At 57.0% G+C, this 72,089-nt stretch overlaps 3 protein-coding genes across 8 annotated transcripts in view; 1 reads left to right on the forward strand and 2 right to left on the reverse strand.

Annotated features, from left to right (window-relative positions):
* LOC133358668 (rho GTPase-activating protein 44-like) overlaps window positions 1–529 on the reverse strand; it is a 68,581-nt gene extending 68,052 nt beyond the window's left edge. For 4 of the 6 annotated variants that reach the window (XR_009757109.1, XM_061577079.1, XM_061577081.1 and 1 more), the window contains exon 1: window positions 1–529. This exon is cut by the window's left edge and continues 234 nt beyond it. The gene's annotated coding sequence lies outside the window, so the exon portion shown is untranslated. The other 2 variants (XM_061577082.1, XM_061577083.1) reach the window with 2 other exon arrangements.
* Window positions 530–10,975: 10,446 nt separating this feature from the next.
* Window positions 10,976–24,562, forward strand: PIGA (phosphatidylinositol glycan anchor biosynthesis class A). The gene is made up of 8 exons (XM_061577248.1): window positions 10,976–11,149; window positions 17,746–18,334; window positions 19,211–19,703; window positions 20,763–20,895; window positions 21,490–21,622; window positions 22,667–22,873; window positions 23,840–24,031; window positions 24,557–24,562. The coding sequence occupies exons 1-8, from the start codon at window positions 11,133–11,135 to the stop codon at window positions 24,560–24,562; spliced, it is 1,770 nt and encodes a 589-aa protein (XP_061433232.1). The 5' UTR covers window positions 10,976–11,132.
* Window positions 24,563–30,621: 6,059 nt separating this feature from the next.
* On the reverse strand, window positions 30,622–55,153 carry LOC133358658 (uncharacterized). The gene is made up of 6 exons (XM_061577065.1): window positions 54,914–55,153; window positions 52,689–52,988; window positions 51,798–51,962; window positions 50,717–50,841; window positions 48,396–49,197; window positions 30,622–33,150 (listed from the first exon to the last, which is right to left on the reverse strand). Exons 1-6 carry the CDS (start codon window positions 55,148–55,150, stop codon window positions 30,772–30,774), a joined length of 4,008 nt encoding a protein of 1,335 aa, XP_061433049.1. The 5' UTR covers window positions 55,151–55,153; the 3' UTR covers window positions 30,622–30,771.
* Between the last annotated feature and the right edge of the window lie 16,936 nt (window positions 55,154–72,089).

Raw genomic sequence — 72,089 nt, forward strand, 5'->3', positions numbered from 1 at the left:
ATGAGGTGGAGGATGAGGTGGTGGTGGTGGAGGTGGTGGTGGTGGAGGTGGTGGTGGTGGAGGTGGTGGTGGTGGAGGTGGTGGTGGAGGAGGTGGTGGTGGAGGTGGTGGTGGTGGATGATGAGGTGGAGGATGAGGTGGTGGAGGTGGCGGCTATCGTCGCAAGAGACCTCGCGGTAAACTCCACCGAAGTCGCTCTACAGCAGCCGCAGAGGCCACCACCTCATCGTCGTCATCTCCCCCTCGGTGTCTCTCTCTCTCTCGCTGCCCCCCCGTGTCTCTCTCGCTGTCCCCCCGTGTCCCACTGTGAGCCGTGTCCCTCTGAGCTGTCCGAACTCCTCGTCTCCCCGTGGCCGGCTCTCTTCCCCCTCTCCCCTCTCTCTCTCTCTCACTGTCCCCGTGTCTCTCTCATTGCCTCTGTACACCGAGTCTCACTGTCAGCCGTGCCTCTGTCTGCGTCTCCCTGTATCTCTCAATGTCCCGTGTCTCCACTACTCTCGCCGTGTCTCCCCCCCACCCACCTCTCTATATCTCCCCGTGTCTCCCCGTGTCTCCCCCCCACCCACCCACCTCTCTATATCTTCCCGTGTCTCCCTCCGTCTCCCCGTGTCTACCTCCGTGTCCCCGTGTCTCCCTCTGTATCTGTCTCCCCGTGTCTCCCTCCGTGCCCCCGTGTCTCCCGCCGGGTCCCCGTGTCTGCCTCCGTGTCTCTGTCTCCCTCTGTGTCTCTCTCCCCGTGTCTCCCCGCGTGTCTCCCTCCGTGTCTCTGTCTCCCCGCGTCTCCCCGCGTGTCTCCCCGCGTGTCTCCCTCCGTGTCTCTGTCTCCCTCCGTGTCTGTCTCCCCGTGTCTCCCTCCGTGTCTCTGCCTCCCTCCGCGTCTCCCCCACCACCCCGGACGTAGCCTGTGCGGCCATGACGTCATCCCCGCTCGCCCTTCATCAAACTCCGCCGCCATCTTGCTAAGGGGGAGAAACCCACAATGGCGGCGGGCGGGGGGAGGGGCCACGGCCCCCGCGCGCGCCCCGCCCCCCATAGGCCTCCCGGAGTGACGCGCGATGACGTCGCCAGCAACGTCACGGAACTCAATGGCGGCAGCCCTCCCCCCTGAGTAAGATGGCCGCCGCCGCTTGCGTCACCTGCGATCGTCTAAAACAATTTTTTAAAATAAAGAAATCGATTTCAAAGCAAAGACAAAGGTCCCCTCACACCCCCGCCACCTCAACTCCCCCCGCCGTGTAGCCTTCGACAGAGCGTGGGGCAAGTGCTGTGCTTAGTGAGGTTGCGGAGCCTGCGAAGGCCGTAGGGAGGGAGGGGCGGGGTGCGTGGGTGGGGTGGGAGGTGAGGGATGAGTGGTTGGGGAAGGGTGGGTGGGATGAATGGTTGGGGAGGGGTGGGTGGGATGAATGGTTGGGGCGGGGTGACTCAGCACCACGCCCGGTCGCCTTTTCTTCACCCCCCAATCGACGTTTCCGCATCGCTCCGGCCACTCGTTTTGTAGGCCGAGTCGACCTAGGGGAGACCCAGGACCGGTTCGGACAATCGCCACTGACGAACTCGGGCGATGGACCCGTTCCGTTGGTGCGACGCAGTAAATGACGTCACGCGATTTTGGACGATTTTTGACCCCCCCCTCGAATATGACGTCACAAAGCTCGGGCCCTCCCCCCCCAAAACCATATTTCCATTTTGAAAATGCAACATGCTTAAAATCGCTTTAAACTATTGTCATTGTAGTGCGTATTTAATGTGGCGCTGCACTCTGATGTTGTAGGAAAAAACATTTATTAAAAAGTCTATTTATCTGCTTGGTTCTTTCGGTAAAGTCGCGTAGAAGGGAAATAAAAATAATAAATATAAAACATAATAAAATACAATTCTCACGACGTTTCGGCCACAACGCAAGCAGCCGTCCTCAGGTGAAGAACAGGTCTGTCGGAAAGACAGTGTCTGAATGTTAGAGGAGGAAGGGCGCTTTGACAAAGGAATTTGCATATCAACAGAGGAATTTAGCATATTTATGAAAAATGCAGATATGGGATTAGTCACTACTTGTGGAATGTGTAAGTGGTGGTGGGGGGGGTCTCAAAGTCATATTATGCTCGTGTATTATGCAGGATTAGCAGTCATAAAGGGAGGAAGTAGGATTAGCAGTAATAAAGGGAGGTACATTTTAATAGTAAGGAGCTGCAGTAGCCAAACCACCACGTAAAAAAAACTAAAATTAAGTAGAACGTGTTGATATAACGTCCCATTTCTCCAACCCGGTCGTGGGTTGTATATTTGGCGTTTGCAGTGTCCTGTCTCCCCGTGGTCGCGTGGATTTTTCTCCGGGTTTTCCCCTCCACATTTTGCATCAATGTCACGCGTTTACAGTATTTGGCCACTGCTATTCATTTCCACGCAATGAGCCATTTCGTTGAGCTATAATTTGTATGGCCATGTCGCTTCTGAACAAGAAGCCAATAGTTTCGTGGGCTTTACCTGGTTAAATAAAATAGTTTATGTTTCATCTGCGGTTTGTTTTATTGACTTTTTTTACCGTTCATATACTTCTAGTTTTGAAGCTTTCGTGACTGCAAGGATTCATATTCTTAGGTTTTTTCGGTAAAGTCACGTAGGTAAAAAAATTAAATTATTAAAAGTAAAATAAAAATAAAATAAAAATCACGACGTTTCGGAGGCAACACAAGCCTCCGTCTTCAGGTGGAACCGTCACAGCACGATAGCTGTATCAAGTGAGAGAAATTCCAAGAAAACAGTCCTTGTATATATACTGGTTGAGGGTATGAGGAGCCAAGGTAGGCACCTGGATATTATAATTGTGAGGTTCGGTGCGGCTGAAGCACGCTGTTAGGAATGAGCCTTTGTTGTGTAGACTCGTGTTGTGTTTTTGTATCGTTTGTTGTGGTGGTCACGTTCTTACCCCCCGTGACCCTACTTGGACATCTTTGTTAAAGCGCCTTGTAGGTCATCGGATTCCTCCTAAGGTCTAAACATTCTCATTCTGACCGGGATGCGTTCGACCCAATCCCCCCCCCCCCCACTTCACGTCTCGTTACAGCTTGGGTGTGACGTCACGACCCAGGTTTAGAGTATTTGCTCGCTCTTCTTGGTTCTTTCGGTAAAGTCACGTAGAATGGAAATAATAAAATAAAACATAATAAAATAATTCTCACGACGTTTCGGCCACAACGCAAACAGGCCTGGTCTTCACCTGAGGACGGCTGCTTGCGTTGTGGCCGAAACGTCGTGAGAATTATTTTATTATGTGTTATTTTATTATTTCCATTCTACGTGACTTTACCGAAAGAACCAAGAAGATGAATCCCTGCAGTCATGAAAGCTTTAAATCGAAATTTATTTGCTCGCTGTTATAAATTGCCACACGATGATAAGTCACTTTGTTTGAGCCATCATTTGTGGCCAGGTCGCTTATAAAAAGTAAAAACTACGTAGCTTAGTTGGCCTTACCTGGTAAAATAACAAAAACATTCTTAATTTGGAGCTTTCGTGACTGCAGGAATTACTCTTTGGTTATTTCGGTAAAGTCACGTATAAAGAGAAAATAATAAATTAAATACTAGCATACGACGTTTCGATTGCAACACAAGCAATCATCATCAGGTATAAATGAAATAGAAACACAAATCTAGTATACTTAGAAATGTAATGTAATACAACAGAGAGTCGGATAACATAACAGTCAACACCCTACCTGGTTGATTACGTTCTTCCTGAGAATGCTAAATTTGAGAGAGAGATGAAACACAGAACCAGAGACATATAGACAGACATATAAGTAGAGACAGATATCACAAAGATACGTCTCTCTCTATATATGTAATTCTGTGATATCTGTCTCTATAGCGTTCTCTAAAGCACGTGTTCATCTTTTTGTCTCGGTGCAATTCCCAGCAATCTGCACCGTTTCAGAATTGCCCCATCAATGTCCATGACAGATGAATATGTAACTATACACGATATAATGACATAATCTAGCCCAATCCACTGCTGGATGAAAGCCACCCCTTGCCTTTCAGTCGTGTGGTTTTTGTTTTAAATGATCATTATCATTCTTCTTCTGTGCTTTCGTCACTCGATCGCCACCAAGGGTGGCACAGTCGAGTTTTTTACAATCGGGTTTGTCTTTTATATTAAACCCGATCATCTGAGATTGGGAGAAATTCGGTTTAATTGGTTCTAATTGCAGAACCGCACTTCGCCAACTTCTCACCGATGGGCTTCATCCATTCCAAGCTAAGGAACTCACTGGCGCCCACGACTGTGGAGGAGAAGCTCGTGTTCATCAAGACCAACCTGCCCGCCGCATTCTACGACTACCCCGTGCCCGACGGCCCCCCGAGTACGACAGCAGCACCGACGAGGAAGCAGCCTAAGCCTTGGATCAGAGTTTCGTATTCATTAAACCAGGTTTTAATTCCCCGAAATCGGGTTTAATTGTATTAATGAAAAAAACCCGATGCCTGCCGCTGGAAAAATCGGGTTTTTTCCACCCATGGACACAGCAGACAAAACGAGATGCAGGGAGACTCTGGGAAGATTCGGTGAGATACGGGGATATGGGAGATACGGGGATATGGGAGACACGGGGATATGGGAGACACGGGAGCTGCGAACACAGGGAGGGACACGCGAGATGCGGGAGACAGGAGCACAGAAGATAATGAAGATGAGGGGACACAGGGCTCCGTGATGGTGAGATGTTAACTACCTCGCCTGGTATGCAGGAGATCGTGGGTTTGATCCCAACCCTGACGCCTGCTGTTGCTGTATATTTGGAGTTTGCGTCTCTCTGCGTTGTGAGATGTTAACTACCTCGCCTGGTATGCAGGAGGTCGTGGGTTTGATCCCAACCCTGACGCCTGCCGCTGGAACAATCGGGTTTTTCCCACCGATGTTCATCGTGTTTGTCGCGATAAGCACCGTGGCACCGCTACAAACCCCCAGCTATAAATAAGACGCCCGTCTGTTGTAAATGCCGGCAATAGAGTTTGACATCGACTTACGACACAGCTGCATTTACATTCACACCGAGTTCTTCACCCAATGGGCATTCAGCAACTGACATTGACGATTTATCACATCTGATGTGCGTTTTTTAAATATATACAATATAACTCCATGGCGAGTCTGTGGTTCTCTGTGCGAGTCTTTTGGGATTGGATGAGTTTGTGAGCCACGACGTCTATCGCTGCGTCAGTGTGAGTCTGCGTGTCCACGTGGGCCTCACGCACTCACAGAGATGTACACATTCGCAGAAGCCCATAGGCTAACACATGCATATATCCTGACATAAACATCCGCGTATATCCTGAGATACACAATTATATATCCTGAGACACACGAAGAGACTTCCACACTCAGAAACCTGTAAACCCACACGAACCCAGAGGCTCGCACAGAGACCCAATAGACCTACATAGAGACCCATAAACTACCTGGATACCTTCTTTATTGTTTTATTTTTATCATTTTATTATTTCCCTTCTACGTGACTTTACCGAAAGAACCCAGAATACCTAGAGACTCTTAAACTCCCATAGAAACTCATCCGTGGTCTCAGCATGGTTGGCATTGGCCCTGATGTAAGGAATTAAATACCAGCCCCACCCCCGTGTTGATCACCCAACACCCCTCGTGTGCAGTTGCACCGCCTGCGTTCTCGGTGACCGCATCGCGGGACCTGGCGCCCAACAGAAGCTGTAAACGGCGGCCGCGTCTCCGGTCATAAAGGCGCCGTCGCGCGGGGCAATCGGCGGAGTGACCTTCACTCCCCCAGGCACCGACGATTTCCACAGCGTCCAACGCCTCCCTCGTTACGACGACGTTGTCAAAGGTCACTTTGCTCAGCAGCAGCGGCAGTAGCAGCAGCAGCAGTATCATGATCATCCGCAGGAGTTTCGCGATCATCAGCAGCAGCAGCATGATCATCCGCAGGAGTTTCACGATCATCATCAGCAGCAGCATGATCATCCGCAGGAGTTTCACGATCATCATCAGCAGCAGCATGATCATCCGCAGGAGTTTCACGATCATCATCAGCAGCAACAGCATGATCATCCGCAGGAGTTTCGCGATCATCAGCAGCAGCAGCATGATCATCCGCAGGAGTTTCACGATCATCATCAGCAGCAGCATGATCATCCGCAGGAGTTTCACGATCATCATCAGCAGCAGCAGCGTGATCATCCGCAGGAGTTTCACGATCATCATCAGCAGCAACAGCATGATCATCCGCAGGAGTTTCACGATCATCAGCAGCAGCAGCATGATCATCCGCAGGAGTTTCATGATCATCAGCAGCAGCAGCAGCATGATCATCCGCAGGAGTTTCACGATCATCATCAGCAGCAGCAGCATGATCATCCGCAGGAGTTTCACGATCATCATCAGCAGCAACAGCATGATCATCCGCAGGAGTTTCACGATCATCAGCAGCAGCAGCAAAAGGATCATCCGCAGGAGTTTCACGATCATCATCAGCAACAGCATGATCATCCGCAGGAGTTTCGCGATCATCAGCAGCAGCAGCAAAAGGATCATCCGCAGGAGTTTCACGATCATCAGCAGCAGCAGCATGATCGTCCGCAGGAGTTTCACGATCATCATCAGCAGCATGATCATCCGCAGGAGTTTCACGATCATCATCATCATCACCAGCAGCAGCAGCATTACTAAACTCGCTGGCGTCTGCAATACGCAATGAGTTTTGGCATTCGTTGCTACACTCTTATGAATCTCTGAGCTTATGGATCTCTGTATGAAACTGCGGGTCTCTATGTGAGGTCTCTCGGGATATGGGTCTCTTTGCAGGTATATTGGGGTCTCTGCGTGAGTCTCTGCGGTTTGTGTGGGTTAACGGGTCTTTTGAGTTTGGGTCTCTGTGTATCTCAGGATATATATTATGTGAGCCTATGGGCCGCTGTGGTTGAGTGTATCAGTTGGTACACTCAGCCACGTGGAACACGGAGTAAACCCGCTGTGGTTTGCGCTCCTCACGACACGAAATCTCTCTCTGCTGAAGCTCTCTCTGGTCGCGGATAGCAGACCTCGACATCGGCATTGAGCTCCTGAAGATGTTGCTGGCATACGCAAGAAGATATACGTAGGGACACACGGAGACTCATAGAGATACATTAAGACCCATGAAGATGGATATATAGTGCATTAAAGATACGCCACAAAAGCGTGATTAATGACCATGTAATGTAACCTATGGACCACAGAGTAAACACACGGATGCGTTTAAGAGAGCCACAGAGACACACAGAGATAGCACATTCAAGACAAGCTACAGCGGGGCGATTGTGGCCATTGATGCCAGGTAGTAAGGGGCCGTCCATAAATGACGTCACGCACCTGGGGGGGGGGGGTCAGACATTTGTGACGATGTGTGACGAGAGAGGGGGGGTTTGAGAAATGTGACGTCACATCAAAATGCGCAACTTTAAATAAATATAGACAACACGTTCTACTTAATTAAATAGACTTTCTAATAAATGTTTTCTCCTACAACATCAGAGTGCAGCGCCACATTAAATACGCACTACAATGACAATAGTTTAAAGCGATTTGAAGCATGTTTTATTTTTTTTGGGGGGGGGGGCAGAACTTTGTGACGTCATATTTGAGGGGGGATGACTTTTTGTCTATAAATGACGTCACGCGATTTTTTGTCCATAAATGACGTCACGCGATTTTAGGGGCCGTCCATAAATGACGTCACGCGATTTTAGGGGCCGTCCATAAATGACGTCACGCGATTTTGGACGATTTTTGACCCCCCCCCCCATCGTCACACGGCGCATTTCTATGTGACGTCACATTTCTCAACCCCCCCCCCCTATGTGCGTGACGTCATTTATGGACGGCCCCTAACTCTGCTACTGCCACGTGGAGTTGAGGCTAATCAGCTGTTGCCTTCGTTGCCCTGGCAACCGCTAACGGTTGCCAGGGGGGGGGGGGGGGGGCTGACGGGGGGCGTGGTGGTGCGAGGGGCTGGTGACCCCCCCCCCCCCCATTGTTATACCCACCAATTCACTCCTCACCCCATCTCCCTCACCACTCACCACACCCCATCTCCCTCACCTCTCACCATCTCCCTCACCACTCACCATCTCCCTCACCTCTCACCATCTCCCTCACCACTCACCATCTCCCTCACCACTCACCACACCCCATCTCCCTCACCTCTCACCATCTCCCTCACCACTCACCATCTCCCTCACCACTCACCATCTCCCTCACCACTCACCACTCACCATCTCCCTCACCACTCACCATCTCCCTCACCACTCACCATCACCCTCACCACTCACCATCTCCCTCACCACTCACCTCTCACCATCTCCCTCACCACTCACCACACCCCATCTCCCTAACCTCTCACCATCTCCCTCACCACTCACCATCTCCCTCACCACTCACCATCTCCCTCACCACTCACCATCTCCCTAACCTCTCACCATCTCCCTCACCACTCACCTCTCACCATCTCCCTCACCACTCACCATCTCCCTCACCACTCACCATCTCCCTAACCTCTCACCATCTCCCTAACCTCTCACCATCTCCCTCACCTCTCACCATCTCCCTCACCTCTCACCATCTCCCTCACCTCTCACCATCTCCCTCACCTCACCCCATCTCCCTCACCTCTCACCATCTCCCTCACCACTCACCATCTCCCTCACCACTCACCATCTCCCTCACCTCACCCCATCTCCCTCACCTCTCACCATCTCCCTCACCACTCACCATCTCCCTCACCTCTCACCATCTCCCTCACCTCACCCCATCTCCCTCACCTCTCACCATCTCCCTCACCACTCACCATCTCCCTCACCTCTCACCATCTCCCTCACCTCACCCCATCTCCCTCACCTCTCACCATCTCCCTCACCACTCACCATCTCCCTCACCTCTCACCATCTCCCTCACCTCACCCCATCTCCCTCACCTCTCACCATCTCCCTCACCACTCACCATCTCCCTCACCACTCACCATCTCCCTCACCACTCACCATCTCCCTCACCTCTCACCATCTCCCTCACCACTCACCATCTCCCTCACCACTCACCATCTCCCTCACCACTCACCATCTCCCTCACCACTCACCATCTCCCTCACCACTCACCATCTCCCTCACCTCTCACCATCTCCCTCACCACTCACCATCTCCCTCACCACTCACCATCTCCCTCACCACTCACCATCTCCCTCACCACTCACCATATCCCTCACCACTCACCATCTCCCTCACCACTCACCTCACCCCATCTCCCTCACCACTCACCACTCTCCCTCACCACTCACCATCTCCCTCACCACTCACCATCTCCCTCACCACTCACCTCTCACCATCTCCCTCACCACTCACCATCTCCCTCACCACTCACCATCTCCCTCACCACTCACCTCACCCCATCTCCCTCACCACTCACCATCTCCCTCACCTCTCACCATCTCCCTCACCACTCACCATCTCCCTCACCACTCACCATCTCCCTCACCACTCACCATCTCCCTCACCTCTCACCATCTCCCTCACCACTCACCTCACCCCATCTCCCTCACCACTCACCACTCTCCCTCACCTCTCACCATCTCCCTCACCACTCACCATCTCCCTCACCACTCACCATCTCCCTCACCTCTCACCATCTCCCTCACCACTCACCTCACCCCATCTCCCTCACCACTCACCATCTCCCTCACCTCTCACCATCTCCCTCACCACTCACCACTCTCCCTCACCACTCACCATCTCCCTCACCTCTCACCATCTCCCTCACCTCTCACCATCTCCCTCACCACTCACCATCTCCCTCACCTCACCCCATCTCCCTCACCACTCACCATCTCCCTCACCACTCACCACTCTCCCTCACCTCTCACCATCTCCCTCACCACTCACCATCTCCCTCACCTCTCACCATCTCCCTCACCACTCACCTCACCCCATCTCCCTCACCACTCACCACTCTCCCTCACCTCTCACCATCTCCCTCACCACTCACCATCTCCCTCACCACTCACCATCTCCCTCACCACTCACCATCACCCTCACCACTCACCATCACCCTCACCACTCACCATCTCCCTCACCACTCACCATCTCCCTCACCACTCACCTCACCCCATCTCCCTCACCACTCACCATCTCCCTCACCACTCACCATCTCCCTCACCACTCACCTCACCCCATCTCCCTCACCACTCACCATCTCCCTCACCACTCACCATCTCCCTCACCACTCACCATCTCCCTCACCACTCACCATCTCCCTCACCACTCACCATCTCCCTCACCACTCACCATCTCCCTCACCACTCACCATCTCCCTCACCACTCACCTCACCCCATCTCCCTCACCACTCACCATCTCCCTCACCACTCACCATCTCCCTCACCACTCACCTCTCACCATCTCCCTCACCACTCACCATCTCCCTCACCACTCACCTCACCCCATCTCCCTCACCACTCACCATCTCCCTCACCTCTCACCATCTCCCTCACCACTCACCACTCTCCCTCACCACTCACCATCTCCCTCACCTCTCACCATCTCCCTCACCTCTCACCATCTCCCTCACCACTCACCATCTCCCTCACCTCACCCCATCTCCCTCACCACTCACCATCTCCCTCACCACTCACCACTCTCCCTCACCTCTCACCATCTCCCTCACCACTCACCATCTCCCTCACCTCTCACCATCTCCCTCACCACTCACCTCACCCCATCTCCCTCACCACTCACCACTCTCCCTCACCTCTCACCATCTCCCTCACCACTCACCATCTCCCTCACCACTCACCATCTCCCTCACCACTCACCATCACCCTCACCACTCACCATCACCCTCACCACTCACCATCTCCCTCACCACTCACCATCTCCCTCACCACTCACCTCACCCCATCTCCCTCACCACTCACCATCTCCCTCACCACTCACCATCTCCCTCACCACTCACCATCACCCTCACCTCTCTCCCTCCCTCACTAAGCGCTCCTCTCGTTAGTCACGTGGGCACGCAGTCGGCTCGACGCTGTGGAAGGCGAGTGACGTAATCGCGCAGGAGAGCGCGCGAGGGCGACGAAATGACGTCATCGCCAAGGTAACGCTGACACACGCGGTGACGTCATCGCGAAGATGACGCTTACGCACGCGGTGACGTCATTGCCGGCATTTGCGCGTTCTTGAGCCAGGAAGCCAAGCCCGCAAGTTTTTTTTCAAGTTTTTTTCAAGTTTCATGCATTAGGTGTAGCCCTGTGAGCCATCCGGCTCTTGAATCGGGTGCAACCGCAACAAACAAAAAACAAAAACATGAACAAGAAAACATCTTAAAGTGAATATGTGACTAAGTGCAAACAGAAAATCCAAGAAAAGACAGCAAAACATTGCAGAAAAAGCACCGTACACCAACGCTGTGTCAAAAATCCTAAAACTTGGGTCGTCGTATAATTATCATGTAACTGTAAGTCATGCGTAGCGTATAACTCTACAAGGTGGTCCAGATGTCTCGTGGCCCTCATTGAATTCTCAAAAACTTAAATAAACATTTAAGGTTTATTTAAAACAGAAATGAATGTTGCGGAGCGAATAAACATGTTACGGATCAATTAATTGGGGGGTCACAAGACATCTGGAACACCCTGTACACTAAATGATAAGGGGCCGTCCATAAATGACGTCACGCTATTTTGTACGATTTTTGACCCCCCCCCCCCCCATCGTCACAGGGCGTCACAAAAAGTCAGACCCCCCCCCATCATATATGACGTCACAAAGCTCTGCCCCCCCCCCCAAATTAAACATGCTTCAAATCGCTTTAAACTATTGTCATTGTAGTGCGTATTTAATGTGACGCTGCACTCTGATGTTGTAGGATAATTTTTTTTATTAAAAAGTCTATTTAATTAAGTAGAATGTGTTGTCTATATTGATTTAAAGTTGCGAATTTTGACGTGACGTCACAATTCTCAAACCCCACCCTCTCCCCCTCGTCACACATCGTCACAAATGTCTGACCCCTCCCCCCAGGTGCGTGACGTCATTTATGGACGGCCCCAAAGCTTCTTTGCTGGTCAGGTCGCTTCTAAAAAAATAACAAGTGAAAGCTCAGTGGACTTTACCTGCTAAGACGAATAGTTTAGTTGCATTTGTGTATCTGCTGACCTTACCTAGACATTGCACTCACATCGTGTTTTAAAAAATCCTTTATATTAAGTTCACTTGCTTGCTTGCGCGCTTACGACCGTGCAAATCTTTCGCTCGTTTTTTAACCCACTTCCCGTGATCCAATCGAGCTGACATTTTGCACACAGACTCGTTGTGCGTGACAATTTATTTTCGTGAAAAAATGTTGCAAAATTTTACACTTTCTAGGACAAAAATATTATATTTAATTACCAATTGCTTATTGGTGGCAGGCAATCATCTGACCCATAGGTGGCAGCCATCTCAAGCCAGAGGACGAGATGACTCTAGCCGCCACGCATATAAAGGATTTGTAGTAAAAAACTTTGTTTTTACGGGTTAATTTTTTATTGTTTGTTGTTGTAACGTTCTGACCCGCCCCTATTCAACTCGTGTGAAACATAGCTTCATAGCTCATTCGATGCCTCCAGTATTCATATATTCAGATTTTTTTTTAACTGTAGTTTATTTGTATATACATTTTATGTTAAGCTTTCGTGACTGCAGGGATTCATATTATTGGTTCTTTCGGTAAAGTCACGTAGAAGGGAAATAATAAAAGAATAAAAATAAAACATAATAAAATTCCCACGACGTTTCGACTGCAACACCAGCAGATGATGACTTTACCGAAACAACCAATAATATTTTTATATAAAGAAAATTTTTTATGTTTTATTTTTATTATTTTATTACTTCCCTTCTACGTGACTTTACCGAAAGAACCAAGAAGATGAATCCCTGCAGTCACGAAAGCTTTAAATCGAAATTTTTATATATTCTTGCAGTCACGAAAGCTTCAAATCTAGAATATTTGTTTAAGTTTACCTTTCCTATACTTTGCACTCATGTTTTTGTATTGTTTGTTGTAGCGTTATAACCCCCCCCCCCCCTGCTTTACTGGACATCAGTGCAAAAAGAGCTTTACAGCTCACCGGATTCCTTCGCTACCCATACGAAGATGGCGGCCGCCTCGCGACTCCACCCGCCATCTTGGTACGGGCTAAGCGAGAGACGGGGGGAGGGGAGGGGGTGGAGTGTTTTCGTGACGTCACGCGTACGGCGAGTCGCGAGGGACCAAAACGCGTTTCGGCGTCGCACGCCTGGACGCGGAAGACGCTCCGATCACGTTTGAGCCCCGACCGAGAGAGCGTTGCCTCCTTTAATTTTCACTTTAAACTTTCGTGACTGCACGAATTCATATTCTTGTTTCTTTCGGTAAAGTCACGTAGATAGAAAACAAAAAAATAACGAAGCATTAGAAAATAAAAATTATTAAATGAAATTTTTATAATATTTTTTTGGTTTTATAATTTTTCTTTTATTTTTCTATTTTACGTGACTTTACCGAAAGAACCGGGAATTCGTCGCCTGCCTCCCCATCAACGTCTCGCGGCGTCTCCGACGAAGCCTCCACCCCCCGCTCCGTGCGAGTGGCGGAGCCGACGGCTCACTGACGACTCGGGTGAGTGGTGAGGGGTGAGTGGTGAGTAGTCCTGGTGAGTGGTGCTGGTGAGGGGTGAGTGGTGAGTGGCGAGGGGTGAGTGGTGAGTGGTGAGGGGTGAGTGGTGAGTGGTGAGTGGTGAGTGGCGAGGGGTGAGTGGTGAGGGGTGAGTGGTGAGGGGTGAGTGGTGAGGGGTGAGTGGTGAGGGGTGAGTGGTGAGTAGTCCTGGTGAGTGGTGCTGGTGAGGGGTGAGTGGCGAGGGGTGAGGGGTGAGTGGTGAGGGGTGAGTGGTGAGGGGTGAGTGGTGAGGGGTGAGTGGTGAGTGGCGAGGGGTGAGTGGTGAGGGGTGAGTGGTGAGGGGTGAGTGGTGAGGGGTGAGTGGTGAGTAGTCCTGGTGAGTGGTGCTGGTGAGGGGTGAGTGGCGAGGGGTGAGTGGTGAGTGGTGAGGGGGTGAGTGGTGAGGGGTGAGTGGTGAGGGGTGAGTGGTGAGTGGCGAGGGGTGAGTGGTGAGGGGTGAGTGGTGAGGGGTGAGTGGTGAGTGGCGAGGGGTGAGTGGTGAGGGGTGAGTGGTGAGTGGCGAGGGGTGAGTGGTGAGGGGTGAGTGGTGAGGGGTGAGTGGTGAGTGGCGAGTGGGTGAGTGGTGAGGGGTGAGTGGTGAGGGGTGAGTGGTGAGTGGTGAGTGGTGAGGGTGAGGGGTGAGTGGTGAGTGGTGAGGGTGAGTGGTGAGGGTGAGTGGTGAGTGGTGAGGGGTGAGTGGTGAGTGGTGAGGGTGAGTGGTGAGTGGTGAGTGGTGACTGGTGAGCAGTGAGTGGTGATGGTGAGTGGTGAGCGATGAGTGGTGAGTGGTGAGGTGGTGAGTGGCGAGGTGGTGAGTGGTGAGGGGTGAGTGGTGAGTGGTGAGGGGTGAGTGGTGAGGGTGTGAGTGGTGAGTGGCGAGGGGTGAGTGGCGAGTGGTGAGGGGTGAGTGGTGAGGGGTGAGGGGTGAGTGGTGAGTGGTGAGGGGTGAGTGGCGAGGGGCGAGTGGCGAGTGGCGAGGGGCGAGGGGCGAGGGGCGAGTGGTGACTGGCGAGGGGTGAGTGGCGAGTGGCGAGGGGCGAGTGGCGAGGGGTGAGGGGCGAGTGGTGAGTGGCGAGTGGCGAGGGGTGAGGGGCGAGTGGCGAGTGGCGAGGGGCGAGTGGCGAGTGGTGAGGGTGAGTGGTGAGTGGTGAGGGGTGAGTGGTGAGGGGTGAGTGGTGAGTGGTGAGGGGCGAGTGGCGAGTGGTGAGGGGCGAGTGGTGAGGGGTGAGGGGTGAGTGGTGAGTGGTGAGGGGCGAGTGGCGAGGGGCGAGTGGCGAGTGGCGAGTGGTGAGGGGTGAGTGGAGAGTGGTGAGGGGTGAGTGGTGAGTGGTGAGGGGTGAGTGGTGAGTGGCGAGGGGCGAGTGGCGAGTGGCGAGTGGCGAGGGGTGAGTGGTGAGTGGTGAGGGGTGAGTGGTGAGGGGTGAGTGGTGAGTGGTGAGGGGTGAGGGGTGAGGGGTGAGTGGTGAGTGGCGAGGGGCGAGTGGTGAGTGGTGAGGGGTGAGTGGTGAGGGGTGAGTGGTGAGGGTGCTGGTGAGTGGTGAGTGGCGAGGGGTGAGTGGCGAGGGGTGAGTGGTGAGTGGCGAGGGGTGAGTGGTGAGGGGTGAGTGGTGAGTGGTGAGGGGTGAGTAGTGCTGGTGAGGGGTGAGTGGTGAGGGGTGAGTGGTGCTGGTGAGGGGTGAGGGGTGAGGGGTGAGTAGTGCTGGTGAGTGGTGACTGGCGAGGGGTGAGTGGTGCTGGTGAGTGGTGAGGGGTGAGTGGTGAGTAGTGCTGGTGAGTGGCGAGGGGTGAGGGGTGAGTGGTGAGGGGTGAGTGGTGAGGGGTGAGGGGTGAGTAGTGCTGGTGAGTGGTGACTGGCGAGGGGTGAGTGGTGAGGGGTGAGCGGTGAGTAGTGCTGGTGAGGGGTGAGTGGTGATTGGTGAGGTGTGAGTGGTGAGGGGTGAGTGGTGAGGGGTGAGTGGTGCTGGTGAGGGGTGAGGGGTGAGTGGTGAGTGGTGAGGGGTGAGTGGTGAGTAGTGCTGGTGAGTGGTGAGTGGCGAGGGGTGAGTGGTGAGGGGTGAGTGGTGAGTGGCGAGGGGTGAGTGGTGAGTGGCGAGGGGGGAGTGGTGAGTGGTGAGGGGTGAGTGGTGAGGGGTGAGTGGTGAGGGGTGCTGGTGAGTGGTGAGTGGCGAAGGGTGAGTGGTGAGGGGTGAGTGGTGAGGGGTGAGTGGTGAGTGGCGAGGGGTGAGTGGTGAGTGGCGAGGGGTGAGTGGTGAGTGGTGAGGGGTGAGTGGTGAGGGGTGAGTGGTGAGGGGTGCTGGTGAGTGGTGAGTGGCGAAGGGTGAGTGGTGAGGGGTGAGTGGTGAGGGGTGAGTGGTGAGTGGCGAGGGGTGAGTGGTGAGTGGCGAGGGGTGAGTGGTGAGTAGTGCTGGTGAGGGGTGAGTGGTGAGGGGTGAGTGGTGAGTGGCGAGGGGTGAGTGGTGAGTGGCGAGGGGTGAGTGGTGAGTGGTGAGGGGTGAGTGGTGAGGGGTGAGTGGTGAGGGGTGCTGGTGAGTGGTGAGTGGCGAGGGGTGAGTGGTGAGTAGTGCTGGTGAGGGGTGAGTGGTGCTGGTGAGTGGTGAGGGGTGAGGGGTGAGTGGTGCTGGTGAGGAGTGAGTGGTGCTGGTGAGTGGTGAGGGGTGAGTGGTGAGTAGTGCTGGTGAGGGGTGAGGGGTGAGTGGTGCTGGTGAGGGGTGAGTGGTGCTGGTGAGGGGTGAGTGGTGAGGGGTGGTGAGTGGTGAGGGGTGAGTGGTGAGTAGCGCTGGTGAGGGGTGAGTGGTGAGTGGTGGTGAGGGGTGAGGGGTGGTGAGTGGTGAGGGGTGAGTGGTGCTGGTGAGGGGTGCTGGTGAGTAGCGCTGGTGAGGGGTGGTGAGGGGTGCTGGTGAGTGGTGAGGGGTGAGTGGTGAGGGGTGGTGAGGGGTAAGTGGTGCTGGTGAGGGGTGAGTTGGTGAGTTGGTGAGTGGTGAGGGATGAGGGGTGAGTGGTGCTGGTGAGGGATGAGGGGTGAGTGGCGCTGGTGAGGGGTGAGTGGTGAGGGGTGGTGAGGGGTGAGTGGTGCTGGTGAGGGGTGAGTGGTGAGTGGTGAGGGGTGGTGAGGGGTGAGTGGTGAGTGGTGAGGGGTGAGTGGTGCTGGTGAGGGGTGGTGAGGGGTGAGGGGTGGTGAGGGGTGAGTGGTGAGTGGTGAGGGGTGGTGAGGGGTGAGTGGTGAGGGGTGGTGAGGGGTGAGTGGTGCTGGTGAGGGGTGAGTGGTGAGTGGTGAGGGGTGGTGAGGGGTGAGTGGTGAGTGGTGAGGGGTGGTGAGGGGTGAGTGGTGAGTGGTGAGGGGTGGTGAGGGGTGAGTGGTGAGTGGTGAGGGGTGGTGAGGGGTGAGTGGTGCTGGTGAGGGGTGAGTGGTGCTGGTGAGGGTTGAGTGGTGAGGGGTGGTGAGGGGTGAGTGGTGAGGGGTGGTGAGGGGTGAGTGGTGCTGGTGAGGGGTGAGTGGTGAGTGGTGAGGGGTGGTGAGGGGTGAGTGGTGAGGGGTGGTGAGGGGTGAGTGGTGCTGGTGAGTGGTGAGTGCTGTTCGCGAGCAAGCGACACGTGGGTGGGCCGCACCACGCCCGGCCGCCTTTGTCTCCCCAGTGGCGATGTTTACTGCTCACTGCACCAGGTACTAATTTGAGGCCGAGTCGACCTAGGGGAGGCCCAGGATCGGTTCAGACAATCGTCACGGGTGGTGGTGGCCGTCGGCGGGAAGCGAACTCGGGTCGCCGGGTTCGTAGCGCGCGCTGCGTGGCGCGAACCACGACACTGCAGCTCCCCCAGTACATTGGCAGGGTGACAGTGTGACGGTGTACAGTGTGACGGTGTACAGTGTACAGTGTGACTGACAGTGTGACAGTGTACAGTGTGATGGTGTACAGTGTGACTGACAGTGTACAGTGTACAGTGCGACGGACAGTGTACAGTGTACGGTGTGACGGACAGTGTACAGTGTGACAGTGTGACTGTGTGACTGACAGTGTGACAGTGGATCCGGCGGAGATGGAGCGAGGGACGGATCCGGTGGAGATGGAGCGAGGGACGGATCCGGTGGAGATGGAGCGAGGGACGGATCCGGTGGAGATGGAGCGAGGGACGGATCCGGTGGAGATGGAGCAAGGGACGGATCCGGTGGAGATGGAGCGAGGGACGGATCCGGCGGAGATGGAGCGAGGGACTCATCCGTCGGAGATGGAGGGAGGGACGGAGCCGGTGGAGATGGAGGGAGGGACGGAGCCGGTGGAGATGGAGCGAGGGATGGATCCGGCGGAGATGGAGCGAGGGAAGGAGCCAGAGGAGATGGAGCGAGGGACTCATCCGTCGGAGACGGAGCAGCAGCAGCAGCAGCGGCGGCGGCAGCAGGAGGAGCAGGAGTCCCCGCCGGGTGACGGGGGCGTGCGCCACCGCGTGTGCATGGTCTCCGACTTCTTCTACCCCAACATGGGCGGCGTGGAAACCCACGTCTACCAGCTGGCGCAGTGCCTCCTGCAGCGGGGCCACGGCGTCACCGTGGTCACGCACGCCTACGGGGACCGCACCGGCGTGCGCCTGCTCACCGGCGGACTCAAGGTGGTGGACCGCCACGTCGCCGGTTCCCGGCCGGCCCGCCTGGCCCCTCCGTTGGCTCTCCCCTCGCGCCGGCCCCTCCGCCGATTTCCCGTCCCTCCCCCGTAGCCCCTTTCGTGGTCTCAAAGTTGCCCTCCCCCATCGCCGTCGCTCGTGCCTCGGCACCTTGTGCGTGCGCACGAACGTGCGTCGCTAATCGGAGGCGCATGGGGGGTTTGGAAGGTCAACAAACTAAACACAACGACAAGCAGTTCTAGAGAAATTAGTTTTGTCAATCGTAGATGATGATGATGATATTTTAAAGTGCGCAGCTCCAGTGGCTTGCTAATCTCGAGAGGGAAGAACGTTCCAGACGGCCGCGTGCTCACGGCCATCTGAGTCGCTCTCTTTGTCAGCTGTGTGGTGCGCCGCGAGTCTGAGGAGGCCGCGTGGGGGTCACCGTGGGGGTCACCGCCTCGTGGGGGTCACCATGAGGGTCACCGCCTCGTGGGGGTCACCGTGGGGGTCACCGCCTCGTGGGGGTCACCGCCGCGTGGGGGTCACCGCCGCGTGGGGGTCACCGCCGCGTGGGGGTCACCGCCTCGTGGGGGTCACCGTGGGGGTCACCGCCGCGTGGGGGTCACCGCCGCGTGGGGGTCACCGCCTCGCGGTGGGCGCGGTGACAGCTCCTTCTCCACGCTCCCACGTGTCACCTCCCCCGTGTACCTCCCCCACGTATCTCCACGCATCTCCCCCCAAGTATCTTCCCCGCGTGTCTCCCCCACGTACCTCCCCCACGTACCTCCCCCACGTACCTCCCCCGCGTGTCACCTCCCCGTTAATCGCTCCCCCCGCGTCCCTCCCCCGCGTGTCATCTGCCTCCCCCACCTACACCCACAGGTGTACTACCTGCCCTTGCGTCCGTTCTACAACGAGGCCACCCCTCCCGCCATCTACCTGAGCCTGCCGCTGCTGCGCTGCGTGTTCGTGCGCGAGCGCGTCACGCTGGTGCACGCTCACTCGGCCTTCTCGTGCCTGGCGCACGACGCACTCTTCCACGCCAAGGCCATGGGCATCCGCACCGTCTTCACGGACCACTCGCTGTTCGGCTTCGCCGACGCCAGCTCGGTGCTCACCAACAAGCTGCTGTGCGTGTCGCTGTGCGACGTGACGCGCGCCGTCTGCGTGTCGCACACGGGCCGCGAGAACACGGCGCTGCGGGCGGGACTGGCGCCCCGCCGCGTCTCCGTGGTGCCCAACGCCGTCGACACTACGAGGTTCCGGCCGCCCGAGTGGCCCAGGGGGGCGGCCGACGGGGAGCCGGACACCGTGGGCAGCCGCAGGCCCGGACGCATCACCGTGGTGGTGGTCAGCCGGTTGGTTTACCGCAAAGGTGAGTGGGGGGTGCGGGGAGAGTTGCGGGGAGGGATTTGGCCGGAAGGAAAAGGAACGTTCGGAGGGTTGGGAGGTGAATGAAGAACAAGTAAACCCGTAAAAACAAAGTGTTTCACTCTAAATCCTTTATATGCGTGGCGGCTAGAGTCCTCTCGTCCTCTGGCTTGAGATGGCTGCCACCTATGGGTCAGATGATTGTCTGCCAGTATTAAACAATTGGTAATTAAATATTTAATTTGTTTTCCCTAAACAGTGTAAAATTTTGGAAAAAAAATTTCACGAACATTAATTGTCACGCACAACGAGTCTGTGTGCAAAATGTCAGCTCGATTGGATCACGGGAAGTGGGTTAAAAAACGACCGAAAGATTTGCACGGTCGTAAGCAAGCAAGCAAGCGAACTTAATATAAAGGATTTAAAAAATCGATGACGTTGATTCGATTGGTTTGTTTATCCGAGAGGTCCACGCCCGAGTCCTGGGAATTCTTTGCGAAGGGTCCTGCTGCTGCCGCTGCTGCCGCTGATGAGTTGTGTTTTTGTATTTTTTTGTATTGTACACGTGGCAAATATATGGACCAGTTCTGGGCCTCCCGTAGGTCCACTCAACCTTAAAAAGTAGTACCTGGTGCAGAACCGGGGGAGACAAAGGCGGCCGGGCGTGGCACTGCTGACCACGCTACCCCGCTCACTAACAGCACTTGCCCCCGCAGTCTGTTAAAGGCTACACGGGGGACCTTTGTCTTTGTGCAGGGAGCGGTAGTGCAGCGGTTAGCGCGCTGCGCTACGAACCCGGCGACCCAGGTTGGATTCCCGCTCACGGCCAACACCGGTGACAGTAATCTGAACCGGTCCTGGACCTCCCCTAGGTCGACTCGGCCTCAAACGAGCACCCGGTGTGGTGTGTAGTAAACGTCGAAACGTCGCCACTCGGGGAAACAAAGGCGGCTGGGCGTTCGTGGCGCCGGCCCGTGAGCGGCGCTCGTCCCGGCGGCGGTCCGTGTAAGGCCACGCGGGGACACCGCGTGTGCCGCCTGTTGTGCCGCCTGTTGTGCCGCAGGCATCGACCTGCTGGCCGGCATCATCCCGGAGTTGACGGCGCGCCACCCGGACCTGCACTTCCTGGTGGGCGGAGAGGGCCCCAAGCGGCTCGTGCTGGAGGAGCTGCGGGAGCACTACCGCCTCCACGACAGGCAACCGGCTCACGCAAACACAAAGACAAAGCCCCGCCTTTGTCTTTGTGCTTGCCCCAACAGCCTTAACGAACTGTTGGGGCAAGCACTGTTGTTAGCGGGTAGCAGCAGCACCGGTTCAAATAATCGTCACCGGTGGTGTCCGTGAGTGGGAATCGAACTCGGGCCGCCCGGTTCGTAGCGCGGTGTAGCGCTAACCACTGCACTACCGCTCCCCCCACACACACACGGACACACAGACAGCGCGCTAACCACTACACTACCGCTCCCCCCACACACACACACAGACACACAGACAGCGCACTAACCACTACACTACCGCTCCCCAGAGTTAAAATCTTGTAATTCCTGCTGCTCCCCACCCATACACGTGCAGCCACTGAGCTACATCGCTCTGTGGGCCTTACCCTGGCAGGCAAAAAGTAATTGAATGGTTTTTAAAAATAGTCTCGTTTGGTTTTCTAAGAGATACAAGAGTTGCACTTCAGAATCTGCATCTTCGTTTCTACTGGAGGAATCCGACGAGCTCTAAAGCTCTTTGTCACGCGTCCCCCTCCCCCCCCCCTGCCCCCCCGCCCCCCCGTGGTGCTGCAGGGTGCAGCTGCTGGGTGCGCTGAAGCACGGGCAGGTGCGTGACGTCATGGTGCAGGGAGACATCTTCCTGAACCCCTCGCTCACGGAGGCCTTCTGCATGGCCATCGTGGAGGCCGCCAGCTGCGGCCTGCAGGTGGGGCAGGCTGCTTGCCGCTGGCGCTCGCTCACCACTCGCTGCTGGCGCTCGCTGCTCACCGCTCGCTGCTGGCGCTCGCTGCTGGCGCTCGCTGCTGGAGCTCGCTGCTGGTGCTCGCTGCTGGAGCTCGCTGCTGGAGCTTGCTCCTTGCGCTCGCTGCTGGAGCTCGCTGCTAGCGCTCGCTGCTGGTGCTCGCTGCTGGAGCTTGCTGCTGGTGCTCGCTGCTGGAGCTTGCTCCTTGCGCTCGCTTCTAGCGCTCGCTGCTGGAGCTCGCTGCTGGCGCTCGCTGCTGGTGCTCGCTGCTGGTGCTCGCTGCTGGTGCTCGCTCCTTGCGCTCGCTGCTGGAGCTCGCTGCTGGTGCTCGCTGCTGGTGCTCGCTGCTGGCGCTCGCTGCTGGCGCTCGCTGCTGGAGCTCGCTGCTGGCGCTCGCTGCTGGCGCTCGCTGCTGGCGCTCGCTGCTGGAGCTCGCTGCTGGCGCTCGCTGCTGGCGCTCGCTGCTGGTGCTCGCTGCTGGCGCTTGCTCCTTGCGCTCGCTGCTGGCGCTCGCTGCTGGCGCTCGCTCCTTGCGCTCGCTGCTGAAGCTCGCTGCTAGCGCTCGCTGCTGGTGCTCGCTGCTGGCGCTCGCTGGTGGCGCTCGCTGCTAGCGCTCGCTGCTGAAGCTCGCTGCTAGCGCTCGCTGCTGGTGCTCGCTGCTGGCGCTCGCCAAACAAACACTCGCACTTGCGCTCGATCGCTCAGAAATATTCGTACTCGCCGCTCACCCGCACACTCACCCGCACACTCACCTCACACCCTTGCTCGCACTCACACCCTCGCTCGCACACACACCCGCACACTCACACCCTTGCTCGCACTCACACCCGCACACTCTCACTGCTCACGCTCACTAAACTCAACTCTCACCCTCGAACTAACTGAACCTCGGACAAACCCGAGTTTCGGGTCGTCGGGACCTCGTCCCAGGGTCCCCGGTGCCGCCCCTGTCCGTAGGACCCCACGTGAACCGGTGCCGCCCCCCCCCCCCCCCCCCCCTGTGCCCAGGTGGTGAGTACGCGTGTCGGGGGGGTGCCGGAGGTGATGCCGGAGGACCTGATGGTGCTCTGCGAGCCGAGCGTGCGGGCGCTGGCGCTGGGCGTGGAGCAGGCGGTGGAGCGGGTGCGTCGCGGCGCCGTGCCGCACCCGGCCACCACGCACGAGCGCGTGGCGCGCCTCTACAACTGGCGCGACGTGGCACGCCGCACCGAGAAGGTGGGGCGGAGACGATGACGGTGGTGGAGGTGGTGGTGGAGGTGGTGGAAGTGGTGGAGATGGTGGTGGAGGTGGTGGTGGTGGTGGTGGTGGAGGCGGTGGAGGCGGTGGAGGCGGTGGTGGTGGTGGAGGAGGTGGTGGTGGAGGTGGTGGTGGTGGTGATGGTGGAGGTGGTGGTGGAGGTGGTGGGGTGGTGAAGGTGGTGGAGGTGGTGAAGGTGGTGAAGGTGGTGGAGGTGGTGGTGGTGGAGGTGGTGGTGGAGGTGGTGGAGGTGGTGGTGACGGTGGTGGAGGTGGTGGTGTTGATGCGGTGGAGCGGTGGTGGAAGTGGTGGTGTTGATGCGGTGGAGCGGTGGTGGAGGTGGCGGCGACGGTGGTGGAGATGGTGGTGTTGATGCGGTGGAGCGGTGGTGGAGGTGGTGGTGTTGATGCGGTGGAGCGGTGGTGGAGGTGGCGGCGACGGTGGTGGAGGTGGTGGTGGTGTTGATGCGGTGGAGCGGTGGTGGAGGTGGTGGTGGTGGTGTTGATGTGGTGGAGCGGTGGTGGAGCAGGTTGGCGCTACGCTGCGCTACGAACCCGGCGACCCGAGTTCGATTCCCGCTCACGGTCAACACCGGTGACGATTGTCTGAACCGGTAATGGGGCCTCCCCTAGGTCGACTCAGCTTCAAATGAACACCTGGCGAGGGGACAAAAAGGCGGCCGGGCGTGGTGCCGGCCACCCGCCCCCTCGTGCGCCACAGTGCCGGCCTTCGTAGGCGCTGCCGCTCGCTAACAGGACTCGCCCCAACAGCCTGTTACAGGCCACACGGGGGGGGGGGATATTTGTCTTTCGGTGGCATTGATGCAAACAGCGCACCGTGCTGCGCCTCCCCGCGCATCTCCTCCCGCGTCTCCCCCCGCATCTCCCTGCATCTCCCCCTCGCCCTTCCCCCCGCCCCCCCCCGCCCCCCGCCGCCCCCCGCCAGGTGTACGACGACGCGGCGCGTGACGCGGCGCTGCCCCTGGGCGAGCGTGTGGAGCGGCTGCTGGAGCAGTGCGGACCCTTCGCGGGCCTCGTGTTCGGCTTCATGGCGCTGCTGGACGTGGTGCTCCTCTTCCTGCTCGACCTCCTCTACCCGCGGCACCTCATCGACGCCGCGCCCGACACCGCGCCCCTCCGGACGGGGGGAGGGGGGGGAGGAGGAGGGGGGGTGGCGGGGGGATCGGGGGGGGAGGAGGGGAGGGGCCGCGGCGAGGGATCGCCGCCGCGGAGCCGGCGGAAGGCGGCGAGGGGTCGTGACCCCCTCGGGGAGGGCGGCAGCGTGAGGTCATGACCCTGGGCTTGACCGGCGCGGGTTAGCCGCTTGTGGTGGTGGCGGTGGGGTTAAGTGCGGGTACCCCCCCCCACCTCCACCCCCTTATTCCGAGAAGACCGAGCCGGCGTGGAAGAGTCGGAATGTTTATTCCGACTGGAAGAATCTGACGAGCTACGAAGCTCTTTGGCACGGATGTCGCGGGTCGGCCAGTACGCCGCGCGGCCTCTCTCTCCGGAGGGCTCTCGCTGCCTCCCGCCCTTCCGCCCGCCAGCAGTGCGGCGGGCGGGCACTTGCAGGGCCGCGCCTGCAACCTCTAGGAGCAAGGCGCCGGGCGCCACGGGGGTACCACCGGGGGTGACCCCCCGGGGTTTGTGTTTTGCACTCCAGGGCTAGTAGTAGTTGTTGTTGTTGTGCAAATTATTATTTGACCCAATTCTCCGTAGCCCCCCTCCCCCCACCGTGTTTTTAAGCACAAGTTCGGGATGCGTCGTCGTATATTCAGGTCGCCGTGCGTGGGAGCGTGAGTGTGCGTGTGAGTGTGAGTGTGCGTGTGCCTGTGTGTGAGCGTGTGTGTGAGCGTGCGTGGGAGCGTGAGTGTGCGTGTGAGTGTGAGTGTGCGTGTGCCTGTGTGTGAGCGTGTGTGTGAGCGTGCGTGGGAGCGTGAGTGTGCGTGTGAGTGTGAGTGTGCGTGTGCCTGTGTGTGAGCGTGTGTGTGAGCGTGCGTGGGAGCGTGAGTGTGCGTGTGCCTGTGTGTGAGCGTGTGTGTGAGCGTGCGTGGGAGCTTGAGTGTGCGTGTGCCTGTGTGTGAGCGTGAGTGTGAGCGTGTGTGTGAGCGTGTGTCTGAGCGCGTGAGCGTGTGTGTGAGCGTGTGTGTGAGTGTGTGTGTGAGTGTGTGAATGTGAGTGTGTGTGAGCGTGTGTGTGAGCGTGTGTGTGAGCGTGTGTGTGAGCGTGTGTGTGAGCGTGCGTGGGAGCTTGAGTGTGCGTGTGCGTGTGTGTGAGCGTGTGTGTGAGCGTGTGTGTGAGCGTGTGTGTGAGCGTGCGTGGGAGCTTGAGTGTGCGTGTGCCTGTGTGTGAGCGTGTGTGTGAGCGTGTGTGTGAGCGTGCGTGGGAGCTTGAGTGTGTGTGAGCGTGTGTGTGAGCGTGTGTGTGAGCGTGTGTGTGAGCGTGTGTGTGAGTGTGTGTGTGAGCGTGCGTGGGAGCTTGAGTGTGCGTGTGTCTGTGTGTGAGCGTGTGTGTGAGCGTGTGTGTGAGCGTGTGTGTGCGTGTGCCTGTGTGTGAGCGTGTGTGTGAGCGTGTGTGTGAGCGTGTGTGTGAGCGTGTGTGTGAGCGTGCGTGGGAGCGTGAGTGTGTGTGTGAGCGTGCGTGGGAGCTTGAGTGTGCGTGTGCCTGTGTGTGAGCGTGCGTGGGAGCGTGTGTGTGAGCGTGCGTGGGAGCGTGAGCGTGTGTGTGAGCGTGCGTGGGAGCGTGAGCGTGTGTGTGAGCGTGCGTGGGAGCTTGAGTGTGCGTGTGCCTGTGTGTGAGCGTGCGTGGGAGCGTGAGTGTGTGTGTGAGCGTGCGTGGGAGCGTGAGTGTGTGTGTGAGCGTGTGTGAGCGTGTGTGTGTGTGTGAGCATGAGCGTGTGTCTGAGCGCGTGAGCGTGTGTGTGAGCGTGTGTGTGAGTGTGTGTGTGAGTGTGTGAATGTGAGTGTGTGTGGGCGTGTGTGTGAGCGTGAGTGTGTGTGTGAGCATGAGCGTGTGTCTGAGCGCGTGAGCGTGTGTGTGAGCGTGTGTGTGAGCGTGTGTGTGAGCGTGAGTGTGTGTGTGAGCATGAGCTTGTGTCTGAGCGCGTGAGCGTGTGTGTGAGTGTGAGTGTGTGAATGTGAGTGTGTGTGAGCGTGTGTGTGAGCGTGCGTGTGAGCGTGAGTGTGCGTGTGCCTGTGTGTGAGCGTGTGTGTGAGTGTGTGTGAGCATGAGCGTGTGTGTGAGCATGTGAGCGTGCGTGTGAGCGTGCGTGTGAGCGTGAACGTGTGTGTGAGCGTGTGCGTGACTGTGAGCGTGTGTGTGACTGTGTGTGAGAGTAGTGTGGCGGTTAACTACACTGCACACGCTGAGTGTGAGAGTGTGTGTGTGTGTGCGCGAGTGTGTGTTAGTGAGTGTTAGTGAGTGTGTGTGTGGTTGACTGTGTGTGTGATTGACTGTGTGTGATTGATTGAGCGTGTGGAGTGGTGGCGAAGCGGTTAGCGCGCTGCGCTACGAACCCTGCCCACCTGGGTTCGATTCCCGCTCAGGGCCAGTAACAGTAGCGAATATCTCAACCGGTCCTGGACCTCTCCTCGGTCGACTCAGCCTCAAATATGTACCTGGTGCGGTGTGTAGTAAACATCACCACTGGGGAGACAAAGGCGGCCGGGCATGGTGCTGACTACCCACCCCCTCGTGGGTCGTGCCAGTCTTCATCGATTCTCACTAACAGCACTTGCCCCAACGGTCTTTTGAAGGCTACAGGGGGGATCTTTGTCTTTGTGTGGGTCATCTCAGTCGGTCATGGCACCTGCTGGGTCTGTACCGCGACCTCCTGCCAGCAGCGAGCCTTGGACACTTCACGTGACGGTCTCAAAGTGCACCCAGCCTGGCACATGCGCCGTGGTGACTTAGTGGCGGCTGCCGCTGCTGCTGTCGTTGTTGTGTGTGTTGGTGGAGAGCGGTGGCGCTGTGGTTAGCGCTACGCCGCGCTACGAACCTCTGCCCTGAGCCCGCCCTCCCCCCGTGCTCTCGCGGGGTCACGCTCAGAATCCGCATCTTTTATTCATCCTGGAGAAATCCGATAAGCTACGAAGCGCTTTTTCACAGACGTCAGAAGTTGCAGTTTGGGGCGAGTTTGCGCGCGGTGCCGCGTGTGACGCGCGTGCAGTAAGGGGCGTTCGTTATCGTTTCAGGGTTGTTGTTGATTTGCAGAGTTTATTTTGTATTTGTACCGCAAGCAATCAAGACGAGCGGATATCCCACTCTGCAGTGGCGAGATGTTGACTACCTCACCTGGTATGCAGGAGGTCGTGAGTTCGATCCCGACCCTGACGCCTGCTGCTGCTGCTGCGTCTCTCTCTCCCCGTGGTCGCGTGTATGGCGGTGATGACCCCTCCCTCTCTCCCACCTCGTCCGTCCCCGGGACTCGCTCGCACGCTCCGTGAGCGGCCCCCATCAAAACCCCTCCCTGCCGCCGCGTCTCGTTTTGTGTGCGAGCGTGCCAGTGGGCGTGTCCGTGTGTGTTGTGGGCACTGGGGGAGACAAAGGCGGCCGGGTGTGGTGCTGGCCACCCACCCCCTCAATCCGGCTTTCATGGTAGATGCTACTTGCCCCCTCCACGTTAAAGGCTATACGGGGGATCCTTATCTTTGTGAGTTGGCACAATGTGGAGCACAGGTGGTGCATCTTGCCCGCCATCTCGGGCAGCCAACCCATGGCACCTGAGTCTGTCCCGTGACCTCACGCACCTAGCCTGGCACGTCAATAAACCCATAACACCTGGGTCTGTCCCGTGACCTCCTGCTAGCCACTAGCCTTCGACACTTCACGTGTTGGCCTCAGTGCACCTAGCCTGGCACAGGCGCTGTGGTGACGAACGGGGGTTGTTGATGGTGATGTTGGTTGTGATGGTGGTGGTGATGGCGGTGCCAGGCTAAGTGCATCTTACATTGGAATGTCTGTAGAGGTGGGGTCACAACATCACGATCAACATCGTCGAGTGAGAGGTGCTGATGATACAGTATTTTATACACTTACATTATGATGCTTACTGAATGGTTAAACCACTTCCAGAGTTTTGCTCCAATTGAACCGATGGGATTTATGTGAAGAAAGAATAAAACGATGTATGTACTCTGTGAGTCACTCGGTGGCTGCGATATTTCGAGGTGCCTCTCAGCTCTGCCGGGCGCCGTCCGGGAGTTGTTGGCACGATGTCCGACGTTCCGTTCCGTTCCACCCGTGATTGGGACCTTCTGCGGAGAGCTGTCATTTTTAAATCCTTTATATTAAGTTCGCTTGCTTGCGTGCTTGCGTGCTTGCTTGCTTGCTTACGACCGTGCAAATCTTTCGGTCGTTTTTTAACCCACTTACCGTGATCCAATCGAGCTGACATTTTGCACACAGACTCGTTGTGCGAGACAATTCATGTTCGTGAAAATTTTTTCCCAAAATTTTACACTGTTTAGGGAAAACAAATTAAATATTTAATTACCAATTGTTTAATACTGGCCAGACAATCATCTGACCCATAGGTGGCAGCCATCTCAAGCCAGAGGACGAGAGGACTCTAGCCGCCACGCATATAAAGGATTTAGAGTGAAAAACTTTGTTTTTACGGGTTATACTTGTTCTTGGTCGAGTCAAACCAAATCAGTCGAGTTCCAAATCCTCTCTCGCGTTGAGACGAACACAATCCGACTCCCCGCACGCTCGTCAACAACGCCGGGCGCGCGTGACATTAGTGGACACATATAACAGGAGACGTTTCGGACGATCACCCTTCTTCACGTGGTATGAAGAAGCGGGATTGGCCACTTTAATGGAACGAATATAAACGCGTTGAGTGCGGTAACCACTGCACCACCGCTCCAACCGAACCAAGCCTGTCAATAACCCTCGAGCCACAGGACGTAACACTGCAACCTCCAGCCCCAAACCTGACCCCGGCCACAACCCTGACCCCAACTCTGACCTCAATCTTGGTTCGAGACCTAACCATGACCCTTGATCACAACCCTGACCTCAACTCTGACCCCAACCCTGGTTCTAGACCCAACTCTGACCTCGGCCCCCACCCCAACTCTGACCTCAACCTTGGTTCGAGACCTAACCATGACCCTTGACCACAACCCTGACCCCAACCCTGGTTCGAGACCCAACTCTGACCCTTGACCACAACCCTAACCCCGACCCAAAACCCTGACCTCTCCCCATGGCTCCAGGCCCAACCCTCACCCTGGCCCCAACCCAGCCCGGACTCGTCTCGGGCTTCACGCGCCAATCACCGCGAGGAGACACCTTCACGGAATGTACAAAGATAAAATATCCCACGTGTAGCCACTCGGATGTGTAGGGGAAAGTGCCGTTTAGAGAGCACCCTTTAAGACGAGCACGGCTCATTCTCGGGTGGTGTGTTCGACACCACGTCTCGGCCGCCTTTGTCTCCCCAGTGCCGATGCTTCACACCGTAACAGAAAATCATTTTCGGCTGAGTTGATCTACGGGAGGCCCAGACCAGCTTCATATTGCACTGAATTGCGAGTGCGGGAACCGCCGCTTCGCGCACTGGCGCACACACAAAGCCAAACGTGTCCCCACCCCCCCCCCCCCCCGTGTGGCCTTGTAACGGAATGATGGGGCGAGTGGTGTTAGCGAGCGCCGATCAAGGCCGGCACGGCGCACGAGGGGGTGGGTGGGTGGTCAGCACCACGTCGGGTCCACGTTCGCCTGTGCAGGGCTCACGAATCAGCGTGGTGGAGACCCAGGACCGGATCCGATTTTCGTCACCGATGTTGGCTGTGCAGCGGGAATCGAACTCAGGTCGCCGGGTTCCTCGCCCTAACCATTGTGCCACCGCTCCCCACGTACACACAGATTCCCACATTTACAGACACACACACGTACCTTACACACTCACATTCACGCACGAACACACATTTACGCTCGCGCTTACACCCATTCACCCACTCGCTCCCAAACTCACACACTACCCCATCCACCCACACACCCACTTACCCAATCAATCACAAACTCGCCCATCCACCCACACCCCCACTTACCCAGTCAATCACAAACTCGCCCACTGACAAACTCGCCCATCCACCCACACACACCCACCCACTCCCCCACCCACTCACACACTCGCCATCCACCCACCCACTCACCCTGACACCCACCCACACACCCACCCACCCACACACACACCTACCCACACACCCACCCACTCACACAATCGCCCACACACACACCCACTCACCCACACACCCACCCACTCACCCACCCACCCACCCACTCACACACTTGCCCACCCACTCACTCACACACTGGCCCATCCACCCACCCACCTACTCACCCACCCACCTACTCACCCACACACGTACACACCCACTCATCCACACACCCACCCATCCACCCACACACCCACCCACTCACCCACACGCTCACCCACACGCTCACCCACACGCTCACCCACACGCCCACCCACACACCCACTCACCCACACACCCACCCACACACCCACTCACCCACACGCCCACCCACACACCCACACGCCCACCCACTCACCCACACATCCACCCACTCACCCACACGCCCACCCACACACCCACTCACCCACACACCCACCCACAAACCCACTCACCCACACACCCACCCACACACCCACACGCCCACCCACTCACCCACACGCCCACCCACTCACCCACACGCTCACCCAACATGCTCACCTACTCGCCCGCTCACTCACCCACATACCCACCCACCCACACACCCACCCACTCATAAACACCCCCGCACACAGCCACGCGCACCCCTTCCCGACGCCTCCACCCGCTGGGCGTGGGGTGTGGGGGGTGTGGGGTGTGGGGGTGTTCGGCTCTACCGGGGACCCCCGTCCCGGGCACCCCCTTCGCGGACGCTCCCGTCGCGGCCTCCCGAGTCGGTGTCGTCGCTGGGCGCCGACGACAGCGGCCGCGCGCGACGTGCAGGCCGCGCGAGGCCCTCGAACATCGTGGCGATGCTCCTCACGGTGCCCCGCGAGCCCCGCCTCTCGTGGCCGCAGCCCCCCGCGCTCTCCTCCCCGCTGCCGCCCGTCGAGTCGGCGGGCGGCTCCGTCATCTGGCACCGACGCCTCCTCCTGCCGACTTCCCAGACGCGCTCGCCGGCTTCCCCTGCTGCTGCTGCTTCGTCTTCTACTGCTACTCCTCCTCCTCGTCGCCGCCGCCGTCGCCCCGAGTCGCCATCGTCCCCCTCCTCGCTCTCCCCGCGCGCGGCCCTCGCCGCGAGCCGCTCTCTCGGGCCCCGGGGCGCCGCGGCCCGAGTCGAGGCGGCGTCCAGGACGCTGCGGGGCCCGGCGCCGTCCGTCCTGGTGCTGTCCGCGATGCTCAAAGTCCCTGTCCTGTCCGTCCTGGAGCTGCCCATGGTGCTCAGAGCCCATGTCCTGTCCGTCCTGGGGCTATCCACGATGCTCAGAGTTCCTGTCCTGTCCGTCCTGGAGCTGCCCATGGTGCTCAATGTCCATGTCCTGTCCGTCCTGTCCGTCCTGTCCGTCCTGGGGCTGTCCGCGGTGCTGAAACTGCGGCCGCTGTCCACGGTGCTGAAGTTGACGGCGCCGAGGGCGAGACTCGGGACCCTCGCGGCCTCCGCCCCGCCGCCTTCCCGCTCGGGCCCCACGGCGCCGCGACGCTCCAGCGAGGCCCTCTCGTAGCGCTGCTTGGTGCGCCTGATGGCCTGGTGCACCATGCCGGCCGTGAGCACCGCGGAGCTCGCCGCACGCGCCCCCTCCGCCTCCTCTTCGCGGCGGCTCCACCGCGAAGAGGCCTCCACCTCCGCCTCTGGTCTCCCGCGGCCGCCCCGGCCCCACGCGGCCGAGGGAGGCGCCGCTCTCCCGGCCGCCGCGTCCGGGTGGCGCCGTGCGGCGGGGCCCTCGCGGACGCTGCCGCCCTCCCGGTCGAGGGCGAGGCGAGAGGAGGAAGAGGTCCCGCCGCGTCCGTCCAGGAGGTTGGGGTCGGAGAGCACCTTGGTGAGCAGCGTGGAGGCGCGCCGGCGCCGCGACTTGACGAGGCCCTCGTGGTAGAGGTCCGCCGCTGACTGGCGGCGCGGGAAGGCGCCGGGCCTCTCGTGCGGAGCGCCGGGGAGGCCGCCGCCGCTCCGCACGAACTCCTCGTCCGACTCGCACAGCGTCCCCTCGCTGCGCGCCGCCTGCAGCCGCGGGCTCCCCCAGCTCGCCGCGTCCCCGTGGGACCCCGCGAGGTTCGCCGCGAGCCCGCGCCGGGTGGCGCGACGCGGCGCGAAGTGCGAGCGAGTCTCCGTGTGGTGGGGCCTCGCGGCGGCGGCGGAGGCGACGGCGGCGGTGGCCTCATCGTGCTGCTGCTGCTGCTGCTGCTGCTGCTGCGGCCTCGCTGGGCCCAGGGGGGTCGGGACGGCTACCTCCGTGGGGGATCGCAGCTCGCCGACGCTCCGCGACAGTTTGGGGTCCTTGGGAGCGACAGCGGCCGCCTCCGTCTCGATCCAGCGGCCCGTGTCGTGGGCCCGCAGCGCGCGCCGCTGCCGCTCCACCAGCGCCGCCGCGCCGCGCCGCTGGCCGACGGGGGCGAGGGGCAACGCCGCCTGCTGCTGGTGATGAGGGTGGTCACGTGGTTCCTCATCCTCTTGCTGCTCATCCTGGGTCGTGGCTTCCTCCTCGTGTAGCTGCTGCTGATGCTGATGATGATGGTCACGTGGTTCTTCCTCCTGCTCATTCTCATTTGCAACTTGCTGCTGTTGCTGATTTGGAACTTGCTGCTGATTTGGGACTTGTTGCTGATTTGGGACTTGTTGCTGATTTGGGACTTGCTGCTGAGTTGGAACTTTTTGCTGCTGATTTGGAACTTGCTGCTGATTTGCAACGTGTTGCTGCTGCTGATTTGGAACTTGCTGCTGATTTGGGACTTGCTGCTGATTTGCAACGTGTTGCTGCTGCTGATTTGGAACTTGCTGCTGATTTGGGACTTGTTGCTGATTTGAGACTTGTTGCTGCTGCTGATTTGAGACTTGTTGCTGCTGTTGTGGTGCCTGCTGATTTGCCACCTGTTGTTGATTCTGCTGCTGCTGATCCTTCTGATTCTGCTGCTGATTCTGCTGCTGCTGATTCTGCTGCTGCTGATTCTGCTGCTGCTGATTCTGCTGCTGCTGCTGATTCTGTTGCTGCTGCTGAATCTGCTGTTGCTGCTGATTCTGCTGCTGTTGTCTCGCGAAGGGGGTCCCGTCCAGGCGATCCTGTGGGGGGGGGAGGGGCGAGGCACGGACCCCGTTAGCCACTACTCACCTCGCCCCCCCCCGCTCCCCTACAGCCCCCCCCCACCACCCCTCCACCCCCCCCCCACCAACCACCAACCCACCCCCCACCCCACCCACTCCACCCATCACCCCCACCAACCATCAACCACCAACCCACTTCCCACCCCCTCCCCACCCCCTGCCCTTGTGGGAAGATATAACGCAACTCATACGCACTAAAGACAAAGATCCCCCGTGTAGCCTCAACAGGTTGTAGGGGCAAGTGCCGTTAGCGAGTGGCAGCACCCTGTGAAGGCCGGCACTGTGGCCCACGAGGGGTGGGTGGCCAGCAAACACGCGACATCCATACACACACACATATACATACACACACCCATACACACACACAGACATACACATACACATCCATACACACACCCATACACACACACAGACATACACACACACAGACATACACACACACAGACAGACACAGACATACACACATCCATACACACACACCCATACACACACACAGACATACACACACACAGACATACACACACCCATACACACCCATACATACACACACACACAGACATACACACACACAGACACACACACACACAGACATACACACACACAGACATACACACACCCATACACACACACAGACATACACACACACACAGACATACACACACCCATACACACCCATACATACACACACCCATACACACACACACCCATACACACGCACAGACATACACACACAGACATACACACACACCCATACACACACACACCCATACACACGCACAGACATACACACACACAGACATACACACACACACAGATATACACACACCCATACACACACAGACATACACACACACACAGACATACACACACCCATACACACACAGACATACACACACTCATACACACACAGCCATACACACACACACACAGACACACAAAGACATACACACACCCATACACACACCCATACACACACACAGACATACACACGCCCATACATACACACACCCATACACACACAGCCATACACACACACAGCCATACACACACACAGCCATACAAACACACAGGCATACACACACCCATACACACATAGACGTACACACACCGATACATACACACACCCATACACACAAACATAGACACACACACACCCATACACAAACACAGACATACACCCATACACACACACACCCGTACGCACCCATACACACCCATACACACACACCCATACAACACAACAACAACAACCGTCATTCGCCAATAAGTGGCGGTAACGTCACCACGACGCTTGTGCCAGGCCATGTGCACCTTGAGGCCACGTGAAGTGTCGAACGCCCGCTGGCAGGAGATCACGGGGCAGACCCAGGTGCCACGGGTCGACTGACTGAGATGACCGAGATGACTGGCTGATACACCACCTGTGTCAACTTGCTGTGCTTTAGCCACCCGGCGCTCCGCTTGTTGTTGTGAGCGTCGCTCCTCCGCCCTCCGTTGTTGTTGGAGGGCGACTGCCTCCACCTGCCCAGTAGCGTCCTTCACGAGCCTCCTCCACAGAGGCCGATCTTGACACCGCTGGTACCAGTCATTGGCAAGTCCATTCAGCTCCACGTCCTCCTGTACCACATCACTCCATCTCTTCTCTAGCCCTTGCCGCGCCCGTTTAGCCCCCTCGATCCGGCCGAACAAAAGCTGTTTAGGCATGCGGTGGCTGGGCATGCGGGCTACATGACCCAGCCAACGCAGCCTTGCCTGCCGGAGGAGCTCACCGATGGGACTTTGCCCAGATCTTTCAAGGATTTGTGAGCTCCTCACACAATCCAGCCTGATGGGTCCACGTTTCGCAAGCGTAGAGAAGGGAGGGAATGACTGAATGACTGTGGCCGAGAAGACTTGAACCTTCGTGCGGAGCGACAGACCCGGTAGCTTCCACACAGCGTTACGCAACCGATGAAAAGATATTGCTGCTCGACTGATTCGGAGTGAAACCTCTGCTATTAAACTGGAGCCGGTCATAAGCACACTGCCCAGGTATGGGAAACTCTCCACTCTCTCCACAACTGCCCCATCACCGATTGGGAGTTGTGGGGGTGGAGTGTCCGATGGTACAAAATATCCAGGAAGGTGCTTAGTTTTGGTGGGGCTGATGGTAAGGCCCCACCTCTTAGTGGCACGCTCCAGTCTCAGCAGCAGCGTCTCCAACTCCTCCTCTGAATGAGCAGCTATTACCAAATCATCGGCATACATAACGTGGTTGACCAATAGGGAGCCATCCCTTGATCGCACCCGGGCATCGATCAGCCTCCCATTATATCTGTACCAAATGGAAATTCCCCCGGTACATTTATTGAAGGCTTCACGAACTACGTGGTCAAAATAGATGTTAAATAATGTGGGAGCCAGAGGACATCCTTGTCGCACACCAAGGTGTACGGGGAATGGCTCTGACTCCCGGCCACGTAGTTTTACCCGGGCCCGCTCACCATCATGAAGGTCCTTAATGATCGTGAGCAGATGTTCAGGGACTCCGAAAGCACGAAGAACAACCCAGAGCCCAGGCCTACTGATGGTATCATAGGCCTCGACCAGGTCAATAAAGCAGAGATGTAGGTCTTGTTGGAATTCCCTACACCTCTGCTGTAGCAGACGGACAGAAAATATGGCATCTGTGCAGGACCGCCCTTTCCTGAAACCGCATTGGGGCTCCGCAAGCCTCTCCTCAGCGTGCCTAGCAAGGCGATGTTGAATAATCCTTGCCAGGACCTTTCCCGGCACAGACACACCCCCATACACACACAGACACACACCCATACACACACCCATACACACCCATACACACATACATACATACACACACCCATACACACACACCCATACACACACATATACATACACACACCCATACACACACACACAGACATACACATACACAGACATACACACACCCATACACACACAGACATACACACAGACACACAGACCCATACACACACAGACATACACACCTCCCTACGTGTGCTGTGCCGGCCTTAATAGGTGCTCGCTAACAGAACTTGTCCCTCCTGGCTGTCTTTGTGAATGGTGTGTGTGTGTGGTGTGTGTGTGGTGTGTGTGGGTGTGTGGTGTGTGGTGTTTGGTGTGTGTGTGTGGTGTGTGTGGTGTGTGTGTGGTGTGTGTGGTATGTGTGGTGTGTGGTGTGTGTGGTGTGTGTGTGGTGTGTGTGGTGTGTGTGTGTGGTGTGTGTGTGTGGTGTGTGTGGTGTGTGTGTGTGGCGTGTGGTGTGTGTGGTGTGTGTGTGTGCTGTTAGGAGTCGGCACGCTAGGGGGCGCAGTTGGCGCAGTTGGTGCTGCCACAGCCGATGTCACCGGCGGGGTCTGCCCCGGGACCTCCTCCTGCCAGCCACGAGCCTTCGACACGTCACGTGACGGCCTCAAAGTGCACCTAGCCTGGCACGAGCGCCGTGGTGGCGAATGGCGGCTGTTGGTGTGCCTATTCGCGTATGTGGAGTGTATGGTGTGTGTGGTGTGTATGTACAATGTGTGTGGTGTGTGTGTGTTTAGTGTGTTTCTTACCGACGCTTCTTTAGTAAACCACTCAGCACACACACACACACCCCACACACCACACACACACCACACACACCACACACACCCCACACACACCACACACACCCCACACACACCACACACACACACCTCCCACACACACACCCCACACACACCCCACACACACACACCCACACACACACCACACACACACCCCACACACAACACACCCCACACACACACCACACACACACACACCCCACACACACACCCCACACACACACCCCACACACACACCCCACACATACACCACACACACCCCCCACACACCCGACACACACACCCCACACACACCCCCCCACACACACCACACACACCCCCCCACACACACCACACACACCACCACACACACACACACCTCACACACACATACTCCACAACAACACCACACACACACACCCCACCACAACACCACACACACACACCACCACAACACCACACACCCACCCCACAACAACACCACACACACCACCACAACACCACACACACGACACGCCATGGAGCGAGTGTCTGCGAGGCTTTAATTGGAAAGCAATCGGCGTTCGTGCGTCACAATCGGGGGTGGGGGGTGGGGGGGGGCGCGTCACAATCGGCGTTCGGAAATATTCATCGAGTGCAAAACACGTGGAAGTCGATCCACACCTCGTGATCAGCACCACGTGGGCCACTCCAACACAGACGGGGAGACAAACAGACGGCGCGGACAGAACGCGAGAGTGGTGGGCAGCGGGAGACATGAGTCTATGGGTCTCCGTGTGAGTCTATGGGTCTCCGTGTGAGTCTATGGGTCTCTGTGTGAGTCTATGGGTCTCTGTGTGAGTCTATGGGTCACTGTGTGAGTCTATGGGTCACTGTGTGAGTCTATGGGTCACTGTGTGAGTCTATGGGTCACTGTGTGAGTCTATGGGTCTCTGTGTAAGTCTATGGGTCACTGTGTGAGTCTATGGGTCACTGTGTGAGTCTATGGGTCACTGTGTGAGTCTATGGGTCACTGTGTGAGTCTATGGTCTCTGTGTGAGTCTATGGGTCTCTGTGTGAGTGTATGGGTCACTGTGTGAGTCTATGGTCTCTGTGTGAGTCTATGGGTCTCCGAGTGAGCCTATGGGTCTCTGTGCGAGTCTATGGGTCTCTGTGTGAGTCTATGGGTCTCCGTGTGAGTCTATGGGTCTCCGTGCGAGTCTATGGGTCTCCGTGTGAGTCTATGGGTCTCCGAGTGAGTCTGTGGGTCTCTGTGTGAGTCTATGTGTCTCTGTGTGAGTCTATGGGTCTCTGTGCGAGTCTATGGGTCTCTGTGTGAGTCTATGGGTCTCTGTGTGAGTCTATGGGTCTCTGTGTGAGTCTATGGGTCACTGTGTGAGTCTATGGGTCACTGTGTGAGTCTATGGGTCACTGTGTGAGTCTATGGGTCACTGTGTGAGTCTATGGGTCACTGTGTGAGTCTATGGGTCTCTGTGTAAGTCTATGGGTCACTGTGTGAGTCTATGGGTCACTGTGTGAGTCTATGGGTCACTGTGTGAGTCTATGGTCTCTGTATGAGTCTATGGGTCTCTGTGTGAGTGTATGGGTCACTGTGTCAGTGTATGGGTCACTGTGTGAGTCTATGGTCTCTGTGTGAGTCTATGGGTCTCTGTGTGAGTCTATGGGTCTCCGAGTGAGCCTATGGGTCTCTGTGCGAGTCTATGGGTCTCCGTGTGAGTCTATGGGTCTCCGTGTGAGTCTATGGGTCTCCGTGTGAGTCTATGGGTCTCCGAGTGAGTCTGTGGGTCTCCGTGTGAGTCTATGGGTCTCTGTGCGAGTCTATGGGTCTCTGTGCGAGTCTATGGGTCTCTGTGTGAGTCTATGGGTCTCTGTGTGAGTCTATGGGTCTCCGAGTGAGTCTGTGGGTCTCTGTGTGAGTCTATGTGTCTCTGTGCGAGTCTATGGGTCTCTGTGTGAGTCTATGTGTCTCTGTGTGAGTCTATGGGTCTCTGTGTGAGTATATGGGTCTCTGTGTGAGTCTATGGGTCTCTGTGTGAGTCTATGGGTCTCTGTGTGAGTCTATGGGTCTCTGTGTGAGTCTATGGGTCTCTGTGTGAGTCTATGGGTCTCTGTGTGAGTCTCAAGGCTCGCTTCTCAGGAGGGTCCCCGCTATATCGCGATGTTCGGCCAACGAGTTCCGTGACCTGTGACCTTGTGTGGGTGCGACTGGACCATACTTCACCACCATGGTCTATTAACCCCCCCCCCCCCCCTACGTCAATTGAGTTTCGCTTCGTGTGGTGAAAAATGAAACTTTGAGAACCTCGAGTGAAAGATAAAAAAAACCCAGCACCGCACTTCTGCACAGATAGATTCAACAATCCGTTGCTGTACTGCCAGCCCCCCCCCCGAACACCTCCTGGGCAGCCTGTAGCACCTGGTATCCCCACTGGGGTCACCCATTCATTCAAGAACTTGCCAGGACCTTCTACACAAAGACAAAGATCCCCCCCCCCGGTGTAGCCTTTAACAGAATGTCGGGGCAAGTGCTGAGAGCGAGTAGCAGCAGCACCTGTGGCACACGAGGGGGGCCGGTGTCCAGCACCACGCCCGGCCGCCTTTGTCTCCCCGGTGGCGATGTTTAAACACCGCACCAGGTACTAATTTGAGACTGAGTCGACCTAGGGGAGGCCCAGGACCGGTTCAGATAATCGTCACTGAGTGGTGTTGGTGGCCGTGAGTGGGTTCGTTGCTCAGCACGGTCACTACTCACTACACCCCCCTCTCTCTCTCTCTGCACTCTCTCTAACACTCTCTAACACTCTCTCTCCCTACACCCCCCTCTCTCTCTCTCTGCACTCTCTCTAACACTCTCTAACACTCTCTAACACTCTCTCTCCCTACACCCCCTCTCTCTCTCTGCACTCTCTCTAACACTCTCTAACACTCTCTAACACTCTCTCTCCCTACACCCCCCTCTCTCTCTGCACTCTCTCTAACACTCTCTAACACTCTCTAACACTCTCTCTCCCTACACCCCCCTTTCTCTCTCGAACACTCTCTCTCACTACACCCCCCTCTCTCTCTCTCTGCACTCTCTCTAACACTCTCTAACACTCTCTCTCCCTACACCCCCCTCTCTCTCTCTCTGCACTCTCTCTAACACTCTCTAACACTCTCTCTCCCTACACCCCCCTCTCTCTATCGAACACTCTCTCTCACTACACCCCCCTCTCTCTCTCTCTATGCACTCTCTCTAACACTCTCTAACACTCTCTAACACTCTCTCTCCCTACACCCCCCTCTCTCTATCGAACACTCTCTCTCACTACACCCCCCTCTCTCTCTCTCTATGCACTCTCTCTAACACGCTCTAACACTCTCTCTCCCTACACCCCCCCCTCTCTCTCCCTGCACTCTCTCTAACACTCTATACCCCCCCCTCTCTCTCCATGCACTCTCTCTAACACTCTATACCCCCCCCCCCCTCTCTCTCCCTGCACTCTCTCTAACACTCTATACCCCCCCCTCTCTCTCCATGCACTCTCTCTAACACTCTATACCCCCCCCCCTCTCTCTCCCTGCACTCTCTCTAACACTCTATACCCCCCCCCTCTCTCTCCATGCACTCTCTCTAACACTCTATACCCCCCCCCCTCTCTCTCCCTGCACTCTCTCTAACACTCTATACCCCCCCCTCTCTCTCCATGCACTCTCTCTAACACTCTATACCCCCCCCCCTCTCTCTCCCTGCACTCTCTCTAACACGCTCTAACACTCTCTCACCCTCCACCCCCCCCCCTCTCTCTCCCTGCACTCTCTCTAACACGCTCTAACACTCTCTCACCCTCCACCCCCCCCCCCCCTCTCTCTCCCTGCACTCTCTCTAACACGCTCTAACACTCTCTCACCCTCCACCCCCCCCCCTCTCTCTCCCTGCACTCTCTCTAACACTCCATAAGCCCGTGGTGGGGATTCCCTCTGGAATCCCCACCACGGGCTTCAAGACCGCAGACGCAGAGTGCCTCGCGACTCCGCCCAGCAGCAGCAGCAGCTCACAGGGAGTCCCATTCAGAGTCTGTATCCATGACCCCCACAACCCCCACACACCTACCTACACACCCACCCACCTACACACCCACACCTACCCACACACCTACCCACACACCTACCTACACACCTACCTACACACCTACCTACACACCTACACACACACCCCCACACCTACCCACATACCTACCTACACACCTACACACGCACCCACACACCTACACACCCACCTACCCACACACCCCCACCTACCTACACACCCACCTACCTACACACCCACCTACCTACACACCCACCTACCTACACACCCACCTACCCACCTACCCACCCCCCACCCACCCACACATACCCCACCTACCCACCCCACCTACCCCACCTACCCCACCCACACCCACCCCACCTACCTACCCCACCTACCCACCCCACCTACCTACCCCCCACCTACCTACCCCCACCTACCTACCCCACCTACCTACCCCACCTACCCACCCCCCCCGACCTACCCCCTCCGACCTACCCCCACCTACCTACCCCACCTACCCACCCCCACCTACCTACCCCCACCTACCCACCCCCACCTACCTACCCCACCTACCTACTCCACCTACCTACCCCACCTACCCCTACCCCACCTACCCACCCCCACCTACCTACCCCACCTACCTACCCCCACCTACCTACCCCACCTACCTACCCCACCTACCCACCCCCACCTACCTACCCCCACCTACCTACCCCACCTACCCACCCCCACCTACCCACCCCCACCTACCTACCCCCACCTACCTACCCCACCTACCTACCCCACCTACCCACCCCCACCTACCTACTCCCACCTACCCACCCCCACCTACCTACCCCACCTACCTACCCCACCTACCCACCCCCACCTACCTACCCCCACCTACCTACCCCACCTACCCCCACCTACCCACCCCCAATGGTAGCTCCCTAGCCCAGGGGGTTGATGGGTCACACGGCCGCAGTGGTGAGATGTGACCAGAGTGATGAAGTATGGAAGTGGAAGCGCCAGGGGGGGGGGGGGTGTCCGGGCTGCCACTCCCAGGGTGAGTGCCGGCAGGGTGGTGTGAGAAACGGGTTCACCACGTTCACGTGTACAGTGCGTGTGTGTGTGTGTCTGTGTCTGTGTGTGTGTGTGTCTGTGTGTGTGTGTGTGTCTGTGTGTGTGTCTGTGTGTGTGTGTGTCTGTGTGTGTGTGTGTCTGTGTGTGTGTGTGTCTGTGTGTGTGTCTGTGTGTGTGTCTGTGTGTGTGTCTGTGTGTGTGTGTCTGTGTGTGTGTCTGTGTGTGTGTCTGTGTGTGTGTGTCTGTGTGTGTGTCTGTGTCTGTGTGTGTGTGTCTGTGTGTGTGTGTGTCTGTGTGTGTGTGTGTGTGTCTGTGTGTGCGTGTGTGTGTGGCTGTGTGGCTGTGCGTGTGTGTGTGGGGGCTGTGTGTGTGGACGGGAGCGGTGGTGTAGCGGTTAGCGCTACGCTGCGCTACGAACCTGGCGACCCGAGTTCGATTCCCGCTCACGGCCAACATCAATCGGTCCTGGGCCTCCTCTCCTAGGTCTACTCAGCCTCAAATCAGTACTTTGTAGGGTGTGTAAAACATCGCCACTAGGGAGACAAAGGCGGTCGGGCGTGGTGCTGGCCACCCACCCCCTCGTGTGCCGTGCCGGCCTTCGTAGGTGCTCGCTAACAGCACTTGCCCCGACAGTCTGTCAAGGCTACACGGGGGACCTTTGTCTTGTGTGTGTGTGTGTGTTGGGAGCGGTCGTTGGGTGGTTACAGCGCTGCGCTACGAACCCGGCGACCCGAGTTCGATTCCCGCTCACGGCCACCACCGCCACCACCAGTTGACGAATCGTGTGAACCGGTCCTGGACCACTCCTAGGTTGACTCGGCCTCAAAGGAGACAAAAGTCTGTGGTGCTGGCTGTGGCCACTCGCCCTCGTCATAGGTGCTGCTCGCTCACAGCACTTGCCCCAACAGCCTGGTAAAGACTACAGGGGGAACTTTGTCTTTGCCGTGTGATGAGTGGACTTGACGATGACTGGTACCAGCGGTGTCAAGATCGGCCTCCAACAACAACGGAGGGCGGAGGAGCGATGCTCACAACAACGAGCGGAGCGCCGGGCGGATAAAGCGCAGCGGGTTGGCACAGCAGGGGGTACTACAGCTGCTGGTGCAGCCATCTCAGTCGACCCATGGCACCCGCTGGGTCTGTCCCGTGACCTCCTCCTCCTGCCAGCAGCGAGTCTCCAGACACTTTCACGTGGCAGCCACAAAGTGCACCTAGCCTGGCACAGGCGCCGTGGTGACATGTTCCCTGCAGCCCGTGCGAGTCCTGGCTGGCGGGTAAACGCGGTACTAATCCGTGGGTTGTGAGCCACGCGGAGATTCCAAACCGCGCTCACTCAGGACAAAGACAAAGATCCCCCGGGTAGCCTTTGACAGACCCTTGGGGCAAGTGCTGTGTGCGAGAGGGGGTGGCATGGGCGTGGTAGCGCCACGCCCGGCCGCCTTTGTCTCCCGAGTGACGATGTTTACACGGCCCGTGTGTGTGTGCCGAGTTGGTTCCGCTCGCCGACAGCACTTGCCCCACGAGCGTGTGTGGGCTAGACGGGGGACCTTTGTATGTGTACGTGTGTCTACTCACACACACAGCGCCACTGACCTTTGCACGCCGCTCTTCACGTCTCGCTACCAAACTCTCCCCGCCTCTCACTCTGCCTCTCCCTGTTTCTCTCATTTCCTCCTTTCTCCCTCTGTCTCTCTCTCTCTTTGTATCTCTCTCGCTGTCTCTCTGTCTCTGTCTCTCTCTGTGTCTCTCTGTATCTCTCTTTTTCTCTTTCTCTCTCTGTCTCTCTGTCTCTCTGTCTCTTTTTACGATCAGTGGAAACAAGAAGATGCTCGGTGTAGTCGGCACTTTGCTTCGTTCATAATTTCGTAATTTTGTTTTACTTTGCTTTATGTAATCCCCCACCTCTCGCTCACTCTCTCTGTCACTCTTTTTGTCTCTCTCTGTCTCTCTCTGTCTAAAAGCCCCCCTCTGTACCAGCGTACACGGCACCCTCGTGGTGTTCACCTTCTGAAGCGCTCGCTCGTCACCGTGGCGTGCGCGATGACCACCACCACCACCACAACCAGCACCACCACCACAACCACAACCACCACCACAACCACAACCACCACCACAACCACCACCACAACCACCACCACCACGTGACTTTTATTTCGTGTTGTGCGCGGTGCATTTAGCGCCACAGCGCGTGGATTTATAGCGATTATTCGTTTGTTTGTTTGCTGGTGACTTTGTGTATTTCATATCGGAATCGCCTCCAGTGCTGTCCCGGGACCTGAGAACGCGGTCGTCAAGCTCTCGGCTGACACAGACGACGACGTGATTAATCGTGCTCAACGACGCGCGCGTGACGTCTCCGCGCTCTGCCGGGCGGTTGCAGTGTACGAGAGAGAGGGCCTCCTCCGCCAGGGTCAACTGGGCCAAGTGCGAGGCCCCCGCTGTGTTTGGGGTCGCGAGGCGGCGTTCGCTCTGAGCTCCTCCCAGGAGGAGTCGGTTGACAAGCTGACAGAGTCGAGTGCCTGGGGGTTTAGCTGGGAAACCCCCACGACGTCGCTCTGAACAACTGGACCGAGCTAGCCGACACAATCGAGGCTAAATTACTGACATGGGCACGCCTCGCTCCGCAGATGTCATTCAGGGGCCGAGTGCTCGTCGCTAACACCCTGGCAGCAGCATCCGTGCCGTGGCACAAGACCAAGGCCCTGCAGCCTCCTGCTTGACCACTCACCAGAGTCAACCGCTCACTCCACGCGCACTTAGTCTGGCACGGGAAGCACCGGCTCAGGCCGGGCGTTCTCTGCCTGCCGGTGGGCGAGGGCGGCCAGGGTCTGGTGGACATCACCGCCAGGGTCACGAGCTTCAGGGTCATGAGCTTCAGGGTCACGAGCTTCAGGCTCATGGAAGTCAGGCGGCTTCTTGTTGACCGGGAGGAGCTACCCTGGAAGTCGCCGGCCCTCGCCCTGCTGAGGAATGCGGGGGGGTGCCCGGGGTACGGAAAGGAGCTCTTCCTGATGGACCTGAGCCAGGTTATGACCAGACACAAAATCGAGAGACCATTTCTCTCCTCTCATTGCGGCCGCCCCCCAGTGGAAACAAATGTACAAGTCTCCCCCGTAGCCAAACGCTGCGGTGACCTCCAGTGGAGGTTGGCACACTGCACGTTGCCATCGGCCGTGTGGCTCAGCCGAATCTCGCCAGGGGTAACATACTTGTGCATTTCCTGCGGTGCCAGGGAGGATCTGCCCCACCAATACTTACGCCGCCAGCGGCTCAAACCAATGTTCCGCCTTTTGGGGGACATCTTCAGGAAACTGGGGGTGCCCTTCTACAACAGCAGCTTCGTATATGGGGTGGTGCCTTACCTGGCTAACAAACGCCATGACCTCGCCAACTTCGCCTGTGCTCAGGCGAAGATGGCGGTGTACAGAACGAGGAAGAAGATGCTGCAAGGTGACACTGACGGCTGTTCTGTGCTGCTTCCAGTGTTCAGGGGCCTGCTCAAGGCGCGGCTCCGGCTGGAGCACGCGTACCACACACATGTCGGTGATGTGCACGTCTTCTTCGAACGCTGGGGAGCCGGACAAGCCCCTCTCTGTACCAGCGTGGACGGCAACCTCGTGTTCACCTTCTGAAGCGCTCGCTCGTCACCGTGGCGTGCGCGATGACCACCACCACCACAACCACCATCACCACGTGACTTTTATTTCGTGTTGTGCGCGGCGCATTTAGAGCCACAGCGCGTGGATGTAGAGTAATAGGGTTTTCCCTTTTTTCTGGCAACAAAACTGAAACCTTTTTACGAGGATCCATGTAACTGCATTAACCACAATACTTGCGGTCAAAATGCAAACAAAACACACGCTAAAGAAAAGGTTTCAGTTTTGTTGCCAGAAAAAAGGGGAGAACCCCGATTATTATATTTTGGTACTGGCAAAGGAGGTCTCATGATGATGATGATAGATGTAGAGTGTTTGTTAATTTGTGTTGCTGGTGACTTTGTGTGTTTCGAATCGGAACACCCTCCAGTGCTGTTGCTGCTGGGAAATAAAAGTTGTTTAAAAGTAAAAAAGAAGTCTGACTCTCTCCCTGTGTGTGTCTCCCTCCCACCCGCGTTGAGTGAGAAGCGGGCGGCAATCAGCCCCCCACCCCCCTCACCCCCCACCATGCCCCCCTCACCCCTCACCCCTCACCCTCCTCACCCTCCTCACCCTCCTCACCCCCCCGCCCCCCTCTTCCCCCTCGCCCCCCTCGCCCCCCACGCCTTTCCCCCACCCTCCATCCCCCACCCACAGTGGGGGCAGGGGGAGGTCACGGGGTCACTCCCCGCTACAGCCCTGGCTGGCTACTGCTGCTGCTACTTCTACTAATGCTACTGCTGCTGCTTCTACTAATGCTACTGCTTCTACTGCTGCTACTGCTGCTGCTTCTACTAATGCTACTGCTTCTACTGCTGCTACTACTTCTACTACTACTGATGCTTCTACTAATGCTACTGCTTCTGCTTCTACTAATGCTACTGCTGCTGCTTCTACTAATGCTACTGCTGCTGCTACTTCTACTAATGCTGCTGCTTCTACTAATGCTACTGCTGCTGCTTCTACTAATGCTACTGCTGCTGCTTTTACTCATGCTGCTGCTTCTACTAATGCTACTGCTGCTGCTTCTACTCATGCTGCTGCTTCTACTAATGCTACTGCTGCTACTTCTACTAATGCTACTGCTTCTACTAATGCTACTGCTGCTACTTCTACTAATGCTGCTGCTTCTACTCATGCTGCTGCTTCTACTAATGCTACTGCTGCTGCTTCTACTAATGCTACTGCTTCTACTAATGCTACTGCTTCTACTAATGCTACTGCTACTACTTCTACTGCTGCTACTGCTGCTGGCTGCCGCTCGTGGCAGCCTGAGATCGATCACGTGGCAGCCGAGGCGTTGGTGGATCACGCACAGATGGGCTGACGAACCCGGCCCCTCCCCTCACCCCCCCCTCACCCACCCCCCCTCCCCCCCACCCGCCGCCTACGTCACAAACCCCGTCAAAACGTCACAGGCGGACGTCACGCTGCGAGCAAAGAGCTTTACGGCTCATCGGATTCCTCCTGAGCCGCGACAGCCAGCGGCTCGCCACGTGGCGCGTCAACAACGCCTCTGGCTGCGGCCCAATATAGCAGGCGACGTTTCGGGCGATGGCCCTTCTTCATTGGCGCATGGACAGAGAGTGCACAGAGTACCGGTTGGAGTCCGGATTCGGACTATCACACAAGGCCTGGAGCCCTCACAGAGCAGCAAGAGCCGGTAAGGCCACGTAGCTTGACCAACACGAGCATTCGCAATTACAGACAAGGATTATTGAATCCATCTGTGCGGAGCTTAGAGTATCTCCCCCCCCCCCCCACCCGCTTCTCCCTGGTACGCGGTGCTGGGTGTTTGTATTTGTTCTTTAAAGTTTCTCTCACGGGAAGGCGAAATCTCACTGATTGAATCATCAGAGACCCATCGACTCACACAGGGACCCATAGACTCGCATAGAGACCCATAGACTCACGTAGAGACCCATAGACTCACGTAGAGACCCATAGACTCACGTAGAGACCCATAGACTCACATAGACCCATAGACTCGCATAGAGGCCCATAGACTCACGTAGAGACCCATCGACTTGCATAGAGACCCATCGACTCGCATAGAGACCCATCGACTCGCATAGAGATCCATAAACTCACACAGGGACCCACAGACTCGCATAGAGGCCCATAGACTCACATAGAGACCCATAGACTCACATAGAGACCCATCGACTCATGTAGAGACCCATAGACTCACGTAGAGACCCATAGACTCACAGAGAGGCTCCAATTCATTCATGGCATTCATGGGTGGAGGGGTGAGTGGAGAGGTGATCACGTGAGTGGAGGGGTGAGCACGTGGGTGGAGGGGTTAGAGGAGATAAAGGCAAAGATCCCCCCTATAGCCCACGAAGGCTGTTGGGGTCAAGTGCTGAGTCGCACCTATGAAGGCCGGCACGGCACACGAGGGGGTGGATGGCCAGCACCACGCCCGGCCGCCTTTGTCTTCCTAGCGGCAATGTTTACACATCACACCAGGTACTCATTTGAAGCTGAGTCGACCTAGGGGAGGCCCAGGACCGGTTCAGATAATCGTCACTGGTGTTGGCCGTGAGCGGGAATCGAACCCGGGTCGCCAGGTTCATAGCGCAGCGCGCTAACCGCTACACCACCGCTCCCCACACACACTGACACGTGAACACACACACACGTGAACACACACACAGGTTTAACACACACACACGTGAACTCCACACACACACACGTGAACTCCACACACACACACGGGACACGCGTGACCTCCTCTCAGGCGGTCACGCCGGCCTTGCCTCTGGAGCCCTTCTTAGCTCCGGACTTCTGAGGGCTGCGCTTGAGGAAGCTCCTCATCCTGTCCATCAGTCCACCACCACCGCCGCCACCACCGCGTCCTCCATTTACCTGCGATCTCGTCTCACCATCCTCGTCGTCGTCCTTGCCGACAGGGCGCAGGTCCAGGGCCGACTTGGCGAAGGCGGCCCGCGTCCCCGCGGCCGAGGCGGCCAGGGGGTCGCGCGTCGCCTCGCCGGCCGAGCTGAGCGCCTGGGCCGCAGGACGCGGGACGGGAGGGGCCGGGCGGGGAGGGGGGCGGCCCGGGGCGGCCACGGCGGCGGCGGCGTCCCGGGGGAGGCTGGCGGCGTCGGCGCTCGCCTTCTCCGCCTCGAAGGAGACGCAGGCCTCCACCTTGTGGCGCTCCACGCAGTCCGGGATGCCCAGGTGGTCCGTCACGTCCTGGCCGCGGCCGCCGCCGTTCATCTCCATCATCTTCTGCTGACGATGATGCTGCTGATGATGCTGTTGGTGTTGGTCCCTCCGCGCGTCCTTCTGCTCCAGAAGCCGCTTCCCCGGCGAGTCCTTCGCGTCGGGGGCCGCCGTTCCGGCACCGGCCGCGGCGGCAGCGGCCGCGGCGGCGGCCTCCCGGTTGGCCGCCCCGGCCTTGACGAGCGCGTAGAGCGGGCTGGCCGCCGAGCGCATGGGCAGGTTGATGGCCTTCGGGGTGATGGGGTAGAGGGGCCGCGTGCCGGGCCCCGGTCGGCCCTTGTCGTCGTTGTTGGCGGCGGTGGCGGTGGGCCGCGAGTCGCTGCCAAATACGGGCCGCGACTGCGCGTACAGAGTGCGGAACTCCGTGTCGAAGGCCTCCACCGCCTGGCCCGAGAGCACGGTGAGGAGGTGGCGGTCGAGGTGCGACGACGACCACGTGTAGCTGGGGGGGGCACGGGGGGGGCACAGGGGGGGGCATAGGGGGGGTGTTATTGCCGGGCTGCTGGTGGTGGTGTTGCTTATGGGAGCGCCACGCTGCGCTACGAACCCGGCTACCCGGGTTCGAATCCCGCTCACGGCCAACACCGGTGACGATTATCTGAACCGGTCCTGGGCCTCCCCTAAGTCGCCTCGGCCTCAAAATGAGTACCCGGTGTGGTGTGTAAACATCGCCACTGGGGAGACAAAGGCGGCCGGGCGTGGTGTTGGCCACCCACCCCCTCGTGCGCCGTGCCGGCCTTCATAGGCGCTGCTGCTCGCTAACAGCACTTGCCCCAACAGTCTGTTACAGGCTACACGGGGGATCTTTGTCTTTTTTTCTGCTTGTCACGTGGCCGGCATGCCCAGACGACGCCTCATGCCGCCCGAGCAGCTTCTGTTTGGCCGGATCGAGGTGGGGAGGGGAGGGGAGGGCGGGGAGGGAGCTAAACGTGCACGGCGCGGGCTGGAGGAGAAGGGAGGGAGCCAATGCGGCGTGCGGGAGGACGTGGGGCCGAGCGGCCTTGCCGGAGACCGGCACCAGCGGTGTGCAGCGTGACCGTGCTCTGTGGACCGGGGGCCAGGAGGGTGACCGTGCTCTGTGGACCGGGGGCCAGGAGGGTGACCGTGCTCTGTGGACCGGGGGCCAGGAGGGTGACCGTGCTCTGTGGACCGGGGGCCAGGAGGGTGACCGTGCTCTGTGGACCGGGGGCCAGGAGGGTGACCGTGCTCTGTGGACCGGGGGCCAGGAGGGTGACCGTGCTCTGTGGACCGGGGGCCAGGAGGGTGACCGTGCTCTGTGGACCGGGGGCCAGGAGGGTGACCGTGCTCTGTGGATCGGGGGCCAGGAGGGTGACCGTGCTCTGTGGACCGGGGGCCAGGAGGGTGACCGTGCTCTGTGGACCGGGGGCTAGGAGGGTGACCGTGCTCTGTGGACCGGGGGCCAGGAGGGTGACCGTGCTCTGTGGACCGGGGGCCAGGAGGGTGACCGTGCTCTGTGGATCGGGGGCCAGGAGGGTGACCGTGCTCTGGCTCGCGCTCGGAATCGGGGTCTGGATCCAGGTCGTGGGGTAGGGGGGGGGTCAGGGTCAGGGCCGGGGTCAAAGTCAGGGTCACGGTATAGGTCGTGGTGGTGGTCTTGGTTGGGGTCAAGGTCAGGGTCGATGATAAGGTCGGGGTCACGGTCGGGGTCAAGGTCAGGGTCGATGACAAGGCCGCGGTCGAGGTCATTGTCTAGGTAGAGGTCAAGGTCGTGGTCAAGGCCACGGTCAGTGTCAGGACCTAGGTCGGGGTCGAGGTCGCGGTCAAGATCTAATTCGGGGTCAAGGTCGGGGTCACGGTCGGGGTCACGGTCGGGGTCAAGGTCGGGGTCAAGGTCGAGGTCAGGGACCAAGGTTGGGGTGAATGGCAATGTCGGAATCCGGGTCAAGGTTGGTATCAAGGTCAGCGGGGGGTCGGGGGTCAGGGGTCGTGGCTTGGCTGACCTGTAGGTGCCGGTGGCGGCCTTGTCCCCGTCCACGAGGATCACCCGGTGGGCCATGCGGCCGGGGAGACGCGCGCCGGAGCGCGAGCAGAACTCCAGCCCGCCCAGCGAGCGCACGCGCACCTTCTGGGTCACGCGGGGTCACGCGGGGTCACGCGGGGTCACGCGGGGAAGAAGAGGGAGAGAAACGGGGAGACGCGGGGACAGAGGGGGGAGACGCGAGGGGGATGCTCTGTGAGTCACGGGGGTTGTTTGACCATACTTCACCACGTTGGTCAGTGCCGGTGGGTCAAGTGTTGGCACGGTCGACTGGCGTCTCACTCGCCACTCGTGTTGACCGTGGCAGGTCACCGGGTTCAAGGGGCAGTGCGCTAACCACGGCGCCGCCGCTCCCTCCGTCGCGTTCGTGTAGCGCGTCGGGAATACCTGAACCGGTCCTGGGCCTCCCCTAGGTCGACTCAGCCTGAAGTTAATACCCGGTGCGGTGTGCAGACATGGGCATTGGGGAGACAAAGGCGGCCCCCCACCATCTCCTCGTGTGCCACATTGCTGCTGCTCGCTAACAACACTTGCCCCGGCAGTCTGTGAAGGCTACATGGGGCGGGGGGGTCTTTGTCTTTGTGTACTTGTGTAGCGGTGTGTGGCCTCGTGACGCGATCCGCAGGCCACCGCATCAGCCCCCCACTTCTTTGTGAGCCCCCCCGCCCCCACTGAGCCCCCCCCCCTCACTGTGTGAACCCCCCCCACTGGGCCCCCCTCCCCCACTGAGCCCCCCCCCACTGAGCCCCCCCCCCACTGAGCCCCCCCCACTGTGTGAATCCCCCCCACTGAGCCCCCCTCCCCCCTGAGCCCCCCCCCACTGAGCCCCCACTGTGTGAACCCCCCCCCACTGAGCCCCCCTCCCCCCTGAGCCCCCCCCCCCACTAAGCCCCCACTGTGTGAACTCCCCCACTGAGCCCCCCCACTGAGCCCCCCACTGAGCCCCCCCCCACTGTGTGAGCCCCCCCCCCACTGAGCCCCCCCCCCCACTGACCCCCCCCCACTGACCCCCCCACTGCCCCCCCCCCCGTGCGAGCCCCCACCCTCTGCGTGCTCAGGTCCACCCCGAGGTTGCGACTCGTGTCCAGCAGGGGCCCCACGCCGGCGGCGTCCAGCAGCAGGTAGACGGGGACGCCGCGGCGCGCCGCCTCCAGCAGGTCGCCCAGCACGTCCGCGTCCGTCAGCTCGTCCACGGCCAGCGCCACCAGCTGGGGGGTGGGGGGGCGGGGCGGGGGGTGGTGGGGGGCACGGTCCTCGTCAGTGGCGCTCGCCCGCTCGCTCAGTCACTCGCTCAGTCAATCACTCGCTCAGTCGCTTGCTCACTCGCTCAGTCACTCGCTCGCTCACTCGCTCAGTCGCTCAGTCGCTCGCTCAGTCACTCGCTCGCTCACTCGCTCAGTCGCTCGCTCAGTCGCTCGCTCGCCCGCTCTGTCACTCGCTCACTCGCTCACTCACTCGCTCGCTCAGTCGCTCGCTCACTCGCTCGCTCAGTCGCTCGCTCACTCACTCGCTCGCTCACTCACTCACTCACTCGCTCAGTCGCTCACTCAGTCGCTCGCTCACTCACTCGCTCGCTCACTCACTCACTCGCTCAGTCGCTCTCTCAGTCAATTGCTCACTCGCTCACTCGCTCAGTCAATCGCTCGCTCAGTCACTCGCTCAGTCACTCGCCCGAGCCGCTCGCTCGCTCAATCACACGCGCGCGGAAGCGGACACCACAGAACGACCTCTGAGATGTCTTATTCATCACGTGACACTCTGGTCCACAGACACACGGAACGGCGCCACAGAAGCGGATACCACAGAACTACCTCTGAGATGTATTATTCGTCACGTGACACTCTGGTCCACGCACACAGACACAAGCACGGAACGGCGCCACAGAAGCGGACACCGCAGATCCGCCTCCGAGCCCCCCGCCGCGCCGCGCCCACCTGCTTGGCGCCCTGCACCAGCTCCCGCACCGTCTCCTTGGGGCTCGGGGCGCCGTCGTCGGCGCCGGGGTGCGCGCTCACGGTGACGCGCGTCGCCCCGCGGTACGCGCTCGAGCCGGGCCAGCCCAGGTCGAGGTCGGGGGCGTCGCGCTCCGAGCGCTCGGGCCAGTAGGTGAGGGAGCCCGTCGAAGCGCCGACGCCGACGGTCGCGTCGCAGCCGGCGGCGTCACCGGCCCCGGCCGCCGGCCTCTTGCGGAGCCCCGGGTCGCCGTGCCGAGCCGTACGCAGCAGCGCACGCACCTGCGGGGGGGGGGGGGGGGGGCGAGAGGCGGCGGTGGGCGGAGCGGGGGGTGGCGACGTCGCTGCTGTGCGCTCTGGCTTAGGGGGCGCACCCAGCGGCAGCTGCCCCTGCGTGCCGCGAGGCTGTCATGTCGTCACGTCAGGGGGAAGGCGACGCTGATGTCGGGGACCGGACACGTTGTCTCAAGCACTTTTGAGCGCCGTGGTGGCTTGGAGATGTTGACTGCCTCGCCTGGTATACAGGAGGTCGTGGGTTCTACCCCGTAGTGTATAGTGTAGTCAATCATACCAATACAGCCGCCATTCGCCACTAAGTGGCGGTGACGTCACCACGGCGCCTGTGCCAGGCTAGGTGCACTTTGAGGTCACGTCAAGTGTCGAAGGCTCGTTGCTGACAGGAGGAGGTCACGGGACAGACCCAGCAGGTGCCATGGGTTGGCTGACTGAGATGACTGGCAGATGCACCACCAGCTGTACCCCCCTACTGTGCCAACTTGCTGTGTTTTATCTGCCCGGCGCTCCGCTCATTGTTGTGAGCGTCGCTCCTCTGCTCTCCATTGTTGTTGGAGGGCGACTGCCTCCAACTGCCCAGTAGCGTCCTTCACGAGCCTCCTCCACTGAGGCCGATCTTGACACCGCTGGTACCAGTCATCGGCACGTCCACTCAGCTCCACGTCCTCCTGTACCACATCACTCCATCTCTTCTCTAGCCCGTGCCGCGCCCGTTTAGCTCCCTCTATGCGGCCAAACAGAAGCTGTTTAGGCATGTGGTGGCAGGGTTTGCAGACTACATGACTCAGCCAGCGCAGCCTTGCCTGCCGGAAGAGCTCACTGATCGGAATGTTTCAAGGATTTGTGAGCTCCTCACACAATCCATCCTGGTTAAACCCAGGATGGATCGTGGGCAGACCAGCCTAAATGTTTCTAACCGGCGCAGATGTTCCATTAGAGGGGTCCACGTTTCACAAGCGTAAAGAAGGGAGGGAATGGCTGTGGCTGAGAAGACCCGAAGCTTCGTGCGGAGCGGCAGACCAGGTAGCTTCCACACAGCAGCATTGCGCAGCCGATGAACAGATAATTCCGCTCGACTGAGTCGGAGTGAGACCTCTGCTGTCAAACCGGAGTTGCTCATGAGCACACTGCCCAGATAGGGGAAACTCTCCACTCTATCCACAACTCTCGTACTCACACAAAGACAAAGATCCCCCGTATAGCCTTGAACAGACTGTTGGGGCAAGTGCTGTTAGCGAGCACCTATGAAGGCCGGCACGGCACACGAGGGGGTGGGTGGCCAGCACCACGCCCGACCGCCTTTGTCTCCCCAGTGGCGATGTCTACACACCGCACCAGGTACTCATTTGAGGCTGAGTCGACCTAGGGGAGGCCCAGGACCGGGTCAGATAATCGTAACTGGGTGTTGGCCGTGAGCGGGGATCGAACTCGGGTCGCCGGGTTCGTAGCGCAGCGTAGCGTGCACACACACACAAACACACGTACATACACACGTGCACACACAAGTGCACACACACACACGTACATAAACACGTACACACACACACGCACGTGCACACACGTGCACACACACACAAGTGCACACACACAAGTGCGCACACACGTGCACACACACACACAAACACACACACACACGTGCACACACACACAAACACACGTGCACACACCCACACACGTGCACACACACACGTACACACACACAAGTGCGCACACACACGTGCACACACACACACACCCACAAACACACGTGCACACACCCACACACGTGCACACCCACACACGTGCACACACACACACACGTACACATACACACGTGCACACACACACACGTACACCCACACACGTACACACACACGTGCACACACACACGTGCACACACACGTACGCCCACACACGTGCACACACACGCGTACCTCGCCTTCGGAGAGGAATGCGCGCAGGTTCTCCTTGCTGGCGAGCTCCCCGTAGGCGCGCTCGCCTCCCTGCAGCAGCGCCTCGAGCGCCAGGCGCTGCGCCTCGGACAGCCGCGAGCGGCCGCGTCGCCTCGCGGAGCCCCCCCCGAGGGCCCCCGGCCCCCCGGGACCCCCCCCGCCGAAGCCCCCCAGGAGCCCCACGTCGCCGTCGAGGCATTCCAGCTGGGAGGCAGCCATCCTTCACCCGTGCAGGTGGGAGCCAGGATTTGAGAGGTGGGTGGTGGTGGTGGGGTGGTGGGTGGGGTGGTGGTGGGTGGGTGGTGGGGTGGGGGGTGGTGAGTGGGTTAGTGGGTGGGGTGGTGGGTGGGGTGGTGGGTTGGTGGACTGGTGGGTGGGTGGTGGATTAATCTATTAGTGGGTGGGTGTGGTGGTGGGTGGTTGGTGGGTGGGTGGTTTCTGGATTGGGAGAGATTGTGGGAAGGGGGGGGGGGTGGTTAAGTCTTCGAATTACATTTCTCCGCACCCCGCTCGCTCAATCAAGGGCAGTCACCAACTCGGATCGTCCACTCGCGTCCGGCTGTCGGTCTCGCTACCCACGTGCTGTGAACGTCCAGGAGAAGGGCGCGATCCAGGGAGGGGCACGGGGGGGTTAGCGCTATGCTGTGCTGCGTAAAAACATCGCCGGGCGTGGTGCTGGCCACCCACCCCCTCGTGTGCCACAGTGCCGGCCTTGATAGGTGCTGCTCGTCTCGTTTGACCAATCGTGATCGTCCTGGAACAGCGACTTCACAGAGCTACCTATCTGACTCGTCACGTGACACCCTGGTCCACACACACACACAGAGAACGGCCCCACAGAAGTGGACACCACAGAGCTACGACTGAGACGTCTTGCTCGTCACGTGACACCCTGGTCCACACACACACACACACAGACCGGTCCCACAAAAGTGGACACAACAGAGCTACGTCTGAGACGTCTTGCTCGTCACGTGACACCCTGGTCCACACACACACAGAGACCGGCCCCACAGAAGTGGACACCACAGAACTACGACTGAGACGTCACGTGACACTCTGGTCCACACACACAGAGACCGGTCCCACAGAAGTGGACACCACAGAACTACGACTGACTCGTCACGTGACACTCTGGTCCACACACACAGAGACCGGCCCCACAGAAGTGGACACCACAGAGCTACGACTGAGACGTCTTGCTCGTCACGTGACCCCACACAAGTGGCAGCACTGTCCCACCCATGCGCCCTGCGCCACGCGAGTCAATGTTTGTGGCGTGACAGTCAAACCGGTATTTTAATTCTCTGAGCTGAACTTTAAACAATTTAAATGCGAAACCAAATTTGATGCGAGGTTTTCTTTTTGCGCAGTCACTGCACTTGGGATCCCGACTCAGCCTGCGATTCTGATGGTCTCTGTGTGAATCTATGGGTCTCTATGTGAGTCTATGGGTCTCTAAGTGAGTCTATGGGTCTCTATGTGAGTCTATGGGTCTCTGTGTGAGTCTATGGGTCTCTGTGTGAGTCTATGGGGTCTGTGTGAGTCTATGGGGTCTGTGTGAGTCTGTGGGTCTCTGTGTGAGTCTATGGGTCTCTGTGTGAGTCGATGGGTCTCTGCGTGAGTCTATGGGTCTCTGTGTGAGTCTATGGGTCTCTGTGTGAGTCTATGGGTCTCTGTGTGAGTCTATGGGTCTCTGTGTGAGTCTATGGGTCTCTGTGTGAGTCTATGGTTCTCTGTGTGAGTCTATGGGTCTCTGTGTGAGTCTATGGGTCTCTGTGTGAGTCTATGGGTCTCTGTGTGAGTCTATGGGTCTCTGTGTGAGTCTATGGGTCTCTGTGTGAGTCTATGGGTCTCTGTGTGAGTCTATGGGTCTCTGTGTGAGTCTATGGGTCTCTGTGTGAGTCTATGGGTCTCTGTGTGAGTCTATGGGTCTCTGTGTGAGTCTATGGTCTCTGTGTGAGTCTATGGGTCTCTGTGTGAGTCTATGGGTCTCTGTGTGAGTCTATGGGTCTCTGTGTGAGTCTATGGGTCTCTGTGTGAGTCTATGGTCTCTGTGTGAGTCTATGGGTCTCTGTGTGAGTCTATGGGTCTCTGTGTGAGTCTATGGGTCTCTGTGTGAGTCTATGGGTCTCTGTGTGAGTCTATGGGTCTCTGTGTGAGTCTATGGGTCTCTGTGTGAGTCTATGGTCTCTGCGTGAGTCTATGGGTCTCTGTGTGAGTCTATGGGTCTCTGTGTGAGTCTATGGGTCTCTGTGTGAGTCTATGGTCTCTGTGTGAGTCTATGGGTCTCTGTGTGAGTCTATGGGTCTCTGTGTGAGTCTATGGGTCTCTGTGTGAGTCTATGGGTCTCTGTGTGAGTCTATGGGTCTCTGTGTGAGTCTATGGGTCTCTGTGTGAGTCTATGGTCTCTGTGTGAGTCTATGGGTCTCTGTGTGAGTCTATGGGTCTCTGTGTGGTCTATGGGTCTCTGTGTGAGTCTATGGGTCTCTGTGTGTGTCTATGGGTCTCTGTGTGAGTCTATGGGTCTCTGTGTGAGTCTATGGGTCTCTGTGTGAGTCTATGGGTCTCTGTGTGAGTCTATGGGTCTCTGTGTGAGTCTATGGGTCTCTGTGTGAGTCTATGGGTCTCTGTGTGTGTCTATGGGTCTCTGTGTGAGTCTATGGGTCTCTGTGTGAGTCTATGGGTCTCTGTGTGAGTCTATGGGTCTCTGTGTGAGTCTATGGGTCTCTGTGTGAGTCTATGGTTCTCTGTGTGAGTCTATGGGTCTCTGTGTGAGTCTATGGGTCTCTGTGTGAGTCTATGGGTCTCTGTGTGAGTCTATGGGTCTCAGTGTGAGTCTATGGGTCTCAGTGTGAGTCTGTGGGTCTCTGTGTGAGTCTATGGGTCTCTGTGTGAGTCTATGGGTCTCAGTGTGAGTCTATGGGTCTCAGTGTGAGTCTATGGGTCTCAGTGTGAGTCTATGGGTCTCAGTGTGAGTCTATGGGTCTCAGTGTGAGTCTATGGGTCTCTGTGTGAGTCTATGGGTCTCTGTGTGAGTCTATGGGTCTCCGTGTGAGTCTATGGGTCTCAGTGTGAGTCTATGGGTCTCAGTGTGAGTCTGTGGGTCTCTGTGTGAGTCTATGGGTCTCTGTGTGAGTCTATGGGTCTCTGTGTGAGTCTATGGGTCTCTGTGTGAGTCTGTGGGTCTCTGTGTGAGTCTGGCCACAATCCTCGCCTCGTCTCGACCCAACTGAGTCATTGGCAGGGAACAAAGGTGCTCCCCACGTCACGTGTCCCACCTGTGGAGATGGGGGGGGAGTGGGGGGGGAGTGGGGGGGGGAGTGGGGGGGGATTTGGTTTCAAGCCCCATCCCCTTGGGAGCCGTTGGTGCTCGAGGTGGGGGTGGGGGGGTTGTGGTGGTGGGGGGTCAAAGGGGGATTGTCGACGGACGCAGCTTCCACCCGGATTTGAATTCGCACGTGAGTTTTCATGGGAGGGCGGGGGGGGGGGGGCGGGGGGGGTGTAAGGGGGTGGTGGGGGGGGTCAAAGGGGGATTGACGACGGACGCAGCTTCCACCCGGAGTTGAATTCGTACGTGAATTTTAATGGGGGAGGGGGCGGAGGGGGGGCGGGGGGGTGTAAGGGGGTGGTGGTGGGGGGGGGGGGTCAAAGGGGGATTGCCGACGGACGCAGTCTACGCCCGGATTTGAATACGCACGTGAGTTTACATGGGAGGGCGGGGGGGGGCGGCGGGGGGGGGGGTGTAAGGGGGTGGTGGGGGGGGGTCAAAGGGGGATTGACGACGGACGCAGCCTCCCCCCAGATTTGAATACGCACGTGCGTTTACATGAGGGGCGGGGGGCGGGGGGGTTCCGTATTTGCATGTCAATGATTGCTGGTGTCAGGTGAGGATGGGGAGCGGTGGGGGAAGTGGTTAGCGCGCAGCGCCACGAAGCCGGCGACCCGAGTTCGATCCCCACTCCCGGGTTCGACCCCCCCAGGTGACGACTGTCTGAACCGGTCCTGGGCCTCCCCGAGGTCGACTCAGCCTTAAAATAAGTAGCCGGCGCGGTGTGCAGACATCGCCGCTGGGGGAGACAAAGGCGGCCGGGCGTGGTGCTGGCCACCCACCGCCCTTCGTGTGCCACAGTGCCGTCAGCCTTCACAGGGGTTGCTGCTGCTCGCTAACTGCACTTGCCCCGGGAATAGAACCGGGGCGCCACCCACAATGTGCGGTGCGAGAGAAGTTCAACACGCGCACACAAATACGACATCCTCGACTATGATGATGATGATGATGACGACGATGATGACGATGATGATGACGACGATGATGACGATGATGATGACGACGACGATGATGATGATGTTGACAACGACGATGATGATGATGTTGACAACGACGATGATGATGACGATGATGGCGATGATGATGATGACGACGATGATGACGATGATGATGACGACGACGATGATGATGATGTTGACAACGACGATGATGATGATGATGACGACGATGATGTTGACGACGATGATGATGACGATGACGACGATGACGATGATGACGACGATGATGATGACGATGATGACGACGATGATGATGACGACGATGACGATGATGACCTCACTGGGCTGTTTACTTCTCGTCTGTCTCCGTGACCTTTACGCGGCGCGCTGCAATCGAACGTCTTGAGTGTGACGGTGGTGGTGATGGTGGTGGTGATGGTGGTGATGGTGGTGGTGATGGTGGTGATGGTGGTGATGGTGATGGTGGTGATGGTGATGGTGGTGATGGTGGTGATGGTGATGGTGGTGGTGGTGATGGTGGTGATGGTGGTGGTGGTGATGGTGGTGATGGTGGTGATGGTGGTGGTGGTGATGGTGGTGGTGATGGTGGTGGTGGTGGTGATGGTGGTGATGGTGGTGATGGTGGTGATGGTGGTGGTGGTGATGGTGGTGGTGGTGATGGTGGTGGTGGTGATGGTGGTGGTGGTGATGGTGGTGGTGGTGATGGTGGTGGTGGTGATGGTGGTGATGGTGGTGGTGATGGTGGTGATGGTGATGGTGGTGATGGTGGTGGTGGTGATGGTGGTGGTGGTGATGGTGGTGATGGTGGTGGTGGTGATGGTGGTGATGGTGATGGTGGTGATGGTGGTGGTGGTGATGGTGGTGGTGGTGATTGTGGTGGTGGTGGTGGTGATGGTGATGATGGTGATGATGGTGATGCTCCCATGGAGAGTGCAAGTGACACTGACGATGTTGTACTGCACACACACCTACACACACACCTACACACACACACACCTACACACACACCTACACACACACCTACACACACACACACCTACACACACACCTACACACACACCTACACCTACACACACCTACACACACACACACACCTACACACACACCTACACACACACCTACACACACCTACACACACACCTACACACACACACACCTACACCTACACACACACCTACACACACACACACCTACACACACACCTACACACACCTACACACACACCTACACACACACACCTACACACACACCTACACACACACCTACACACACACCTACACACCTACACGCCTACACACACACCTACACACACACCTACACACACCTACACACTGTCATGCACACACCTACACACACACCTACACACACACACCTACACACACCTACACATACCTACACACCTACACACACCTACACACACCTACACACACACACACCTACACACACCTACACACACCTACACACACCTACACACACACCTACACACACCTACACACGCACACCTACACACCTACACACACCTACACACACCTACACACACACCTACACACACCTACACACACCTACACACACACCTACACACACCTACACACACCTACACACACACACCTACACACACACACCTACACACACCCACCTACACACACCCACCTACACACACACACACACCTACACACACCTACCTACACACACCCACCTACACACACACCGTGTCAACCCACACGGTTTATGCCCCGTACTCTTGTACAGGGAAATGGGAGTTTTCAGGTCCAGTTTCAATACGTGTCAAGACAAAAGTGATTGTCTATGTGTTTGTGTTTCTCCCTTGCGATGGGACTTTGTAAGATGAACGTTGAGATTGATCAGTGGCACGGGGGGTGAGCCGTAAGGTCTGAGTTGGTCTGTGATCAGGTAGGGAACTGATATGGGGTTGACAGGTTTGACTACACACCGCACCAGGTGCTCGACTGTTGAGGCTGAGTCGACCTAGGGCAGGCCCCGGGACCGGTTCAGATAATCGTCACCGGTGTTGGCCGTCAGCGGGAATCGAACTCGGGACGCCGGGTTCGTAGCGCAGCGCAGCGCTAACCACTGCACCACCGCTCCCCAACAACACCTACACACCTACACACACACACCTACACACACACACCTACACACTATAGCAGCAGCAGTAGCAGCAGGAGCAGTAGCAGCAGTAGTAGCAACAGCAGCAGCAGTAGCAGCAGCAGTAGCAGTAGTAGCAGGAGCAGTAGCAGCAGTAGTAGCAACAGCAGCAGCAGTAGCAGCAGCAGCAGTAGCAACAGCAGCAGTAGCAGCAGCAGTAGCAACAGCAGCAGTAGCAGCAGCAGTAGCAGCAGGAGCAGCAGTAGTAGCAGGAGCAGTAGCAGCAGTAGTAGCAACAGCAGCAGCAGTAGCAGCAGCAGCAGTAGCAACAGCAGCAGTAGCAGCAGCAGTAGCAGTAGCAACAGCAGCAGTAGCAGCAGCAGTAGCAGCAGGAGCAGCAGTAGTAGCAGGAGCAGTAGCAGCAGTAGTAGCAACAGCAGCAGCAGTAGCAGCAGTAGCAACAGCAGCAGTAGCAGCAGCAGTAGCAGCAGGAGCAGTAGCAGCAGTAGTAGCAACAGCAGCAGTAGCAGCAGCAGTAGCAGCAGTAGTAGCAACAGCAGCAGTAGCAGCAGCAGCAGTAGCAGCAGGAGCAGTATCAGCAGTAGTAGCAACAGCAGCAGTAGCAGCAGCAGTAGCAGCAGGAGCAGTATCAGCAGTAGTAGCAACAGCAGCTGTAGCAGCAGCAGCAGTCGCTGCATCAGTAGCTGCATCAGTAGCTGCATCAGCAGTAGCTGCAGCAGCAGTAGCTGCAGCAGCAGTAGCTGCATCAGCCGAGTGTGTGAGAAGAAGAAAATTCCCTCCCACGTTCAGACTCGACATCGCCACGCGCTCGGAGTGGTGTGCATGCCCTCGCCACGATCAGCCAACTCGCTGAGATGTCGTTCGCTTCTCAAAAACAACCTACACTGCTCAGCGGCGGGCAGTCTTGCCTGGCGAAATAATACAACAACAATAGTGGAATAACGCAGCTGAGTAAAGGGGCCGTCCATAAATGACGTCACGCGATGTTTGACGATTTTTTAATTAAATAGACTATTAAAAAGTCGATTTAATTAAGTAGAACGTGTTGTCTATATTTTTTTAAGTTGCGCATTTTGATGTGACGTCACATTTCTGAACCCCCCCCCCCTCGTCACACATCGTCACACATCGTCACAAATGTCTGACCCCCCCCCCCCCCCCCCACAGGTGCGTGACGTCATTTATGGACGGCCCCAAAGGCCCCCACCGCTCCTACCCCCTGGTCGCCTGACCGGGCAAGAGGTTGGCAATCAATCGATAATCCGTGGGCGATATCGATAATGTCTCACTCACTCACTCACACGTACTCACACTCACTCACTCACACGTACTCACACTCACTCACACGTACTCACACTCACTCACACACTCACTCACACACTCACTCACACACTCACTCACACGTACTCACACTCACTCACTCACTCACACGTACTCACACTCACTCACACACTCACTCACACACTCACTCACACTCACTCACACTCACTCACACACTCACTCACACTCACTCACACTTACTCACACTCACTCACACACTCACACTCACTCACACACTCACTCACACTTACTCACACTCACTCACTCACACACTCACTCTCACTTACTCACACTCACTCACACTCACTCACACTTACTCACACTCACTCACTCACACACTCACTCTCACTTACTAACACTCACTCACACTCACTCACACTCACTCACACTCACTCACTCACACACTCACTCTCACTTACTCACACTCACTCACACTCACTCACACTCACTCACACTTACTCACACTCACTCACACACTCACACTCACTCACACACTCACTCACACTTACTCACACTCACTCTCACACTCACTCACACTCTCACACTCACTCTCACACTCACTCACACACTCACACTCACTCTCACACTCACTCACTCACACACTCACTCTCACTTACTCACACTCACTCACTCACACTTACTTACTCACACTCACTCACTCACACTTACTTACTCACACTCACTCTCACTTACTCACACTCACTCACACTTACTCACTCTCACTTACTCACACACTCACTCTCACTTACTCACACTCACTCACACTTACTCACTCACACACACTCACTTACTCACTCACACACTCACTCTCACTTACTCACACTCACTCACACTTACTTACTCACACTCACTCACACTTACTCACACTTACTCACTCACACTCACTCACACACTTACTTACTCACACGTACTTACTCACTCACACACTCACTCTCACTTACTCACACTCACTCACACTCATTCACTCACACACTCACTCTCACTCACTCACACACTCACTCACACTTACTCACACACTCACTCACACACTCACTCACACTTACTCACACTTACTCACACTCACTCACACTCACTCACTCACACACTCACTCTCACTCACTCACACACTCACTCACACTTACTCACACTCACTCACACTTACTCACTCACACACTCACACTTACTCACACACTCACTCACACTTACTCACACTCACTCACACACTCACTCACTCTCACTCACTCACACACTCACTCACACTCACTCACACTCACTCACACTTACTCACACACTCACTCACACTCACTCACACACTCACTCTCACTTACTCACACTCACTCACACTCACTCACACACTCTCACTCACACTTACTCACACTTACTCACACACACTCACACACTCACTCTCACTCACTCACACACTCACTCACTCACTCACTCTCACTCACTCACACTTACTCACACACTCACTCACACTCACTCACACTCACTCACACACTCACTCTCACTCACTCACACTCACTCACACTCACTCACACTTACTCACACTCACTCACACACTCACACACTCACTCTCACTCACTCACACTCACACACTCACTCACACTTACTCACACTCACTCACACACTCACTCACACTTACTCACACTTACTCACACACTCACTCACACACTCACTCTCACTCACACTCACTCACACTCACTCACACACTCACACTTACTTACTCACACTCACACTTACTTACTCACATTTACTCACACTCACTCACACTTACTCACACACTCACTCACACTTACTCACACACTCACTCACACACTCACACTTACTTACTCACATTTACTCACACTCACTCTCACTTACTCACACTCACTCACTCACTCACACTCACTCACACTCACTCACACTCACTCACACTCACTCACTCACACACTCACTCTCACTTACTCACACTCACTCACACTCACTCACACTCACTCACACTTACTCACACTCACTCACACACTCACACTCACTCACACACTCACTCACACTTACTCACACTCACTCACACACTCACTCTCACTTACTCACACTCACTCACACTCACTCACACACTCACTCTCACTTACTCACACTCACTCACTCACACACTCACTCTCACTTACTCACACTCACTCACTCACACTTACTTACTCACACTCACTCACTCACACTTACTTACTCACACTCACTCTCACTTACTCACACTCACTCACACTTACTCACTCTCACTTACTCACACACTCACTCTCACTTACTCACACTCACTCACACTTACTCACTCACACACACTCACTTACTCACTCACACACTCACTCTCACTTACTCACACTCACTCACACTTACTTACTCACACTCACTCACACTTACTCACACTTACTCACTCACACTCACTCACACACTTACTTACTCACACGTACTTACTCACTCACACACTCACTCTCACTTACTCACACTCACTCACACTCATTCACATCACACACTCACTCTCACTCACTCACACACTCACTCACACTTACTCACACACTCACTCACACACTCACTCACACTTACTCACACTTACTCACACTCACTCACACTCACTCACTCACACACTCACTCTCACTCACTCACACACTCACTCACACTTACTCACACTCACTCACACTTACTCACTCACACACTCACACTTACTCACACACTCACTCACACTTACTCACACTCACTCACACACTCACTCACTCTCACTCACTCACACACTCACTCACACTCACTCACACTCACTCACACTTACTCACACACTCACTCACACTCACTCACACACTCACTCTCACTTACTCACACTCACTCACACTCACTCACACACTCACTCACACTTACTCACACTTACTCACACACTCACTCACACACTCACTCTCACTCACTCACACACTCACCCACACACTCACTCTCACTCACTCACACTTACTCACACACTCACTCACACTTACTCACACTCACTCACACACTCACTCTCACTCACTCACACTCACTCACACTCACTCACACTTACTCACACTCACTCACACACTCACACACTCACTCTCACTCACTCACACTCACACACTCACTCACACTTACTCACACTCACTCACACACTCACTCACACTTACTCACACTTACTCACACACTCACTCACACACTCACTCTCACTCACACTCACTCACACTCACTCACACACTCACACTTACTTACTCACACTCACACTTACTTACTCACATTTACTCACACTCACTCACACTTACTCACACACTCACTCACACTTACTCACACACTCACTCACACACTCACACTTACTTACTCACATTTACTCACACTCACTCACACTTACTCACACACTCACTCTCACTTACTCACACTCACTCACTCACTCACACTTACTCACACTTACTCACTCACACACACTCACTTACTCACTCACACACTCACTCTCACTTACTCACACTCACTCACACTTACTTACTCACACTCACTCACACTTACTCACACTTACTCACTCACACTCACTCACACACTTACTTACTCACACGTACTTACTCACTCACACACTCACTCTCACTTACTCACACTCACTCACACTCATTCACTCACACACTCACTCTCACTCACTCACACACTCACTCACACTTACTCACACACTCACTCACACACTCACTCACACTTACTCACACTCACTCACACTCACTCACTCACACACTCACTCTCACTCACTCACACACTCACTCACACTTACTCACACTCACTCACACTTACTCACTCACACACTCACACTTACTCACACACTCACTCACACTTACTCACACTTACTCACACACTCACTCACACTTACTCACACTCACTCACACACTCACTCACTCTCACTCACTCACACACTCACTCACACTCACTCACACTCACTCACACTTACTCACACACTCACTCACACTCACTCACACACTCACTCTCACTTACTCACACTCACTCACACTCACTCACACACTCACTCACACTCACTCACACTCACTCACACACTCACTCACACACTCACTCTCACTCACTCACACACTCACTCACACACTCACTCTCACTCACTCACACTTACTCACACACTCACTCACACTTACTCACACTCACTCACACACTCACTCTCACTCACTCACACTCACTCACACTCACTCACACTCACTCACACACTCACTCACACTCACTCACACTCACTCACACTTACTCACACTCACTCACACACTCACACACTCACTCTCACTCACTCACACTCACACACTCACTCACACTTACTCACACTCACTCACACACTCACTCACACTCACTCACACTTACTCACACTTACTCACACACTCACTCACACACTCACTCTCACTCACACTCACTCACACTCACTCACACACACACTCACTCTCACTTACTCACACTCACTCACACTCACTCACACACACACTCACTCTCACTTACTCACACTCACTCACTCACTCACACTTACTTACTCACACTCACACTTACTTACTCACATTTACTCACACTCACTCACACTTACTCACACACTCACTCACACTTACTCACACACTCACTCACACACTCACTCACACTTACTCACACTCACTCACACACTCACTCACACTTACTTACTCACACTTACTCACACTCACTCACACTAACTCACACACTCACTCACACTCACTCACACTTACTTACTCACTCACACACTCACTCACACACTCACTCACACTCACTCACACTCACACACTCACACTTACTCACTCACACACTCACTCACACACTCACTCACACACTCACACACACTCACTCACACTCACTCACACTTACTCACACTCACACTCACTCACACACTCACTCACACACTCACACTCACTCACTCACACACTCACTCACACACTCACTCACACACTCACACACACTCACTCACACTCACTCACACTTACTCACACTCACACACTCACACACTCACTCACTCACACACTCACACTTACTCACTCACACACTCACTCACACACTCACACTTACTCACACTCACTCACTCACTCACACTCACTCACTCACACGTACTCTCCCTCACTCACACTCACTCACTCACACACTCACTCACACTTGCTCACTCACACTCACTCACACACTCACCCACACACTCACTCACACGTACTCACACTCACTCACACTCACTCACTCTCACTCACTCTCACTCCACCACTAATCATCAGCGGGGACTGTGTGGAGAGGGTGGCAGACTTCTGCTTCCTGGGAGTCCACATTGGGGAGGGCCTGACCTGGATCGCCAACAGCACTGAGCTTCTGAAAAAGGCCCAGCAGAGACTTTACTTCCTGAGAATTCTCAGGAATAATAACATCACACAGAAACTGCTGGTGTCCTTCTACCGAGCCTCCATCGAGAGCATTCTTACATACTGCATCTGTGTATGGTACACCAGCTGCACAGTGGCTCAGAGGAAAGCGCTCCAGAGGGTCATCAACACAGCCCAAAAGATCGCCGGCTGCCATCTCCCCACACTGGAAGAACTACACAGTTCACGTTGCATCAAAAAAGCACAGAACATTATAAAGGACTCTTCTCACCCTGGACACTCACTGTTTGAGCTGTTGCCATCAGGCAGACGATTCAGATCAGTCAAAACAAGGACAAACAGATTCAAACAGAGCTTTTATCCTACAGCGATCACCACACTCAATAATGCTAATTAATTATTAAGTAATAGTGTTTACAATTGATTGTGAAATAGAGATGTGCAATGACAAAATGTAACCTTATGTGGGTATGTGGGTATACTTGGGCTGTTTTTATATATAGTATAAATTGATTATCTTTCATTTAATTGTATTTTTATTTTCTTGTTTTATTTAATTTAAATTTATTAATGATGCCCTGACTGGTGAGCATTTTAAATTTCGTTGTACTGGTGACAATGACAATAAACGATCTATCTATCTATCTACTCACACACTCACTCACCGTCACTCACTCACATACTCACTCACTCACACACTCACTCATACTCACTCACTCACACACTCACTCACACACTTATTCACTGACACTCACTCACACACACTCACTCACACGTACTCACTCACTCACACGTACCACGCAGACTAGAGCCGGGGACCATTGTCGATGTGGACTTTAACCGGGTGGGTCTTTACGGGGGCAGCGGGGGTCTCGCCATGATGTCAGACGTTTCAGAGCCACGGTCCTTTGCAGGGAATGGGGAGACGAATCTCCGAGTCAAATTCTGGGCGACTGCCCCCACCCAACCCACCCACCCTACCACCACCACTCACCCACCCACCTACCCTACCACCACCACTCACCCACCCACCCACGTAAACCATCACATCATCAACATCATCATCACCAACATCATCATCATCACTTCTTTGTCAATTTTTCTATTCATCCCATCAGGTTCTCATTTGAGGCTGAGTCGACCTAGGGGGGGGGAGCCCGGGACCGGTTCAGATAATCGTCACCGGTGTTGGCCGTGAGCGGGAATGGAACTCGCGTCGCTGGGTTCGTAGCGCAGTGCGCTAACCGCTGCACCACCGCTCCCCCCCCCCCACATACAGACACACAAACGCGTTCTCACAAAGACAAAGATCCCCCGTGTAGCCTTTAACGGACTGTTGGGGCAAGTGCTGTAAGCGAGTAGCAGCGCCTGCGAAGGCCGGCACTGTGGCACACGAGGGGGGGGGGGGTGGTGGGTTGCCAGCGCCACGCCCGGCCGCCTTTGTCTCCCCGGTGGCGATGTTTACTACACGCCGCCACGGCTACTCGTGTGAGGGCTAAACACACACACACGTGGCGTGCAGGGCCCGGGGAACCTCAGTGTGCAAACACTCCTCACACACACTCACACACACTCACATACACTCATGCTGACACACTCACACACTGACACACACTCACACGCTCTCACGCTGACACACACACACACTTCTCACACACACTCACACACTGACACACTCACACACACTCACATACACTCATGCTGACACACTCACACACACTCACACACACTCACACACTGACACACACTCACACGCTCACACGCTGACACACACTCACACACTTCTCACACACACTCACACACACTCACACACACTGACACACGCTCACACGCTGACACACACTCATGCTGACACACTCACACACTCACTCACACACTTCTCACACACACTCACACACTTCTCACAGACACTCACACTCACACACACTGACACACGCTCACACGCTGACACACACTCATGCTGACACACTCACACACTCACACACACTCACACACACTCACACACTGACACAGAGACACACACTCACACACTCACACTACTCACACACTGACACACTGACTCACACACTCATACACACTCACACACTGACACTCACACTGACAAAACCAAAGATCCCCCCAGCAGCACCTATGAAGGCCGGCACGGCACACGAGGGGGTGGGTGGCCAGCACCACGCCCGGCCGCCTTTGTCTCCCCCGTTTACGACACACCGCACACCAGATACTCGTTTAAGGCCGAGTCGATCTAGGTGAGGCACACACCTTACAATCCACAGCACGCCCACATGTCAGCCACAACACCTGTGCACCACCACCACCAGCACCACCAGCACCACCACCGCTACCACCACCACTACCACCAGCACCACCACCGCTACCACCACCACTACCACCACTACCACCAGCAACAGCACCAGCACCACCACCATTGTCATCTCCGCGCCGTGCCGCGTCTCGTCCCGCGCCTGTCCATCACATCCTCACCGCCTCACCCGCTCACCCGCTCACCTCACCCGCTCACCCGCTCACCCGCTCACCTCACCTGCTCACCACCTCACCCGCTCACATCATCACCCGCTTACATCATCACATCCTCACCTGCTCACCTCCTCACCCGCTCACCTGTTCACCCGCTCATCTACTCACATCCTCACCTGCACACATCCTCACATCCCACCTGCTCACCACCTCACCTGCTCACCACCTCACCACCTCACCACCTCACCGCCTCGCCTGCTCACCCGCTCACCCGCTCACATGCTCACCCGCTCACCTCCTCACATCCTCACCTGCTCACCCGCTCACCTCACCTGCTCACCTGCTCACCTGCTCACCCGCTCACCTCACCTGCTCACCTGCTCACCTCACCTGCTCACCTCACCTGCTCACCTCCTCACCTCCTCACATCCTCACCTGCTCACCTCACCTGCTCACCTCCTCACTCGCTCACCTGCTCACATCCTCACCTGCTCACCTCACCTGCTCACCTCCTCACCTCCTCACATCCTCACCTGCTCACCTCCTCACTCGCTCACCTGCTCACCTCCTCACTCGCTCACCTGCTCACATCCTCACCTGCTCACCTCACCTGCTCACCTCCTCACCTCCTCACATCCTCACCTGCTCACCTCACCCGCTCACCTGTTCACCCGCTCACCCACTCACCTGCACACATCCTCACCTCCTCACTCGCTCACCTGCTCACCTCACCCGCTCACCCGCTCACCTTGAGGGGGTCTCAGCCGTGGGGGGGGGGGGGTGGGTCCCGTGCGCTGATCCTGGGGGGCTCGGTTGGGGGTTGGGGGGGGGTTTGGGGGGTGCCCCTCTGAAGAGTCGCGGAGTCGGCAGCCACAGGCGGAGAGCGCCGTGAGTCGCCGCTCCGCTCCCACCAGGGCCGCCTCCTCGCCTGGGCATGGGGGGAGGGGGGGAGGGGGGGAGGTGAGGGGGGTGAGGGGGGGGTGAGGAGGTGAGGGGAGGGGGAGGGAGGGGCAGGGGGGGAGGGGCAGGGGGGGAAGGGCGGGGTTGCCCCCGGGGTCTCCAGGTACCGGATTTGAGCAGTGACCGCGTGGGAGGTGGGGGGGGGGGTGCGCGTCTCGAGTCGGTGGTGGAAATTCCACATTCCTATGCCCGGGGCGAGACCTCATGTGGGACATGGACGGCTGAGTATTTACGAATGGGCGCTTCTCGCTTTACTCGGCCCTGAAGGGCAGATGACGACGACGATGATGATGGCGATGATGATGATGTGAGTGAGTGAGTGTGAATGTGTGAGTTTATGAGTGTGTGTGAGTGTGTGTGAGTGTGTGTGAGTGTGTGTGAGTAAGTGGGTGTGAGTGTGAGTGAGTGTGTGTGAGTAAGTGGGTGTGAGTGAGTGTGTGTGAGTGAGTGTGAGTGAGTGTGTGAGTGAGTGTGTGAGTGTGTGAGTATGTGTTAGTAAGTGAGTGTGTGTGAGTGAGTGTGAGTGAGTGAGTGTGTGTGTGAGTGAGTGTGAATGAGTGAGTGTGTGAGTGAGTGAGTGTGAGTGTGTAGTGAGTGAGTGTGTGAGTGAGTGTGTGAGTGAGTGTGTGAGTGTGTGAGTATGTGTTAGTAAG

The sequence above is a fragment of the Lethenteron reissneri genome, chromosome 63 (genome assembly GCF_015708825.2).
Source record: "Lethenteron reissneri isolate LAM-NWPU_2019-01 chromosome 63, ASM1570882v1, whole genome shotgun sequence".
Classification (NCBI taxonomy): domain Eukaryota; kingdom Metazoa; phylum Chordata; class Hyperoartia; order Petromyzontiformes; family Petromyzontidae; genus Lethenteron; species Lethenteron reissneri.

Excerpts from the sequence above, each read along its gene's own strand:
- PIGA (XM_061577248.1), top strand. Across the intron at positions 18,335-19,210 it reads TGCTCACCGGCGGACTCAAG|GTGTACTACCTGCCCTTGCG; the intron begins GTGGTGGACCGC and ends CTACACCCACAG. Across the intron at positions 22,874-23,839 it reads TGGCACGCCGCACCGAGAAG|GTGTACGACGACGCGGCGCG; the intron begins GTGGGGCGGAGA and ends GCCCCCCGCCAG.
- LOC133358658 (XM_061577065.1), bottom strand. The coding sequence starts at position 55,150 with ATGGCTGCCTCCCAGCTGGAATGCCTCGACGGCGACGTGGGGCTCCTG. Across the intron at positions 51,963-52,688 it reads TGGTGCAGGGCGCCAAGCAG|CTGGTGGCGCTGGCCGTGGA; the intron begins GTGGGCGCGGCG and ends CCCACCCCCCAG. Across the intron at positions 50,842-51,797 it reads TGGACCTGAGCACGCAGAGG|AAGGTGCGCGTGCGCTCGCT; the intron begins GTGGGGGCTCGC and ends CGCGTGACCCAG.